At 38.8% G+C, this 72,089-nt stretch overlaps 3 long non-coding RNA genes across 13 annotated transcripts; 1 reads left to right on the forward strand and 2 right to left on the reverse strand.

The window, feature by feature from the left end:
- Positions 1 to 26,458: 26,458 nt before the first annotated feature.
- Positions 26,459 to 38,390, forward strand: LOC107795718 (uncharacterized). Of its 10 annotated transcripts, XR_001650218.2 has the most exons (8): positions 26,459 to 26,557; positions 26,674 to 26,820; positions 27,015 to 27,199; positions 29,450 to 29,618; positions 29,770 to 29,847; positions 30,488 to 30,544; positions 34,266 to 34,440; positions 34,917 to 38,390. It is a non-coding gene; the product is annotated as an uncharacterized LOC107795718 (long non-coding RNA). The 10 variants fall into 10 exon arrangements; XR_012707758.1 differs by lacking the exons at positions 26,459 to 26,557; positions 26,674 to 26,820; positions 27,015 to 27,199 and having other exon boundaries at positions 29,482 to 29,618; positions 34,917 to 35,049; positions 35,260 to 35,385; positions 35,890 to 38,390; XR_012707759.1 differs by lacking the exons at positions 26,459 to 26,557; positions 26,674 to 26,820; positions 27,015 to 27,199 and having other exon boundaries at positions 29,482 to 29,618; positions 34,266 to 34,824; positions 34,917 to 35,385; positions 35,890 to 38,390.
- LOC107795719 (uncharacterized) lies at positions 28,007 to 29,816 on the reverse strand. 2 transcript variants are annotated; one of them, XR_001650226.2, is made up of 3 exons: positions 29,698 to 29,816; positions 29,148 to 29,479; positions 28,007 to 29,009 (listed from the first exon to the last, which is right to left on the reverse strand). It is a non-coding gene; the product is annotated as an uncharacterized LOC107795719 (long non-coding RNA). The 2 variants fall into 2 exon arrangements; XR_001650222.2 differs by lacking the exon at positions 29,698 to 29,816 and having other exon boundaries at positions 29,148 to 29,219; positions 29,329 to 29,468.
- On the reverse strand, positions 32,095 to 33,475 carry LOC142179490 (uncharacterized). Its single transcript, XR_012707763.1, has 2 exons — positions 33,103 to 33,475; positions 32,095 to 32,894 (listed from the first exon to the last, which is right to left on the reverse strand). It is a non-coding gene; the product is annotated as an uncharacterized LOC142179490 (long non-coding RNA).
- Positions 38,391 to 72,089: the final 33,699 nt, after the last annotated feature.

Raw genomic sequence — 72,089 nt, forward strand, 5'->3', positions numbered from 1 at the left:
CTTTACCACTCAGCTTGTCGACTGTGCATCCGATATTTCATGTTTCCATGCTTTGGAAGTATATTGGGGATCCGTCTCATGTTCTGGATTTCAGCATGGTTCAGTTAGATGGTGATTTGATTTATGATGTGGAGCCAACAGCTATTTTGAGTGTCAGGTTCGAAAGTTGAGATCAAAGGATATAGCTTCTGTGAAAGTGCAGTAGAGAGGTCGGCCCGTGGAGGAGGCTACCTGGGAGACCGAACGGGAGATGCGGAGCAGATATCCTCATCTATTTGAGGCTTCAGGTATGTTTCTTGACCCGTTCGAGGACGAACGTTTGTTTAAGAGGGGGAGGATGTAACGATCCAGCCGGTCGTTTCATGTGTTGCCGCTCCGTTTCCCCCCATTTCTGCTTCTTATTGCCTTGTTCAGCTGTATTATGTGTTATCGGATTGGTTGGCTCGGGTTCGGAAAGGTTTTGGTAAGGTTTGAGACACTTAGTCTCTTTTAAGTAAGCTTGAGTTGGAAAAGTCAACCGGAAGTTGACTTATGTACAAAAGGGTTCGAATGTGAATTTCGATGGTTCAAATAGCTTCGGGAGTTGATTTGGGGCTTAGAAGTGTGATCGGAATGTGTTTTGGAGGTCTGTAGTGGATTTAGGATTGAATTGGCGAAGTTGGAATTTTGGCGTTTTCTAGTTGATAGGTGAGATTTTGATGTAGGGGTCGGAATGGAATTTAGAGAATTGCAGTAGGTCCGTTGTGTCATTTAGGATATGCGTACAAAATTTTAGGTCATTCGGACGTGGTTTGATAGACCTTTTGATCAAAAGCGGAATTCGGAAGATTTTTGGAACCTTAGGCTTGAATTCGATGTGATTTGGTTGATTCGATGTTTTTTGAGGTGTTTTGAAGATTGGTATAAGTTTGGATAGTGGTATATGACTAGTTGGTGCTTTTGGTTGAGGTCTCGGGGGCCTCGAGGTCATTTCGGATAATTGACGGAAGATTTTGAGTTGGGTTTGGCAGTTGAAGATTTCCCATTGCTGTCATAACCGCACTTGCGGCTAGGGGACCGCAGGTGCGGGCTCGCAAAAGCGCCAATGGGTCGGAGATGCAGAAAAGGGCCATGGGGGCTGGAACCGCAGAAGTAGCAATTTGAGCGCCCCTGCAGTACCGCAGGTGCGTGAGATCGATCGCAGATGCGGAGCCTGGGTTTTAAGTGACGACCGCAGATGCGGTGTCTTGGTCCGCAGAAGCGGTAATGGGACCGTAGGTGCGAAAAGCCTGGGTTAGAAGGTATAAAAGATTTCCTTCGCGAATTTTGAGTTATTCTTTACCATTTTCATACGGGTTTGAGCTTGAGGGAGCTATTTGAAGAGGTATTTCATAGAGGTAAGGTTTTTTGGACCCTAAACTCGTTTCTATGGTGTTATTTCACTGATTTGGCTTGAAAATTTATGGAAATTAAGGGTTAAAAATTGGGAAACTAGGGCTTGAGATTAGAGACATTTGAGCAAGGGTTTTAGGGGTCATTTGTGGTCGGATTTTAGTACTTTGATATGTATGAACTCGTGGGGAGATAAGGAGTCTATTGATGTAAATTTTATCGAATTTCGAGACGTGGGCCTGGGGGTCGGGTTGGGTTAATTTCGGGATTTGCGTGGTATTTTGATTACTTTTGAGTGGACTTTGTTCCCTAAGCATATTTTGATAATTATATACTGATTTTGGTTAGATTTGGAGCATCCAGAGGCTGATTCGAGAGGCAAAGGCATCGCGAGTTAGAGTTTGGACCGGATAGAGGTGAGTAATGATTGTAAACGTTGTCCTGAGGGTATGAAACCCCGGACTTCACATCGTTGTCCTATTATAAGGTGACGCACATGCTAGATGACGAGAGTGGGGTCATGCACCATTGGGGATTGTGACTTAGTCAGTCCCGTATGACTGTTTTACCGTATATTTGATTGAAAACTGGTTTCTATCATTATGTTTTAGGTTGAATGTCATATTTGGGCCTCATGCCAACTGTTTGGACCCTTAAGGGATTTTTACTACTATTCCTCACTATTTTGACTTTATACTTGTACTCAGTCATGCTATATTCTACTATTTTCATAACTCAGCCATGTTTATTCTGTTTTGACATCTTAAATGATATTTTGAGCTGAGCATCATATTTTACTGTTCCGAGTGGCTTTTAGATATTTCTGACTAAGTAGGGCTGAGGGCCTGTGTTGTGAGGCTATAATGGGATTGGGCTGCGCGCCGCAACAGTATTGTGCTGATACATGATTATGAGGCCGAGGGCCTGCGTTGTGTGCCACAAGGTGGCTTGAAATGAGACCGAGAGCCTATTGATTATGCCACGAGATGACTTGATAATGCGCTTGGGCCGTAAGGGGCCCCTCCCGAAGTCTGTACACCCCTAGTGAGCGCGGGTACCCAGTGTGATATGTGATATAGCTCGAGGGGCTGCTGTTGTTTCATGTTTGCCCAAGGGGCTAATTTCTATTGATATTGTGCCTGAGGGGCTGATTTTATGTATTTATCTTTTCTCACTGCTTTTCATTCACTTATTTAACCATTAAAAGATGTTTTAAAGGGGTTTTTACTAAACCGAGGTGTTTTTACAAGTTTTCACTATTCTATTGCATTGTATTGATTTTATACTGCCCCTTTGTAGCATTTTGCTTTGTTTTACATATTTTTTTATCGCTCATTTGCCTTTACTTTTATTACTCACTGTGTTGGCGTACTCACATTACTCCCTGAACCCTGTGTGCAGATATAGAAGTCTTGGGTCCTGCTAGCGAGGGTTGATTGCTTCCAGCGGGCTATTCGGAATTCACTAGGTAGCTGCTCGATGTTCACAACCCAGTGTTTCTCCCTCCTATCCTTATTTTTCCCTTGTACTGGATTCTGTAATAGACTGCGTAGTCCTTTTCCATACTCTTAGACTTATGTTAGATGCTCATAATTGGTGACACCCCGATGTCGGGCTGTGTTTATTTCCGCCAAATGTTCTATCTCACTTTTATTTTGGGATTTATAGTATGTTAATGACTTAAATTGAATCATTATAACTGTTAAAAATGAATTGGGTGTTGTGTCATCTGGCCTTGTTTCACGATAGATGCCATCACCACCGGGTCCGGATTTAGGGTCGTGACAATAAGGTTATCGTCCTCGCTGATTTTAACAACATTATAAACTTCTGCATGCACTTTAATGTTGAAGCTCTTGACAGTCACTTTAAACAAGACTTTTTTGTTAAGAATATCATACAACTCCGCTGGATAAGAACACTCATCAATAGCAGCAAAAGTCTAAGACCAAATTAGTATTAGAAATGGTAAAACACAAAGAATTAAAATAAAAAATATAGCTACTAAACCATCCCTTAAATCATTAGCCTACTTTTCATTCTGGTAGGAATGGTATCAAAAAAAAACAATAGAGCTCTTCCTTTTGAGTGATATAACAAATGGCCAGTTCCAATTAAATTAAGGGTGTACTGGAGGTTCGAGTTAATTTTTATTATAATTTTTCAAATATACCATATATACCTTTATTCCCTTTATTGAAAAAATATACTAACAATTAAAATAAAAAAAATACCTAAATTGAAATTTCATTTAACTCATTAGCAGGTTGTTTGTTTTACAAGTCGGTTTTGTGTTCCAAGGCCTTAAAAACCTCTTTTTATCACACCTCAATTTGCGTGTACAGTCCGGGCACGTTTCCGGAAAGCTTTTATGTGAAAACTAAGTAAAATAAGGAAATTGGCTTTTTAAATTGAATAAAGTTGACTTGAGTCAACATTCTTGGTAAATGGACTCGGACCCGTGATCCAAAGGTCTCGTAGGGTCCGTAGTAAAATTTGGGACTTGGGCATATGCCCGGAATCGAATTCCGAGGTCCCAAGCCCGAGAAATGAATTTTTAAAGAAAATTATTTTCTGGAAAATAAAAAGGTTTTTAGAAGTGAATTGATGCATTTTCTTGATGGTATCGGACCCGTATCTTAGTTTTGGAGCCCGGTACAAGTTTGAAATAATAATTAAGATGAATTTTTAAATTTTGGTAAAGATCGAAGTTGGTTTGGTATAAAACGGACCTATAGTTGAGAAAACAGTAATTTTGATGTTCTTGAGTCATTTCATGAATTTGAGGTTTAATTCACAGTTGTTGATGTTATTTTGATGATTTGATCGCACAAGCAATTCCGTATGATGTTTTTAGGCTTGCGTGCATGTTTGGTTTGGAGCCCCGAGGGATCGGATGAGTTTTGGATAGGCCACGGAGTGAATTTAGACTTAGGAAAAATAGTTGCAGGTTGCAGGTCTGGTGCTGGCCTCTGATCTCACAATTGCGAGATTAGGGATCGCAAATGCGAAGTCTGTAAGCTTGGGAATTGTGAGGGGCTCTTCGCAATTGCGAAGTAAGCCCTGGCCAACCTTGCTCACAATTGCGAGCATTTCTTCGCAAATGCGAAGGCCTCAGAAATCCCCAATTGTCGCAAATGTGAAGGAAGTAGAAATCCTCAGGGTTCGCAACCTGATCGCAAATACGAAGATGACAGGTTCCTTAAAGGTTCGCAATTGTGAACCCTGGTTGCAATTGCGACATCAAAGACCTGTTAAATGAATTTCAGACGGGATTTCAACCATTTTTACAACTTTTTCAAAACCTAAACTCTCCTGGGCAATTTTCTAAAGAAAAGTTCTTCTCCAAATCAATTGTAAGTCATTTCTAACTCATTTTCTTTAATCTGTAACATCTTTTCACATGATTTCAATCCAAAATCAAGGGTTTTCATGGGGGAAATTGGGTGTTTTGGGTAGAACTTAGGATTTTAAAATTTTGGGGATTTGGACCTCGATTTGAGGTCTGATTTCAAAACAAATTATATATTTGAGTTCTTGGGTGAATGGGTAATCGGGTTTTGGTTCGAACCTCGGGTTTTGACCATGTGGGCCCGGGTCAATTTTTGACTTTTTGGGTGAAATCATTGGAAAACCTATTTTCATGCATTAGAGTTGATTCATTTAGTATTTATTGATATCGTTAAGTAAATTGTGGCTAGATATAAGCGAATTGGTGGTGGAAAAAAGAGGTAAAGCTATATAGTTGAGGCTTGAATTGTGTTCCTAACATTAAGGTAAGTATTTGGTCTAACTTTAGCTTGAGGGATTAGGAGTTGAGTTTTATTTGCTATGTGTTAATTGTTAAGTACGATGTATAGGCATGGTGACGAATATCTGTACGTCGGTGTCAAGCATGTCCGTGAGTCTTATACTATGATTAATGTTACTCCGTTTCTTATTGTTCATGTTTTACATGATAATTTCTATTGTTGAACAAGGCTTGTGGAAGTATTATTGGTAATTGAATATTGTAGAGCATTGGCTCGAGTTAAGAATTGAGTTATGAAGTAAATGTGGAAAAGAGAAGAGATTTATGATATTGTCTCCCTTGCCGGGATGTTATTGCTTTTGATATTATCTTCCTTGTCGGGATGTTATTACTCATAATATTGCTTCCCTTGTCGGAATATTGTTGTTATGTTATTGTTCCCTTGGCAGGATTTTATTGTGATATTATTGATTCCCTTGCCCAAATTGCTTTGTGATTTTTGCTTGGGTGAGGAAGAGTGTAAAACATGAAGGGTGATGCCGTGCATGATTTTGAGAGTGTTAATTCATGAAGGGTGATATCGTGCCTATATTGTGAGGTAAAATCACGAAGGGTGATGTCGTGTTGCACGATGTACAGTGCCATGCCATGACATGACTGATAATGCACGAAGGATAATTCTGTGCCATGATTACGTGAGGTAAAAGCACGAAGGGTGATGCCATGCCGATTATATTGATTCTTATGGTGAAGACGAGAGTAAAAGCACGGAGAGTGATGCTGTGTACTTGTCTTTGATTTTTGATTCTTGTTGATAATTGAATTATGGTATTCTTTACATTTATCTATTGGTTTTATGTCGTTACTTGTTGTTCCCCACAGCATGTTTCCCCCTCCCCCTATCTTTAACTATAAATTTCTGCCTTTATTTTCCGCTGTATATGATTTAACTGCACAGGTTTATTTGGTAGTCTTGTCCTAGCCTCGTCACTACTTTGCCGAGATTAAGCTAGGCATTTACCAGCACATGAGGTCGGTTGTACTGATACTACACTCTGCACTGTATGTAGATCCCGGTGCTGCAGCTTTTGGACTGCAGTGAGGTTGATGCCTTCAGTCCATCAGGCGACCCGAGGTAGTCCTGCTGGCGTCCGCAAGCCTTGGCATCTCCTTCTATATTTCCATACTATTCTTTTAAGTATTTCAAAAACAACTTTGTATTTATCTTTCGGACCCCTATTTGTAGTATTCCTAGACAGTCTGTGAGATTGTGACACTAGTTCTGGGTAGCTTTTGTTTATGGATTTGTATTGGTATTATTATTAAGTTGTTACATTTCATTCTTCTGCTTTATTATTTTCGTTGTTTATATAATTTTAATTCACAACTATTAAAGGATTAAAAATGAAAAGGGTTAAACAATAGTAATGATTGGTTTGCCTAGCTTTCACTAGTAGGCACGATCACAACTCCCGATGGTGGGAAATCCGGGTCATGACAAGTTGGTATCAGAGCTCTAGGTTACTTAGGCCTCACAACTCACGAAAAAGCTTAGTATAGTCAGAGGGATCGGTACGGAGACGTATGTATTTATCCCCCGGAGGCTACAGAGTTAGGAAAAACTTTATATCTATTATTTCCTGTCATGCGACTTGATTTCTCAATGCTAATTGAACTTTCACTCTGTTCTTTCATAGATGGTGAGAACACGTACTGCTTTAGAAGCTGACCAATAGCCCGAGCCCCCAGTAGCAGCTCATGCAAGGAGCAGAGGTTTAGGTCATGCTAGGGCCCGAGGTAGAGGTAGGGCTCAGCCTAGAGCTTGAGAAGCAGCACCAGCAGCGGAGCCTTAAGTTGAGTTTGACGATGAGGTTCCAGCCCAGGCAGTTCTAGCAGGACTAGCTCAGGTGCCAGAGGGGTTTATTGCCACCCCAGTACTTCAGGATGCTTTGGTCCGTCTAGTGGGCTTTATGGAGAGTGTCACTCAGGCAGGTTTGCTTCCTATAGCACCAGCCATCTCTTAGGCTGGAGGAGAAGCCCAGACTCCTGCTACTTGCACTCCGGAGTAGATGGCTTCCCAGTTTCAGACTCCAGCAGCTCAGCTAGTTGGGATAGTTAACCTGGTGTTGTGGCACAGACCGGAGAGGGGCCAGCTATGTCTGCTGATGCCTTGTGGAGATTAGACAGATTCACCAAGCTCTTCACTACTACTTTTGGTGGTACATCTTTTGAGGATCCCCATGATTATTTGGACAGCTGTCATGAGGTTCTTCGGAACATGGGGATAGTGGAGACCAATGGGGTCGACTTTGTTGCTTTTCGTTTGTCTGGATCCGCCAAGACTTGGTGGAGAGATTATTGTTTGTCTAGACCAGCTGGGTCACCTGTTTTGACTTAGGATCAGTTTTTTCAGTTATTTCTAGAGAAGTTTCTTCCTATCACTTAGAGGGAGAACTATCGGAGGCAATTTGAGCGTCTCCAATATGGTTCTATAACTGTCACTCAGTACGAGTCTAGATCCATTACCTTGGCCCACCATGCTCTTCTTATACTTCCCACTGAGAGAGAGAGTGAGGAGGTTCATTGAAGGACTCGTTCATCCTATTCGATTATAGATGGATAAGGAGAGGGGGAGCGAGATTTCTTTTTAGGATGCGGCCAATGTGGCTAGGAGAGTTAAGATGGTTCTAACATAAGGGAGTGGTCAAGGGTCTGACAAAAGGACTCGTCATTTAGGCAAGTTCAGTGGTGCCTCACCTGGAGGTAGGGATTCTTTTGGTAGGGGACATCCTTCCAGGCCGTTTCATTCAACACTTCAGGCTTCTCATGGTGCTCCAGGTGGTCGTGGTTCCTATATGCAATATTCAGATCAGCTGCCCTACAATGCACCGCCAGCTCCTATCAGTGCACCTCAGCTCCAAAGTTTTCAGAGTGGTTAATCAGGCTGTCAGGTTCAGTAGTCTCAGTAGTCGAGGGCTTGTTTTACTTATGGTGATACGAGGCATATTACTAGGTTTTGCCCTCGAGCATCGAGCAGTTCTCAGCATCAAGGTTCACGTGCCATGGTTCAGGCACCGAGTGTTCCACTACCCGCTCAGCTAGCTAGAGGTGGAGGTTATGCTGTTATAAGTGGAGGCCAGCCAGTAGGAGGTCGTCCTAGAGATGTAGTTTAGAGTGGTGGGGCCCAGCCCCGATGTTATGCTCTTCTAGCCAGGCCTGAGGCTTAGGCCTCTGATGTAGTTATCACAGGTACTGTTCTGGTTTGTAGTAGATATGATTCAGTTCTATTTGATCTAGGATCTACGTATTCCTATGTGTCATCTTATTTTGCACCGTATATGGTCATGCCTAGTGATTCTTTGAGTGCTCCTGTATATGTGTCTATACTGGTGGGTGATTTTATTGTGGTAGATCGTGTCCATCGTTCATGTGTAGTTGTGATTGGGGGTGTTGAGACTCGAGTAGATTTGTTACTTTTGGACATGGTTGATTTTGATGTCATATTGGAGATGGATTGGTTATCACCTTACCACGCTATCTTGGACTGTCATGCCAAGACTATGACCTTAGCCTTACTGGGTTTACCTCGTTTAGAGTGGAGAGGGACTCCTGGTCATTCTACCCATAGTGTTATCTCATATATGAAGGCTCGACGTATGGTCGAGAAGGGGTGTTTGGCCTATTTGGCATATGTTCGTGATTCTAGTGCTGAGGTTCCTTCTATGGATTCTGTGCCTGTTGTTCGTGAGTTTCCTAAGGTATTTCCTTCAGACCTGCCAGGTATGCCACCCGACAGGGATATTGACTTCTGCATTGATTTGGCCCCGGGCACTTAGCCCATTTTTATTCCATTGTATCATATGGCCCCGCCTGAGTTGAAAGAATTGAAGGAGTAGTTGCAAGACTTGCTTGATAAAGGCTTTATTAGACCTAGTGTCTCGCCTTGGGGTGCGTTGGTGTTATTTGTTAAAAAGAAGGATGGATCGATGAGGATGTGTATAGATTACCGGAAGTTGAACAAGGTTACAATCAAGAATAAGTATCCATTGCCGAGGATTGATGATTTGTTTGATCAGCTTTAGGGTGCAAAGGTATTTTCTAAGATTGACTTGAGATCTGGCTACCATCAGTTGAGGATTAGGGCATCCGATGTCCCTAAGACAGCTTTCCGCACTCGGTACGGGCATTATGAGTTCTTGGTGATGTCATTTGGGTTGACAAATGCCCCAACAGCTTTTATGGGTTTGATGAACCGAGTGTGCAAGCCTTACTTGGATTCGTTCGCGATAGTCTTCATTGATGATTTATTGATCTATTCCCACAGCCGAGAGGAGCATGAGTAGCATCTGAGAGTTGTTCTTCGGACTTTGAGAGATAGTCAGTTGTATGATAAGTTTTCGAAGTGTGAGTTATGGTTGAGTTCAATTGCATTATTGGGTCATGTTGTTTCAGTAGAGGGTATTCAGGTGGATACGAAGAAGATAGAGGCAATCAAGAACTGGCCTAGACCCGCGTCAGCTACAGAGATTCAGAGTTTCTTAGGTTTGTCAAGCTATTACCATCGGTTTGTGGAGAGGTTTTCATTTATTGCAGCCCCGATAACCAGGTTGACCCAGAAGGTGGCCCAGTTCAGGTGGTCGGATGAGTGTGAGGCGAGCTTTCAGAAGCTCAAGACAGTTTTGACTACGGCGCCAGTGTTGGTTTTGCCCATAGGTTCAGGGCTATATACAGTTTATTGTGATGCATCTCGTATTGGACTTGGTGCGGTGTTGATGTAGGATGGCAAGGTCATTGTTTATGCTTCACGATAGTTGAAGATTCATGAGAAGAATTATCCAGTTCATGAATTGGAGTTAGCAGCTATTGTTCACGCGCTGAAGATTTGGAGGTATTATCTGTATGGCGTGTCATGTGAGTTGTTCATGGATCAGAAGAGTCTACAGTATTTGTTCAAGCAAAAGGAGCTAAATTTGAGGCAAAGAAGGTGGTTGGAGCTATTGAAAGACTATGATATCACCATCTTATATCATCCGGGAAAGGCCAATGTGGTGGCCGATGCTTTGAGTAGAAAGTCAGCTAGTATGGGCAGTCTTGCGTATATTCCGGTCGGTGAGAGAACGCTTGCTTTGGATGTTTAGGCTTTGGCCAATCATCTCGTGAGGTTGGATGTTTCTGAGCCCAGTCGTGTGTTAACTTGCACAGTCTCTTGTTCTTCATTATTTGAGCGTATTCGAGATCGGTAGTATGATGATCCTCATTTGCTTGTCTTGAGAGACACAGTGCGGCACGGAGGTGCCAAGCAGGTTACAGTTGGAGATGATGGAGTTTTGAGGATGCAGGGTCGTATTTGTGTGCCTAATGTGGATGGACTTCGAGGGTTGATTTTATAGGAGGCCCATAGTTCCCAGTACTCTATTTATCCGAGCGCCGCTAAGATATATCAGGATTTGCGATAGCATTATTGGTGGAGGAGGATGAAGAAGGATATTGTTGCATATGTGGCTCAGTGTTTGAATTGTCAGCAGGTAAAGTACGAGCATCAGAGACCTGGTGGTTTGTTCCAGAAGATTGAGATTCCTGAGTGGAAGTGGGAGCGTATCACTATGGACTTCGTTGTTGGACTCCCACGGACTTACAGAAAGTTTGATGCAGTGTGGGTTATTGTTGATAGGCTGACCAAGTCAGCACATTTCATTCCTGTGGCAGTCTCTTATTCTTCCGAGAGGTTAGTTGAGATCTACATCCGGGAGATTGTTCATCTTTATGGTGTGCCCATGTCTATCATTTCAGACCAAGATACGCAGTTTACCTCACATTTTTGGAGGTTAGTTCAGTGAGAGTTGGGCACACGGGTCGAGTTGAGCACAATATTTAATACTAGACGAACGGGTAGATCGAGCGTACTATTTAGATTTTGGAGGATATGCTCTGAGCTTGTGTCATTGAGTTTGGGAGCTCGTGGGATCAGTTCTTGCCTTTAGCGGAGTTTGCCTACAACAACAGCTACCAGTCGAGCATCTAGATAGCTCCTTATGAGGCTTTATATGGTAGGCGGTGTAGGTCGTCAGTTGGATGGTTTGAGTCGGGAGAGGCTCGGTTGTTGGTTACGGATCTAGTACAGGATGCCTTGGACAAGGTCAGGATCATTCAGGATAGGCTTCGTACAGCTCAGTCCAGGCAAAAGAGTTATGCCTACCGTAAGGTTCGTGATGTGGCATTCATGGTCGGCGAGCGGGTGTTGCTTCGGGTGTCGCCTATGAAGGGCGTGATGAGATTTGGGAAGAGGGTCAACCTTAGCCCTAGGTTCATTGGCCCATTTGAGATTCTTGATCGAGTGGGAGAGGTGGCTTACAGACTTGCGTTGTCGTCGAGTTTATCAGTTGTGCATCCAGTGTTTCATGTGTCCATGCTTCAGAAGTATCACGGCGATCCATCCCACGTGTTAGATTTCAGCACGGTCTAGTTGGACAAGGACTTGTCCTATGAGGAGGAGCCGGTAGCTATTCTAGACCGGTAGGTTCGTCAGTTGAGATCGAAGATTTTCCCTTCTGTTCGTGTTTAGTGGAGAGGTCAGCCTGTTGAGGCAGCGACTTGGGAGTCCAAGTCCGATATGCGAAGCCGATATCCCCATCTTTTCTCCTACTCAGGTACTTCTTTTCTATGTCCGTTCGAGGACGAACGGTTGTTTAGAGGTGGAGAATGTGTCATCACTTGTTTTACAAGTCAATTCTATGTTCTGAGGCCTTAAAACTCTCTTTTGTCTAACCTCAATTTGCGTGCACAGTACGGGCCCGTTTTCGGAAAGCTTTTATGTGAAAATTAAGTAAAATAAGGCAATTAGCTTTTAAAATTAAATAAAGTTGACTTGGGTCAATATTCTTGGTAAACGGACCCGGACCCGTGATCCAATGGTCTCGTAGGGTTCGTAGTAAAATTTGGGACGTGGGCATATGCCCGGAATCCAATTTCGAGGTCCCAATACCGAGAAATGAATTTTTTTAAAAAAAATATTTTCTGGAAAATATAAAGGTTTTTAGAAGTGAATTGATGCATTTTCTTGATGGTATCGGGCTCGTATCTTGGTTCTGGAGCCCGGTAAAAGTTTGAAATAATAATTAAGATGAATCTATAAAATTTGGTAAAGATTGGAGTTGGTTTGGTATAAAATGGACCTATAGATGAGAAAATAGTAATTTTGACGTTCTTGAGTGATTTCATGAATTTGAGGTTTAATTCATAGTTGTTAATGTTATTTTGATGATTTGATCGCACAAGCAAGTACGTAAGATATTTTTAGGCTTGCGTGCATGTTTGGTTTGGAGCCTCGAGGGCTCGGATGAGTTTTGGATAGGCCACCGAGTGAATTTAGACTTGGGAAAAATAGTTGCAGGTTGCAGGTCTAGTGCTGGCCTCTATTCTCGCAATTGCGAGATCAGGGATCGCAAATGCGAAGTATGTTAGCTTGGAAATTGCGAGGGGCTCTTCGCAATTGCGAAGTAAGCCCTGGCCAGCCTTGCTCGCAAATGCGAAGGCCTTAGAAATCCTCAGTTGTTGCAAATGCGACAATCCCTTCGCAAATGCGAAGGAAGCAGAAATCCTTAGGGTTCGCAATTGCGAACCCCTGATCGCAAATGCGAAGATGACAGGTTCCTTAAGGGTTCGCAATTGCGAACGCTGGTCGCAATTGTGACATCAGAGACCTGTTAAATGAATTTCAGACGGGATTTCAACCATTTTTATAACTTTCTCAAAACCTAAACTCTCTTGGGCGATTTTCTAAAGAAATGTTCTTTTCCAAATCAATTGTAAGTCATTTCTAACTCATTTTCTTTAATCTATAACATCTTTGCACATGATTTCAATCCAAAATCAATGGTTTTCATTGGGAAAATTCGGTGTTTAGGGTAGAACTTAGGATTTTCAAATTTTGGGGATTTGGACCTCGATTTGAGGTCCGATTTCAAAACAAATTATATATTTGAGTTCTTGGGTGAATTGGTAATCGGGTTTTGGTTCAAACCTCGGGTTTTGACCATATGGGCCCGAGGTCAATTTTTGATTTTTGGGGTAATCATTGGAAAACTTATTTTCATGCATTAGAGTTGATTCATTTAGCATTTATTGATATCGTTAAGTAAATTATGGCTAGATACAAGCAAATTGGTGGTGGAAACAAGAGGTAAAGCGATGGTTGAGGCTTGAATTGTGTTCGTGACATTGAGGTAAGTGTTTTGTCTAACCTTAGCTTGAGGGATTAGGATTTGAGTCTTATTTGCTATGTATTAATTGTTGAGTACGACGTATAGGCATGGTGACGAATATCTGTACGTCGGTGTCAAGCAAGCCCGTGAGTATTATACTATGATTAATGTGACTCCGTTTCATATTGTCCAAGATTTACATGATAATTTCTATTGTTGAACAACGATTGTGGAAGTATTATTGGTAATTGAATATTATAGAGCGTTGGCTCGAGTTGAGAATTGAGTTGTGAAGTAAATGTGGAAAAGAGAAGAGGTTTATGATATTGTCTCCCTTGCCGGAATATTATTGCTTTTGATATTATCTCCCTAGCCGGGATGTTATTACTCATGATATTGCTTCCCTTGCCGGGATATTATTGTTATGCTATTGTTCCCTAGCCAGGATTTTATTGTGATATTATTGATTCCCTTGCCCAAATTGCTTTGTGATTGTTGCTTGGGTGAGGAAGAGTGTAAAGCACGAGGGGTGATACCCTGCATGATTTTGAGAGTGTTAATGCACGAAGGGTGATGTCGTGCCAATATTGTAAGGTAAAAGCACGAAGGGTGATGTCGTGTCGTATGATGTACAATGTCGTGCCATGACATGAGTGATAATGCACGAAGGATAATTCTGTGCCATGGTTTTGTGAGGTAAAAACACGAAGGGTGGTGCCGTGCCGATTATATTGATTCTTATGGTGAGGACGAGAGTAAAAGCACGAAGGGTGATGCCGTGCACTTGTCTTTGATTTCCGATTCTCGCTGATAATTGAATTATGGTGTTCTTTACATTTATCTATTGGTTTTCTGTCGTTACTTGTTGTTCCCCGCAACATATCCCCCCCTCCCCATCTTTAACTGTAAATTTCTACCTTTATTTTCCGCTGGATATGATTTAACTTCACAGGTTTATTTGGTAGTCTTGTCCTAGCCTCATCACTACTTCGCCGAGGTTAGGCTAGGCAGTTACTAGCACATGGAGTCGGTTGTTGATACTACACTCTACACTATATGCAGGTCCCGGTGCTGCAGCTTTTGGACCGTAGTGAGGTTGTTGCCTTCAGTCCATCAGGCGACCTGAGGTAGTCCTGCAGGCGTCCGCAAGCCTTAACATCTCTTTCTATCTTTCCATACTGTTTCTTTTATGTATTTCAGAAATAGCTTTGTATTTATCTTTCGGACCCCTATTTGTTGTATTCCTACACAGTCTGTGAGATTGTGACACCAGTTCTGGGTAGCTTTTATTTATGGATTTGTATTGGTATTATTATTAAGTTATTACATTTCATTCTTCCGCTTCATTATTTCCGCTGTTTATATAATGTTAATTCACAACTATTAAAGGATTAAAAATAAAAAGGGTTAATAACTGTAATGATTGGCTTACTTAGCTTTCACTAGTAGGCGCCATCACGACTCCCGATGATGAAAAATTCGGGTTGTGACACAGACTTTTCAAAAAGGCTTGTTGCTTCACGAACCCAAAGCAACAAAGATATAAAGCTAGTGTGATCCATTACTTGCACTTGAATCTTGTACCTGAAAGACACATTTGGAATAAGAAATTGAAACTTTAGTTTTATTTAATTTTTTAAGTAAATAGTGAAGCTTATCAAATCTATGAGTGGCAGAACTATCAAGGCGATCACATTTCTTGCAGTGAAATTTACTTCCAATTTTCTCAACCTTCTTCGAGCATCTCTTGCATCCCAAATATGACCATTCTTTTTCAAGTAGAAGATTCACTACAGTCGCAACAATCCAAATATGTCCTTCCTGAAAAGAAGTCAAATTGTAACAATGTATCTAGCAAATTTTATTGTTGGAATATTAATATAAATGCCAAGGAGCATAAGCTGTTAAAATTCCATTTATGTCCAAAACCAAATAGATAAGCAATAAGCATAGATATTCAATTAGTTCCATTAAATGATACCTACAATAGTTCAATCTGAAAGCATTCAGATTCAATACCTTCTCATTTATCTCGCTTATTAATTTGTTGATCTGAGATTATGAGAATTGGTTAAATTTTACATATTAGAATAATAAAACAGACGCGCATAAGGGAATATTACATCAACAGAAGCATTTAGGATTTCAGTTGTACAATGTTCTTCCTACTGTAATCATCCGAGAAACGGAGAGGAAAGACATTGCAACCACACCACTACTAACCCCGCTTTCCACTGCACCAAGAGCTGATGCTTGGGTTCTAAGTCTTAAAGGGAAGATTTCAGATTTCAGCTCATTGAATTGAATTGAATCTTTTTATGATTAATTATATCTATCGCCTTTGAAATATATAGATGATGCATTAAAAATACTAAAAGTATAAATTATTTACAGTGACATATTATAACAATGAAAATGAAGGTAGTTATCAGCCAAAATCGAATCTCCTTAAAATTTCTTGGTTGGTAACTTAGAATTAATTTTTTAAGCGTAAAGTATGGAACTAAATTGATCCTTAAGGTTCACTTTGATAAATTTAGGTTTCTTTTTTAATTTTGTCTAAAACTAATCTTAAATCCCCACATTTAACTACATAACCCGTGCCACGTGAAATTTACAAGTAATAAAACACAAAAAAAAAACTATAACTAAATAAATTATACGCTCACAAATTCATAAAAATGCCAAATATTTTTCAATTTATGATCTTGTCCGAGTTGTAATTATTTTGAACACTTTAAATCATATTAGTTTATAGAATATTGAATCACTTGTGTCCCTTTGGTATTTGCTAATTCTCCAGCCAAACTTGCCTCCTCATAAATAATTTTTTTCTTTAACAAAATTATTCAATTATGTGACTAAGAAACTTAATAATTATGAAGACCTATCAACAAGACTTGATTGACGTGTCACTATATTAAATTATTTGTGCAGTAAAAAATATGATACAAATTAAACTTATTTAATAAAAATAAAATTATTAATTCGGAGAAAAATATCTTGAGTTTGGAGCCCGGGCCTCTTGCAAATAGTATATATTATATAACAATAAGTGAGAGTCTTTCTGGACGACGAATAATGTATTCAAAGAACTGGAAGATAGAAAAGATAAGAAGGTTTCGTATTCTATATTGGTGAAAGCAGGTAGATAATCCTCATTAGTTACTTGCTTATCTTGATTTTCAGCAGAACAGTGAGAGAGTAAATCACATCGGATCATGGTCAATCTAGAATATCCATTCCTCAAATTGCTTCAAGGCAACTAGATTACAAGAAGAAACATCGGCTATCAGCTCAAGAGTCATTCCTGTTGATGTTCTATTTCGTAAAAAGGGTGATGTTATGTTGCAAATTCAAAACATGAAAGTTTGTTTCCTTGCAAGAGCAAGCAGTGTCGACCATCATTTACCGTATTCATGGGTACAAATTGCAAAATAGGGAAAGTATAATCCACTGGAACTTGGTTCATTCTCATGATATATTTCATTTTTATATAACAGAAAAATTGTGCAAAAAAGACAGCCTGGAAAAAAGAAGTGAGATAAGTTGACTGAGTCTATTGCCAAGTTATGTGTATGTGATAAGTTTGTTATATTTGTAAATAGCATTCCAGGAGAGCATATCCTTGTGAAACTATGTATATTATTTATATTTTAGAAATCAAAACTTGTTTTAAACATCTTTCCGGTACGATTTATTTCCAATGTGATGATCCGGCCGGTCGTCTTAAGAATTAATACCCTGATCCTCTATTTACTATTTTTTCTGAGTTTATTTATGCTATTTTGGTTGTCCGGGATGTTCGGTTTTGAGTTTCGGAGAGTTTTGGGACACTTAGTCCCTAAATGAGAGCTTAAGTGTTGAAAAGTTGGCTGTAGTCGGAACAGTGTGAAGGCAGCCTCAGAATGGAAATCTGATGGTTTCGTTAGCTCCGTTGGGTGATTTCGGGATTATAGGCATGATCGGATTGTATTTTGGAGGTCCGTAGCTAATTTAGGCTTGAAATACCGAAAGTTGAATTTTTGGAGTTTCCGGTCCGATAGTGAGATTTTGATCCGAGGGTCGGAATAAAATTCCAAAAGTTGGAGTAACTCCGTAGTGTTGAATGTGACGTGTGTGCAAAGTTTCATGTCATTCGGACGAGGTTTGATAGACTTTTTGATCGAAAGCATATTTCTAGAGTTTTGGAGTTCTTAGGCTAGAATCCGAGGTTAAATTGGTGTTTTGTTGTTGTTTTGAGCATTCCAAAGGTTAGAACAAGTTTGAATGATGCTTTAGGATTGGTTGGCATATTTGGTTAAGGTCCCGGGGACCTCGGGTGAGTTTCGAGTGCTTAACGGAAGTTGAATTTGAACTGAGGAAGATTTTTGCATTGCTGGTATCTGTCATAACCGCACCTATGGTTTGGGTCCCGCAGGTGCGGAGCCGTAGAAGCGACATTTCAACGCAGAAGCGGAATTGGGGAAGTCCAACAGGAGCTGCAGGTGCGAGAAGGATACCGTCGCAGGTGCGGAAAATGTATCGCAGGAGCGGATTTTTGGGACTTTAGTGATTTTTGTAGATGCGGTCGATTCTTCGCAAAAGCGGGACCGTAGGTGCGGTCCCTTGACCGCAGATGCAGAAACAGCTAGGCAGAAATATGAAATTTCAACGGTTTGTTTCAAAAGTTGGAAATTCGATTTGGAGCTCGGGAGAGGCCGATTTTGAGAGGAAATTGAAGAGGAGATCATTGGGTAACGATTCTTTAACCCTTTCTAGTTATATTCCATCAATCTATAGTTAGTTTAATCCTTTAATTTCGGATTGGAGATGAAAATTGGGAAAAAATTGGAAGAAAGTTCTTAGACCTAGAATTTGACTTTTGATTGGGAATTTGACCTTAGATTTGGATAATTTTGGTATGCATGAACTCGTGAGAGCGTGAGGATTATGAAAATATAAATTTTACCCGATTCCGAGATGTGGGCCGAGGGGCGTTTTGGTCATTTTTACATAATTTCGCGTATTAGCTTAGAATTTAATTGTAGAATCAGTTACTTGAAGTGTTGTTTACATTATGCAATTAAATTGAATAGATTTGGGCCATTTGGAGTTGAGTACTCATAGCAATAGCGTGGTTACAGGTTGATTTTTGAGCCGGTTCGAGGTAAGTGCCTTGTGTGGGGGACCTTCCCCTTAGAATATGATATATTTGATAATTGAAATGCCTTGTACGTGAGGTGACGAGTGCGTACTTAAGCTAATTGTTGAAAATCCTGTTTTACTTTAAGTATTTCAGTTGAGTTCCTTTTTCCTGTTTTATTCTACTTGCGAATTTAGCCTGTTGTAATTTAGAAAAGCATGTTTAATTGACTTAATTGCCTATTTGCTTAAACTGATTTGATTGCATTACGTGAAGCATGTTAGGCTAGAATTAACTGTTTACTTGGTATGAAATTAGCATTTAATTGAGTATTCTTGTGTTGTTTCTGTGTGTTTTTAATTTGGGACTACCGGACGGTATCTCAAGAGATCTCCTGTACGTATTTATGATCTGGACTGAGGTGCGGGATACCAAGAGATCCGTGGCACATATATTGAGGATACCAAGAGATCCTCGGGATACCAAGAGATCCCTAGCATATATTGAGGATACCAAGAGATCCTCGGGATACCAAGAGATCCTTAGCATATATTGAGGATACCAAGAGATCCCTAGCATATAATGAGGATACCAAGAGATCCTCGGGATATAAAGAGATCCCTAACATACATTGAGGATATCGAGAGATCCTCGGGATGCCAAAAGATCCCTGACATATATTTGTCGTGAATGGTATCTCCTTATGGTTTGCCTTTATCTCTGTTTCCGTTATTGTACTCTTATCATCCTATATAGATTCTTACTGTAGATTCTCAATTGTACTGCTTATCTTATCCTGTCATCTTATTATTTATTTAATCTCAGTACGGCCCTGATCTTCCTCGTCACTACCCAACCGAGGTTCGGCTTGGCACTTACTGAGTACCGCTGTGGTGTACTCATGTCCCTTCTGCGCATGTTTTTCATGTGCAAATTCAGGTAATGCTACTCAGGCCTATCATTCTTAAAGAGGCGACTACTCTAGAGATTTCGAGGTACATCTGCCGCGTCCGCAGACCGAGAAGTCCCTTTCTATTCCTACTTTTAGTATTTAGCCCTTCTGTATTTTTCTATTTTTATTAGATATTCCGGAGTTAGAGCTATGTAGTATTGATCTTAGCTTGTGATTTGTGGGTTTTCGGGTCTTGGATTTATGTATTGGTATTGAGAGTTAAACATGGTGTAAGCCGAGCGGTACATTTAAACACTGTTACTACTTTATTTTTGTTAAAAATTGTTTTACTTCCGCAAATTTTGGTTTTCTTCCGCAAATTAGGCTTACCTAGTCGTAGAGACTAGGTGCCGTCACGATGGTTCACGGAGGGAGAACTGGGGTGTGTGTGTGTGTGTGTGTGTGTGTGTGTGTGTGTATATATATATATATATATATATATATATATATATATATATATATATATATATATATATATATATATATAAAATGAGTACAATGTCGGGCGATCCATTTGAAAATATTTTATCAAGGATGGCGCCATATGCTGTTAGTTGTTCTTTATTTAGTTTTTTGAATAGCAACAAATCTTCTTCAGTCACAATTATGTTCCGCTCTAAATGGATGTCTCTAGCCTCTTATGTTATTGTGGAAGATGCAGAAAATGTGAAAGTTTCTGATATGAGTTTAAATTCATTTACACTCCGTCCCATTGAATGTAATATATCTTTTATATGATTTAGGACCAAATAACGAATGTTGTTTGTTTGTATGGTTGGTATAATTGAGAAATCTTCAGACATGGAGCTTTCAAATCGTTCCCATAATTTTCTTGGATTAGTGGGGTTACAATATATTAAAGCATTGCAAATAAGCGTCTTAGACTGTATGGCATTTGGTAATTAGCGGCTTCAGATATACAATCAATTAAGTTATTATCCCAAGCTAGCAATCCTCTTTTTGCTGCGGATTCTCTAAATGTGTTGCAATGCTTTCCATTTACAGTTTTGAGATCTTTGTATGATTTTGGACCTCTTATGTTCATCAATAATAGGCGAAGGTAGTATCTTTCCCCTTCTGTTGGATGATAAGTGACAATATGTCCAATAGCAAAACCTTGTTGTCTTGGTGACCACATTTTATCACTCACTGAGCATACGAAGTGTTCTGAAAATTCTATGTACAATAACTGGAGCTCTTTCGCGCACTTATTTGTTTCATTCATTGTAAAGAATTATGTTAACATTGTTTTCTTAATTGCAGGATTATTTAAAATTGTGTTTAGACTTACAGTTGTCTTAAAGGAGACAAATTGTTGATTCTCAAGATGTAGTTGAAGATGGTAGATATTGGGAGTCATTTCACTGATAGAAAAGGCAAACAAACGCCACATAGCCTCCTGTGCTGACACCCATCTCCAGATCTATATTCTCTGATTTTATCAATTTCTATATTGGTATCATTACTAAGTACGTTGAAAGCAATTTTATCATGCCCTTTACAAATGTACTTGTAGATATATTTAACAACTTTAACATCCGAGCAAATTTCAACATTCTTGTGACAGTTAAACTTGCTCAGTAGATATGGATTGTAAGTAACAACCCATAAATTATCAAGATATTGGCTTCTAACTTCGACAAATTTTTCAGTATCTCGCCTTCTGTAAATTGGATATGAATTCTTACCTTTACATGTTTCGTTGGCATAATCTATGGGATATTTAAATTTATATTGTCTCGTATTTTCCATGCATGGACTTGTAGGATTTACACTTCCACAAGGACCATGTATCATATGCTTAACAACCAAAGAATGTAAATAACTATTTGTATTACCATCTGGTAGTTCGGCACAAACAAATTTATCATAAGCCTCAGATGTCGATAATTTATACTCGTCAGCAAGTATAATAAGGAAATGAGTGTGAGGAAGACCTCATTTTTGGAGTTCTATGGTGTACATAAAAGCAGCGACTTTTTCAAATATACTCTTTTTAACTATATCTGACTTAAGCTCTTCTACCTTTGGTTTAAATACGCGACTCACTAAATCTGGTCTGTTTTGTACTTCATCAGTTGGAAGTAAAAAATCTTCTATCTATGGCCATGAAGAATTACATGTCATCATTAGAAAGATATCAAGTTTTCCAAAGTGTTGTACTAACGCAATGGCATCCATATATCGGCATCGCATATCTCTTGGACCTCCAGTAAAGCTAATAGGAAGGAATATTTTTCTGCCAATATTTGAAGCTTCTCTTTCACCTAGTCTTAGAAGATTAGTAAGTCCTTCAAATACCTCAGTTCGAAATAATTCTTGATTGAATCTAATCTCTGTGTTTCGAGGTTTATATATTCATCTACAGAATATTGTTGGAATAATCTTCCAGAATGTAAAGTTCCATATTCTTCATCATCTCTAATTTGAAGTTTGTAGTAGTAATATTCATCATTCATCCCAACACATAGCTAACACATGCAAGACATAGGATAACTCAGTCAAAATCATGAAAGGCCAAATCCTAAAATTAGAAGATGAAAATTGGAAGACATGAAGCATGAATAAAGTCGCAAAAAAGAGGAAGACAAAGAATAATCCTGCAAAGATCGAAATAGAAAAGTCCCCATTATTCCAATAAAATTACTGGAAAAAGAAAGAGGATGAGGAAGAAGAAAGATTTTTAACAAGAATCAGAAATTGAATAGCTAACACATGCAAGACATATGATAACCCAGTCAAAATCAGGGAAGGCCAAATCCCAAAATTAGAAGATAAAAGAGAAAAATAAAGTATTACTACTTAGATGCTAATAATACCTAATTAAGAGATCGTACAAATAAAATGCCTAACTCTTGACCCATATTTTCCCATGGATTAACCCTGTCACAACCCTAATCCGAACCCGGTCGTGACGACGCCTATCGTGAAACAAGGCCAACCGAAACAAACCCCCAAATCAATTAAACAGTTATAATAATTCATATTTAAGTCATAAATAAACTATAAATCCCAAAATAAAGAGTGGAATAGAACAATGCGGAAACAACACAGCCCGACATCGGGGTGTCACTAGTTATGAGCATCTAAACATCCATCGAAGAATATGAAAAGTCTACACAATCTAGTATAATGATAGTACAAGGAAAGTAAAGATAGGAATGAGAAGCATTGGGCTGCGAACGCCGAGCAACTACCTAGTCAACTCCGAACAGCCTGCTGTAAGCAATCAACCCTCGCTAGCGTGACCCGAGACTCCTGAATCTGCACACAGGGTGCAGAGAGTAATATGAGTACGCCAACTCAGTAAGTAATAAAAGTAAAGGCAGCTGAGCGATAAGAAAATACATAAAACACAGTAAAATGCTACAACGAGGCAGTATAAAATCAGAACAATGCAATGAAACAACAAAAGCTCATACAAACACCTTAGTTCAGTAAAACCTCTTTAAAACATCTTTTAGCAGTTCAAACGAGTGAATGAAAATAGGAAGGAAAGATAGAAACATAAATCAGCCCATCAGGCAAAAATATCAACAGGACCAGCCCCTCGAGCAAAAATACCAACAGGACCAGCCCCTCGGGCAATAAGATGGAACAACATCAGCCCCTCGGGCTATATCATATCTCACACTGGGTACCCGCACTCACTAGGGGTGTACAGACTCCGGGAGGGCCCCTTATGGCCCAAGCGCAATAACAAGCCATCTCGTGGCATAATCAAACAGGCACTTGGCCTCATAACAAACCACCTCGTGGCGTAACAAATCCGACCCTCGGCCTCATAATCATGAATCAGTACAATACCGCTGCGGCACGCAGCCCGATCCCATAATAACCTCACAACACAAGCCCTCGGCCTCACTCAGTCATAAATCTTTCAAAACCATTCGGGCATAGTAAAATATGATACTCAACCCAAAATATCATTTAAGATGTCAAAACAGAGTAAATATGGTTGAGCTATGAAAACAGTAGAATACAGCATGACTGAGTACAAATATGAAGTCAAAATAGTGAGGAATAGTAGTAAAAATCCCCTAAGGGTCCAAAATAGTTGGCACGGGGCCCAGATACGGCATTCAGCCCAAAACATGATGATAGCAAACAGTTTTCAAGCAAATATGCAGTTTAATAGTCATACGAGATGGACTAGGTCACAATCCCCAACGGTGCACGACCCCACGCTCGTCATCTAGCGTGTGCGTCACCTCAAAGTAGCACAACGATGTGAAATCCGGGGATTCATACCCTCAGGACAGCATTTACAATCATTACTTACCTCTATCCGGTCCAAACTCTAGCCCGCGATGCCTTTGCTCCTCGAATCGGCCTCTGGATGCTCCAAATCTATCCAAAAATAGATTTATACCATCAAAATATACTAAGGGAATGAAGCCCTCTCGAAAATAACCAATATACATCAAAAATCCCAAAATTGGCCAAACCCGACTCCCGAGCCCACGTCTCGGATTCCGACAAAAATCACAAAACTAGAATCCTTACACTCTCACGAGTTCGTACATATCAAATATAGGAAAATCCAACCACAAATGACCCGTCAAATTCCTAATCGAAGGTCTCCAATTTCAAGCCGAGTTCTTCAATTTTTAACCATAAATTTCAAGCCTAATCAGTAAAATAATACTATAGAAATGAGTTTAGGGTCCAAAAAACCTTACCTCTACGAAATCCTCTTGAAATTCGTCTTCAAATAGCTCCCTCAAGCTTTCTCTAGAATAAAATATGGTGAAAAGCCACTCAAAATCGCGAAGGGTGAAATTTATATGTTTTGATCCAGCAAAATTGCATCTGCGGTCTAATTATCGCACCTCCGGTCCCAGGTGCACATCTGCGGATTCCACTTATCCGCCCAGCCACCGCACCTACGATAATATTCTCACACCTGCGCCATCGCAGGTGCGTCCAAAGTTCTGCTTCTGCAGTTCCAACCTTTCCCTCTCTTGGCCGCATCTGTGTCTTCACTTTCGCTTCTGCGGGCTCGCACCTGCGGTCCCCAAGCCGCAGGTGCGGTAATGACAGAAAACTCAGCAGCTTTGCTGCAAATTCACAACTCCAAACTTTCCGTCAACCATCCGAAATCACCCCGAGGCCCCCCGAAACCTCAACCAAAAGCACGAACAAGTCATATACCACTAAACAAACTTATACCAATCTTCAAAACATCTCAAACAACATCAAATCAACCAAATAACACCGGATTCAAGCCTAAGGTTCCAAAATCTCCCGAATTTCGCTTTTGATCAAAAAGTCTATCAAACCACCTCCGAATGACCTGAAATTTTGCACACACGTTAAAAATGATACAACGGACCGACCTACTCCAACTTCCGTAATTCTATTCCGACCCCTATATCAAAATCTACCCTATCAACTGGAAAATGCCAAAATTTCAATTTCACCAATTCAAGCCTAAATCTACTCCGGACCTCCAAAACACATTCCAATCACGCTCTTAAGTCCCAAATCACCTCCCGAAGATATCCAAACTATCGTAATTTACATCCAAGCCCTTTTTCACATAGGTCAACATCCGGTTGACTTTTCTAACTTAAGCTCACTCAAAAGAGACTAAGTGTCTCAAACCTTACCAAAACCTCTCTGAACCCGAGCCAACCAACCCGATAGCACATAATACAGCTGAACAAGGAAATAAGAAGCAGAAATGGGGAAAATGGAGCGGTAACTCATGAAACGACCGGCCGGGTCGTTACAAACCCACATAAATTCATCTAAAAAAATGAAAACAACGAAAAATTATTCAGTGTAGCATAAACTTCATCAGAAACAGTAGGTAATAAGAAATCAAAAAAAAAAAGAAAAAAAAAAAGAGGAAGACCAAGAGGAATCCAGCATAAATAGAAACAAAGGGAAATCACTTGTTATTACTACTAGCCTGTTTGGCCAAGCTTCTTTTTGGCCAAATATGCTTTTTTTTTTTGCCAAAAGCATTTTTGGCAAAAAATTGAGGTGTTTGGCCAATCTTTTGGAAGAAAAAAAATGTTTTTGAGGAGAATCAGAAGCAGTTTTGGAGAAGCAGAAAAAAGTAGTTTCTCTCCAAAAGCACTTTTGAGAAAAATACACTTAGAAGCAGTTTTTTAAAGCTTGGTCAAACACTAATTGCTGCTCAGAAGTACTTTTCAAACTAATTAGTCAAACACAAACTGCTTCTCACCAAAAGTACTTTTGAGAAAAACACTTTTGAAAAAAAAACACTTCTCAAAATAAGCTGATTTTTGCATCTTGGTCAAACGGGCTATAACAATCCCATTAACAAAGAAAAAGCAAAAATTGCTCTAAATTATCGTTTATTCTTTTTGTTATTTCATTGTTTACTCAATATGATGAATTATTAACTATGGAGACTGATGAATCCAAGGTGTACGGTGATATCCCTAAAACAAGTAAACTATTTGCTAAGAATTCTTTTTGTTTCTTTTTTAACGCCTTCAACGATGCAAAGTTGTACATTCAAGTGAAATGTAGGAGATTTTTCATAAATTGTGTACCAATATAAAAATACTTCTTGACGACATGAAGCAATGCTAGAATTTCCAATTAGATGTGTTAGGCACAGTGAAATTTGCCAATCCTCTTAGAAATCAATTGAAAAAGAAAATTAAGAGTACTTAGTGCTTGGTCCCAGATAGCAGCTCCTGATGAACTGCCCAGCTAGGCACAATCGCAGATTATATGTTACTTGTTAGTCCAATTAGATGTGTTATTATTGGTAAGGTAAATTCGTCATGGTACTAGCGTCGAGATGGTCAATAAGCTGTCACTTGTGATTGCTTCTCTACCTATTTTATTGAGCTTTTGTTTTCTCATGCAAATTCTAATTTCCTTGCATGTTTGTTTAATTCATGCTTTTATTTGGCGCACTTTTTTGGGACTCTAATTGTTTATGCATGTCATAATTTTATTTTTATTTCCAGTGGTTTCTACATGACATGAACCTTTCTAGGTGAGCATGATGTCGCTCTCTCTTTTAGGTTGACTTTGTATCTATTTTAGCCCCTTAGCCTTTATTTTAGCCCCTTAGCCTTTCTTCACCATTCAATTCTATCACATGATCAAGTTTTAAGAATATGGCGAGTGGCGACTGATATTAAGTAGTTGACTAGGGTACCACTGAGGTGTCCACTTATGTCAACTGAAGTTCTCCTTTGGCTCCATGAAGCTTTTCATTTGTTTCTATTATAATCTATATCGTTTAAAGGTTATATTGAGTTTAATAGTTGTACTTTTGTAGGTTTCAAATCTCAATCTTTACGGTTACATCGTTGATGCTCGTTCCAGTTCGAAACTTAGATGCTTCGATGCTAAGGAAGTTCATTCTCTGTTTGGAAAAGCGACATACTATGGACCACAAAACGTGCTTGGATTATAACGTTGTTTGGTATCTTTCTGTCTGTTTTTTTCTTATTCTAGATGTTTTTTGGGACAGTGGTGTTTCATGAATATTACCTTCCATGTGCAGATTTACATGGTTTAGTTCCGTATATGAATGTCACATATGATTGGTATATGCTGTGACATGTGACTGTTGTATGTTGGTTCATTCATTGGTATATTTGTTTTTATTTGTTGCAGATAACAATTCATGGTTCTCATCTTTCTACTTCGTCGGCTAATGGCTTCAGAAGAAGCTTCACAGAACACTAATAGTCGATTGAAGCTAGAAGTAAAGGTCATGGACATAGCGAACAACGTTGATTCTTCCAATAGAAGGCTTCCATTCTTGCACCAAATTCTTTAGCTGAAGGAACTGATACAAGGTTGGTAGGCCATTGATTAATAGCTTTCAGTTCTTGTAGTTATTGTACGTATTTATATGTTCTGTCTTTAAAGTTGAGGGTGAGAGTATAGGATGATTAAGTAGCTGTAAGATGGCAGAAACATAAGAAGAGAAAGAAGAGAAAGAAGGATAGAAGCAAGAACATTTAAATAAATACAAAGCAGATACATCAAGTGTTAAGTATTACTCCATCTGTAAACCTCTACTATTAGTTGTTACTGTTTCAATTCTATGTATACTAGCAAGAAATTGTGCGGAAGAGTAACAAACTAAAAATTGAAGCAAAGCTGGACAAACTTTCACAAAAATCCGGAAGTGATGGGCAAAAAATGAAGGTAAGAAAGGAAAAGATAGGGGAAATCTTACCAGAAGTAATGAAATAGAAGCTAGAAAACAGAAATCACAAATGGAGAATTTGTGAAATGATACCCAGAAGGAAAGGGAAAATACAAGAGAGAAAGAAAGAAAATAGAGAGGGAGATCCATGTAGAACCGGCATCATCATCATCATACCCAGTATAATCCCACATATGGGGTCTGTGGAGGTTAATGTGTACGCAGACCTTACCCCTATATAGAGAGGTAGAAAGGATATTTCCGATAGACCCTAGGCTCAAGAACGTGTGGAGAGGAAGAGAAGGGAGAAGAAGAAGAAATAGGGGGAGGAAAGAAGAGACAAAGGACGATAAGACAAAGTGAGAAAATAGTAGCATCAAATAGTATCAATCAGGGAGCAACAATTCTAGCGAAAGTTAAGAAAAAAGTAAAAGTCCAGAAAAAAGTAACATGAAACAGTAACAAGCATGAAGCAACAATTTCTAGTAGTAATTCACAAAAATAGTGGACTTGATTGTCATGTACCAAATATAATAACAAACAAGAAGAAAGTATCTTTCAACTAGCAACAAGAATATTACTACTACCGGTAACCTTAGGAGAAACTCACAACTACCAGTCAACCCACCACCTTGATCGTCGATCTCCATACTTTCCTATCACTAGTCATGTCCTCGGTTAGGCGAAGCACTGACATGTCATGCCTAATCACGTCTCCCCAATACTTCTTTGGCCTACCCCTACCCTTCCTCAAGCCCGTCATGGTCCACCTCTCACACCTCCTGACCGGGGTATCTATGTCTCTCCTCCTCACATGGCCAAACCATCGCAACCTCGATTCCCGCAACTTGTCTTCCATCGCTGCCATTCTCCATATTATCATTTCTAGTCACAATTCGTTTATATGCACGATAATTTTATGGATATTACAAAAGCTTCATGAAACAGACTGCTTTAAAATAAAGACCCTAAGATATCAAGAAAATACATGACAAAAGAATGAAGAAAAGAGTTAGTTCATTAGTTGCTTTGCCAATTTTCATCACCCACTCTATTCTAGTGGTTCAAGCCTTTGATGTAAGAGAAACACACACTCAAATTAACTTCTAAAAGCAATCTTTATGGCTACAATACCCTCTATTAACATGTGGCAGCTGAGAAGGGCAACACATTAACTTTTACTTTGCAAAGAGAATTTGTAAAAATCTAGTAACCCTCTTTAACTGGAATAACATGGCATAGATTAACAGGAAAAAGACGAATCACTTTGTAAAAGCAGGCAAAAAATCTCACATTCTTTTATGTCATCTCCTCCTCATCCTTGTCATATGCATCTTCTTCATCCTCATCTTCCTCGATAACAACTTTCATATTTTCAGCTTGAATCTCCTTGAGCAGCCTCGCTAGTAAACCATGGCATGACATGAGAAGTTATTTTATCCCGAATTGTTGAGCTACAAAAGAAAGAACAAAATATAACACAATATCACTCTTCTAAGTATCTATCTCTAAACATAGCAACGATTGAAATGGATGCACAGATTTTTAGATACTCAACTAAATTCAGAACGGGAAAAAGGAATAAAACTCACCAAAAATCAGAAATCATAGAGTCACCAACATACTGGAATCAAGATAGGAAATTGTTTCCACTAACCCAGAAGCTAAGACCAAAAATAGGAGAAAGAAGGAAATAACATATTAGGGATTAAGAAAAATTAGACGAAAAGGGAGAGAAAGCTGTGTAAGGGGCTGTTTGGGAAAAAAACAAACCCAAATTAGCATCCATTAGGATTAAAGGTGGAGCTGGCACTCAAATTTCACGTTGTTTGGAGATGGAAACCCAGAGCTTCACATAGATGTATTCTTTTAGCCTCCATTTGTTGTTTGGCAGGAAGAGTTCTCGAAGAAATGGGCATGGAACCTGAAGATAAGTGGAGAAAGTTTTTAACTTAACCAAAAGAGGAGAAGAAAGCTAATGAAGAGGCTCCAACAGGTTACATTCATATTAGAGCAAGAAGAAGGGGTCAAAAGCAACAGACAGCCATTGTCTCGCTGAAAGGGTATAATTTTCTTTTTCCCCTTTAGCAATTTTGTAATTATATGATTAATTTTTTTTCATTAAGATAATAATTAATTTACCATGTACTATATATATGGTAATTATTCGTTTGGAACAGTTTTCTCACTGTTTAACTTGGGGCATGATCTCAGGTGAGGAAAGAGAAAATAAGTGAAAGGATGAAGATACTGCAATCTCTTGTTCCTGGTTGTGACAAGGTGAATAACAAGGTTAGTTGAGTAATTTGACTTTTATTTGTCGCCACGTAATCTCCGCAACTTCTACGCCAGATAATTTTCGCAATTTCTGATCTATAATGTTGTCTAATTAGCTAGAACACAAATTGCTTCTAGCTTATATTTTGTGTTATAATGTGTAGATATGCATACCTATAGCAATTAATTAAATATTACCCTTATAAAATTTCGACTTTAACAAAAATTGGTGTTGCGTCTATTTTTATAATAATACATTTATTTATAAAAAAATATTATGGCCTGTGAATAGAGTTGGCCTTTTGTGGACCATCTCTTGTCTCTTTGAAAAAATCTTTCTCCGATGATATGTTCCCGGCATCTAGAGAAATCTTATTAGCGGTTGTAACTTTCACACTCTTGAATAATGTGATACTAAATTGCTACGAATCTTTCTTCATTTGTATACTCTCACCTGAAAAAAAATCTATTGTATGCTTAAATTGTTATCCTAGAAGAAGTCTAATGACCCACCATTAGCTGAAAATAGATTTGTAGGTGCTTCATCTAAAATGTACTTGATAAATGCCTTTAAAAAATATTTTTCCCGTAAATTATCGCATATGTTTCCTCTGTTCAGCTAGAATTTAATGGCTATGCATTTCCGATTTCCCAGGCTCTTGAGAGTGAAATTTGCTCTAGGAGGAAAGAGAAAACAGTACTGCTACACCAGGTAATTTTCGCAACTTTTGATCTATAATATTGTCTATTTAGCTACAACTCAAATTGCTTCTACCTTATATTTTGTGTTATACTGTGTAGATATGTGTACCTATAGCAATAAATTAATGTTACCCTTATAAAATTCCGACATTAACAAAAAACCTATATAAAATGCGTGCAAGTCAGATGTTTACTAACAAAAGAAAGATGAATAAGACCAAATTGAGCACACGATAGGCCAGCCATATCTTCGTGCCGAAACCTTAGGCGACGTATCGTATACAGAGAAATGCCACCTGAAAAAGGCAGCACTTCTAAAGCGAGGTCGGGCTGAATATGCTGCGAGAAAGTGTCGTCTCTTTAAATGAAAACACATTAAAGGAAAAATACAGAAAAGTTCTTTATTTATCTAAATGAAATAACCCCGGCAAACTTGAAAGAGTAAACAATTTTAACAGTAGTGAGTAGTTGCTAGAAATCTTATATATCTGTAAGATAGTTTGTTATTGGCAAGTTGGAAGTGGGAGGTTTCTTACTCGTACCGTGCCTGTTAGCCTCAGAACTTATCATAATGAAATAGCGCATAACATGCACGAGATTGACTCAACAGGTACGAGTTTATCTCAACAGGCACGAGTTTGTCTCAACATGCACGAGACTGACTCAACAGACACGAGATTAACTCAACAGGCACGAGATCCTAGAGTTAATTATTTATTTGAATTTTAAATTCAAAATTTGAATAAATAGTCGTGTCTGTTTGTGAAACAAGACATCCTATCAGAAAGGGTCTGTTGGTTGCCTATAAATACACAAGAATTCCAACGAAGTGGATATAGAAAATCACAAGTGTTACTGCAGGCTTTGTTGTATCCTAAAGAGAATCGTTTTGTATTTTCCCTAAATTAGTATACAGGCGATAACTCTTTAAGGACAGTTGATTTTCACGCCTCAAAGCCAATTTGATTATTTTATTTCTAACAATCCTCCCACCACACTTAACTTAAAACCATAACAATTCATAAGATCCTTTTCCTTATAAATCATTTTTCCAGAAAAAACGTTGTGCTCTAAAAATAGAATTGATGAATATAATTCCTTGGTGCTGGCTTGGGTGAAAGTTTCAGAGTCAACCTTGACGACACCAAAGAACGAGGAGCCAATCGCAACTTAGTGCCAAACTTTTCTTTCAAATGCAGTGCTAATTTAAAACTTTGGTTTAGTTTGGTTGAGATTTCTGGAGCATGGTGTTTCTTCGGTGCAGAGTTAGGAGCAAGGTTGGATTTAGAATGAAGTATTTTTGTTACTTCCGGCATAGGAGTTATGAATAAAATTGAAGAAAATTTACTTAAGATTCTAGGAGCCAAACATGGCGAAAGATGTCTAATTGCTGTGCACAACAATCAGAACACATGTTATTTTACATGTTGAGAGATGTCATTTTCTTCTATTTTGTTTACAGTTTGATGGTAAAAGTGAACTTTTGAGCATATGGTATTTCCAAGCGTACAATGCTATTCACTAGCTAAAAGAATAAAGATCAAAGAACTCAACAAAAAACAAGAATGCAGAAACTTTTATACACAATATGTTTCTCATCATCAGTGCAGATGATTTCGGCATTTCGCACACATGCCCGTGCAGAGCTAAATTTAACTCAAAACAAAACGTGTCACTCAAAAGTATGACTGCAGTTATGTTCTTCATATTTATGATTCTTCATCTATGTTGGTATAATCCGTATGGCATTTTATATTGCACCACTTCCTAATGAGAGAACATTAAAATTTTAAACTACAAAGTCCGATGTAAGTTTTGTGATGCATCTAGTTATAAATTCCACAAAAGTACATAATCTGAATCTCTGAGTTCCTGAAATTGAGCTTCATCAAGCTCCCTTCTTGATCTGAATATACCAGTTCACACAATGAGTTGTCCTGACTTGTATTTGTAATAATAACTTGTCCTGAGTTCAATTAAATGTTGATCCAAAGAGCCATAACTATGTGACATTCAGAAGGACCTCATCATTTAATTTATCAACATAGATATTAATCTTCTTTCTTGTCATGTGAAGTATAGAGGGTTATACAATATATCCACAGTAGAATTTACTGACATCTTCTTTTGGCACGGTGTTTGCTACTACCATTGATCCACAAAACCTATGAACACTCACATTTTTAGCTAGAACGCAAGCCAGTAAGCAACCATGTTAAGATGAAATGAGAATCTTGGTGCTGATCAGACCTCTTCTCAAGCTATTTCAAGCAAAGAATGGACTTACCGCATTTACAAGGAGCACTTTTGCTAGAACCCTTGGCACAAAGACATTGTCGCTTAAAAATTCTGCAATAAAGCTACAAGAAAAGTTTTAAAAGAACTTAAAACAAAAATACAAAACAATTCTTTGGACCATGCGAAACATGCCCCTAGTTATCTATTTCAAAACATACAGCTCAATCGTTGACATGCATGCACAAACTCTCGTAAGAAACTATGTAGTAGAATTTGAAAACTAACAGATACTCGACCAAATTCAAAAAGGGGAAAGGGAATAGAACTCACCAGAAATCAGAAACCGAAATCACTAAAAAAGTGGAAGCAAAATGGATAATTTTGATAGGAATCTAGAAGTTAAGGCCAAAAATCGGATAAAGAAAGAAATGGAGCAACCAATTTGGGATTTCTAAAAAAATTAAACGAAAAAGGAAGCAAAGTCTGTAATGGGCCATTGGGGAAAAAGACAGAAGGAAAGAAAATGAATACAAAATTAGAATCTATTAGAAATGGAAGGTGGAGTTAGGGCTCAAATTTCTAAATGTTAGGAGATGGAACCCAGAGCTTCATACGGGAAGTTCTCATGGAAGTTGGTGGTAGCGCAGGGACCTTCTAGTTCTAGTTCTAGAAGAAACAGGAATAAGTGGAATGAGAAAGTGGAGCCGAGTTGTCTTTGATGTATTAAAATGACAATTTTACCCTTCGTAAATTGTATATTCAACATTTAGAGAGGTCTAGACTCTAGAGCCTTACTATAAGAATTTACCAAAAAAATATATCTTAAATTCAGATATTTTGCACGTAAGATTTTGAAGCTTCATATAAGTAGATATAGATAAAATCAAATCATGAAGATTGAAGGAAACAAAGAGAGTTTTAAAGGTGAAAAAGAATGGTAAAAAATATCAAAAAATTTAGAGTTACAGCAAATCATAGGAGTATATAACTTTTGTCTAATTATTTTATACATGTCAGTGCAATAACATATTTCACATGATATTTATTGTATAACAAAACACCTGTAATTTCTAACCATTATTCAGCCTATAAGATTTCTCGTGAGGAGCGTGATGATCCCACCTGGTGCCATTGCCTTTTTTAAACTAGCTCTTTGAGTTGATCATAGCTAAAATCTGCAGAGGAATGGCAACGATGTCGACCAAATTGATTCGTAATATTCTTACATTTCCCTTTTATCTGATATGGAAAATGATCGTGATGATTTTTTGAACAAATCCACGATTGATTAGGAGATTTCTTTAATTTTGGCACTGATGAGGAGTCATTAGAAATATGATCTGAAGTACTATTATAGTTGCTCGGGAAAAAACATGAAACACTTGATGATATAACAACAAGTGAGAGTCTTTCTGGACGACGAAGGGTAAAATTGTTATTTAGATACCTTAAAAACAACCGGCTTTCACTTTTCTCATTCCACTTATTTTCAGGTTTCATGCCGTCTCTTCGACAACTTTCATGTGCTGCCTCCAAACTCTCCCTGTCAAACAGCAAATGGAGTCTAAAAAGACAAATCTATGTGAAGAATCTGGGTTTCCATCTCCAAGCAGCCGGAATTTGAGCATCTACTCTGCCTTTTTTTATTTCTAATGGACGCTAATTTGGGTTTGTTTTCTTTTCCAGTGCCCCATTACATGTTTCTCTTCCTTTTCGCTTAGTTTTCAAAGAAATCCCAAATATGTTATTTCTTTGTTTCTCCTATTTCGGCCTTAGCTTTTGAGTTCGTGTCAAAGTTTTCCATCTTGATTCCAGTTTGTCGGTGTCTTCTATGATTTTTGATTTCTAGTGATTTTTATTCCGATTTTTTCTTTCTCAATTTGGCTGAGTATCTAAAAGTTTGTGCATGCATATCAAATTGTCAATTGTTGCTATGTTTTTTGAGGATGAATAGGTTTTGAAATGCCTGTTAAGGATGAAATTGGTAGACATGGATAAAAAAATGCAAAATCTATTTAGCAAATAAAGAAACCAGAAGACTTACATCGTTGGGTACCCTCTGTTCTCTTTGACCTATGGTTCTGCACAATTTGTTGTGTTTTTGTTTTAAGTTGTTTTAATTTTTTCCTTGTGGTACATTGCAGAATTGTTAAAGCAACAAAATATTTGTTCAAGGATGCTAACAGAAATGCTCCTTGAAAATGAGGTAACTCCCTCCTTTGCTGGAACTGCCTTGAAAAGAAAAAGTCCGATCAGCACCATGACAAGAAGAAGATGGTAAATTCTATTGTGGATGTTGTTATATAGTGCTCTACCCTTCTCATGACAAGAAAAAAGACTCATATTTATGTTGCTAGATTAAATAATGAGATCCTTCTGAATGTTACATAGCTATGGCTCTTTGGATCAACATTTATTTGAATCTAGGACAAGCTATTATTACAAATACAAGGTCGGATAACTCATTATATGAATTGGTGTTTTTAGAACATACCATGCAGCACAACAAGATTATAGCAAAGTGTCAACTGGATTATTCAGCTAATGTCAAAGTCATGGATAGAACAAAAAGGGGGCTTGTTAAAAGCCTGAAACTCAATTCAGGAGCTCGGGGTATGTACTTTTGTGGAATTTATAACTAGATACGACACAACACTTATATCGGGCCTTGTAGTTTTAAAATTGAAGGTTCTCTCATTAGGAAGTGCCACAAAATAAAATGCTATACAGAATATACCGACATAGAGGAAGCATCATAAATAACATCCCATAAAATGCAAAGTTTATTGTACATGGAAAGAAAGAAAATATCCACTAAAATTATTGAGTGATTTATTGAAACCCATAATCCTCATCTTCTTTGCTAACATCTTCCATGATGACAACACTGTAGGTTCCACAACTTCGACTTTATTCTTTTTGATAAATAAACTAAATATTTTTATTTTATGTGGTAACTGTGTCAAATATATTTCTCGCAGGTTGAAGAGAGCCAGAATCAACTTTTACTTTGATATTTTGTCCCAACAAATTCTATTTTGCGTTATGGGTTATAAATTGCTGTTGTTTGGATTAGAATAGTGAATGTGATGTTATATTTTGTTCTTCCTTGTGTAGCTCAACAATTCGGGACAAAATAACTCCTCATGTATGGTTTACTGGTGAGACTGCTGAAGGGGATTCAGTCTGAAAATATAAAAGATGTTATTGAAGAAGATGATGATTAAGAAGATGAAGAAGACGAGGATGAAGAGGAGATGAAGGAACAGAAGGTGAAATTTATTTTTCATGCTTTTACAAAGTGATTCAATTTTTTCATGTTAATCTGTGCTGCGATATTCTAGTGAATGAGGGTTCTTAGATTTTTACAAATTCTGTTGATGTCTGTCCTTTCTCAGCTACTACATTTCTACTATATAGATGCATGAAAAAAGATTCTTTGTTCGACGTGTGTGCTTTTAGGTCATTCTATATTTATCGATCGCAATTTAGTCAATTTACATATTAGCTGATGTATACATTTCTTGGTGGCTTTCGTGCCTACAGCTAGCACATAGCCACCGCAAAGCTTCCTCCATTCTACTTTTCCGGTTCCATTCCATTCCTTTTCGAGATAATTTCTGTCTTTTCAGATTACTCTTTCAATTTTCAGGTAAGCTACTCCTCCTATTCTTAGCCAAATCTTCTTTTTTACTTCAATTTACATGTATGTATGATGTTCTGTCATCTGAATTTTTTAGAGTTTTTCTTTCTTTGATTTTTTCAATCTGATCTTAGTATCTGGGATAAGAAAGTAGACATATCTCTCACTGGAAAAATGGTGGAATTCCTGACTTTTTTCTTTTTGGTTTCCTCCTATACATTGGATGCTCAATACATTGTATATAGGCACGTTTTTTCTCAGATTATGTGCAATATTTTGCTGCATACTCGAAATTTCACTTTCATTCCCATCTATCTATTGTAGGATAAATTGAACCAGCAAAGAATTTAGTAGCTGACTCTCCTTTTTCCGCTCCATTTGTAAGTTCTACATGAAATGGCTATTTACTTTTATATTGAATTAATTTTAAAGGCAAGAGACTTAAAGTTGTGATTTTGATGAATAGGTAAAATCGTATTTGTCTATTGAGGTAGCAGATACTTCGGCTTGATTCAATGGTGTATCAATATTATTCTTGCTTAAATTTTCTAAAAGCGACTTAGTGTCCACTGGTTAGCCTTTTTCACTACGAATGGGTTTGCTGAAGTTTCCTTGGTTGAATGCGATAATGGATAACATATCGTTAAACCAACTTTAATATAAGTAATAATTTACTTGCAAATGATTTTATTATGTCCGATTTGAACCCTGAAGATCAATTCTATTCTTTTCAGGTGGTTTTGATAGAACTACATGTATGTATGTATGTCATATTATCTTTGTCCATGTTGATGTACTTATTTGTTCATAAATTTTAGGTTGTCTATCCTTGATGTTTTATTATGCACTTAATATTAGGAGTGACTTAACGCTGAAGTGGTCGGGCAACCCAAACATCGTGTTAGGTATTGGAAACAAGCTACAGACTTTCGCTTAATTCTCAAGTTTATGTATCGCAATGTGTCTCTTCTTAGCTGCTCTGTGTATTCTGAACATTAATGGTAACTCATGTTCTCTCCTAAATGAGCTAAAACAACAGAAATCAGCAGAATTACTTTTTTGGTGATTGGATCTATGAAGATATATGGATAAAAAAGCTGTAGAGCAACTGAAAACATATAATACTAATGGTTCTACAAATGAGATTCAAGTGTGTAAGAGAAACAAAGGACCAACCTAAACTTTCTAAATGGTCCAAGAAGATCAAGTTTATACGATGTCCCATCTCTTCAAGATACATAATGTTGGTATATGATTTACGTGGTAAAAACTGATTTGAGATTAATCTATATCAGGTGGGATCTGCAGGGGCTTTGGATGACGTTTTGCATTTGAAAATGTTTCATTATAAGCTATTCTAGATCTTAAATCTCTTTCTATTATAATTTTCTTAATTATGCCGAGATTTCATGATATTTTGATACAAGAATATGTGCTTGATATATATGTTTAGGCATTTATGCACTATAAATATGACAACCCTTTGGCCTGTTCATGGAAGTACATATATAGATCTTAGACTCAAGTCAACTCTTGAATATTTAAGACCTTCATGTACCATACAATCTGTGTAGCTATACAGTAGTTCCATAGCACAAGTCCCAGTTTGTAATAAGGTCTATGAAAGGCGACTATCTCAAATTCTTTTCATGGAGTAATTCCAAATCACGATTCAATGACATCAAAGTTTGAAGAATTCTCACGTTTGCAAGCTGCTTGTGCTGCTCTAAAGGGATAATGTGTTTTATTATAGACCTTTATGTTTTCCTTGGTAGCCTATACTTCTTTAAGATGAGTATTGTTATTTTTATTCCGTCATGCAATAGAGTCGAGCGCTTTGATCTTGATTAGAATATATCCTCCGGTTTGGCTGACCTGGGAATCAGAATCCTTGAGCAAGACCAAGGACTGTGTTTTGTAAAATAATGTGCAAAAAGACTGATCTGCATATATATAACACACAGAAATTTGTATATGTTTGAGCTACTTCTCCGTAAGCATCACAAAGACGTCCACAAAGAATATTGAATATAGTGTGCTAGAATTAGTATCTAAAGAACTCCAAAGTCAGGATGCTGCTATAGACCATGCACTTCTTATATTACTTCTTGCTGGTCACGTAGATATGACTATTAAAGTAAAATAAAGTTGGAATGGGGCAATAATTAATAGCTAACGTCTCCTTTTCTCTGTAAACATGATGTCATTCTTTTATATTTCTTCTCTTCTAGGTACATAGTTTTCCTTATTTTTTTTATTTTTTTGGTACAGTTAGTTTTTCTTCATTTTTTCCCCCTTCACTTTTATAATTTATGTGAACAAAGGGATTCTTTCAGATGCGCTTACTTTTATTTTGGTTCTCACAGATGTATTTACCTCCTCCTTATTCTTTTAATTTATGTATTATTTAAATAATACATAAATAAAATGTTAATTCCAAATAGGCAATAGGTTGACTTTTAAAATGTTGGTCAAAAACTTAATTTTAAGCTCAAGAAGAAGAAGAAAAACATTCTTTGGATAAATGAAGTAATAAGTTGAGTTAATCAAAGCCATAAAGTAATTTTTTTTCTAGTGTAAAAGTATTGATTTCTAGTTCTAATAACTTGCAACTAACTAACTAATATTAACGAATTTTTTTATTATTGACGTTTCGATAGAATAGATAAAATCTCTCAACCCGTGGTACCCCGAATTTAAGTCGTGAATAAAATATTGATAGGCTTTATCAATTAATTAGTATTATACGGCTTGAATATGAATTAATGGGTATCCAAAGTGAGTATATAGGGTTGGGAATAATAAAATAAAATTAAATGATTTTTTTTTAAGAATAGAAAAGGGAGCATATTCTAAGAAGATTTTTGTATGCCTTGTAATTAATTAGCAATTTGATATAAAATATTCCGAAAAGCTAAAAAAAAATTGGGTGTGTGAAAGCGTGCGACAGCCCCACCGTTGCCTTCCTCTACACAACTCTTTTATTGCAAATACGAAATTATGCAAACCTTCTGTAGAATTGAACCCTCCGCCATGGCCTCCTTCCCTTGTTCTAAGGTTCTTTTTTTTTTTTTCTTTCTATCTTCCACCCCTTTAATTTGAATACATAGCTCTTTAGATATTTTTGGGGATTCGTGTTGTATTCTAAAACTATGACTTGTAGTAGAAAGCTTTGTTATGTGTTTGGAAGACTATGGTTATTTTTTATTTGGTGTGGATGAATTGAAGTATTCTGCAGTTTTCTGAAAATAGTTGAAGTGAAATGGAGAAATGATGAATTTATTTCGCCCGTGTGCTTTTGCTGTCCCTTAATTTGAATTCATGTTTCCTTGCTAGTACGAGTATAAGAACTCGCGAGAGTTGGAAAGTAACCAATATATATTAAAGAACATTAAAACAAAATGATGATGGTGGAAGTTAACGCCGTGGAACTTTTGGTTACGACACCTCAATATTATGATTTTTTTTTTTTGGTTAAAGGAGAGGAAAAAACCCTTTTCGTAAGCCAAATGACATCCTAGATAAAAGTCACATGATATAAGTAGTTAATAATTACTCCCCTCGATCCATAATAAGTGACCAATTTGGTTTGGGCACATCCATTAAGAAAATACTAAATTTTAGACAAAGATTGTTAGTGTAAGTAAACTACCCTTCATTAAATGTTACACCATAGTTATAGTAGTACTTACTTCTCTTTTCAAATGTGATGAGTAAATGATTTTTTAGGGATACATACATAAGGATAAATTAGAAAAAAACAAATTAAATTTTTTCTTGATTATATAAGTGGATACTTATTTTGGACCAAAATAAAAAAGCAAATTGGTTACTTATTGTAGACCGGAGGGAGTAGTTATTGGTTATAGTTTTTGAATTCAAATATCTATAAAATAATAAAATAAAATATTTTATAATAAAAATAAAAAAACAGTCCATTCAAATTGGAGAGTAGTTTCAAGTTGGAGTTTTTAAATTATTTTAAAATAAAAAACTAAAATTGCAACAAATAAAAAACTGCTAATTTTAAAAAAATTAATAATTTTTGTTTTTTTAAAAATAAAAAGTTTATTTATTCAGAAAATATTATTGAAAATAATAGAATAAAATATAAAATATCTACAATATATATATATATATATATATATATATATATATATATATATATATATATATATATATATATTAAAAGGAGAGGCAAAGACACCATAATAAGCTAAATGGCAACATAATATAAAGTCTTGGCAATTTTAGGACAAAGTTAGTTAGGTTAGGTAATAATTAGTTTCTTTTTGAATTTAAATTTAAAAAAAAATTAGATTATGCATTATTTAATATTACTAATTAGTTACGCCTTTTGAATTTGAATTTAAACATAGAAAGAAAAGTCTAATTTGAATTTGAAATAATTACAAGTAACATAGAAAAAAATATAAAAATCCAAACTTTATATTGAAAATAAATAAGAAAAAAGTGTAATTGCTTATGCCATATAATATAGAAACAATTCTAAAAATATTGATATATTTTATACGAAATAATAAAAGAACATATAATTTTGAAGTAAAAAAATGTGAAAATCAACACTTTATATTAAAATAAAATAAAAAAAATCTAATTGCTTATTCCATACAACGTAGGGGAAAAAATCAAAATATTGATGCATTTTATACCAAATAATAAGTTTCTTTTTTAATTTAAATTTTAATAAAATTACGTTATACATTATTTATTATTAATAATTAGTTACTCTTTTTTAATAATTTAAATATAGAAGAAAAGTTTAATTTGAATTTGAAATAATTACAAGCAACATAGTTAAAAATATAAAAATATAAAAATGTTGAAAGAAAATAAAATAGAAGAAAAGTCTAATTGCTTATTCTATATAATGTAGAAAAAATATTCAAAAAATATTGATACATTTTATACAAAATAATAAAAGAACATATATTTTGGATGAAGTCCAAAATGTAAAAATCAAAACTTCACGTTGAAAAAAATAGAAGAAAAGTCTAATTGCTTACTCTATATAATGTAAAAAACAAATATTGATACCTTTTATACTAAATAATAAAAGAACATATATTTTGGACGAAGTAAGAAATCTATATTATCTATGTTACATTTTATACAAAACAATAAAAGAACATATATTTTGGACGAAGTAAAATATGTAAAAAATCAAAACTGTATATTGAAAATAAAATAGAAGAATAATTTCTTATTCCATATAATGGAGAAAAAAATCAAAATATTGATACATTTTATATAAAATAAAAAAATATATTTTTTGGAAGATGTAAGAAATCTATATTATCTATGTTATATTAAGTGGAACATTTTTGAGAAAAAAATAGTTTGAAAAATATAATTTTATATAGTTATTAATATTACTACTTTTGAATATGTTTTAAATTATACACATAATATGAGAAAATTTATGAGAATTGCTTTTTAGATAGAAATTATTTTCTCACAAGAAAAGAAGGTTAGTTTTTTACCAATTTAAGAGTTAAGCGTACAAGAAGTTTTACTCTTTATATGTGATTAGGAAAATTATAACTTGAGAAAATATATATATTTTTATATGGATGTTTTAATAAAATAATAGTGTATGTATTTATTTTATATGGTACCACATGACCCTGATAGTAAGTTATATAAAATGTATTAAAAATAAGTAGAATTTTAAGTAACTTGAGATAATTCATAATTATGCGGGTAATTAGTAATTATCTAAATTATCTGAATAAAGATTTACATCTGCCAACGTGGCAACACAACAAAGCCAAATGGTGACTCTTAAAGTCACATAAAAGGTGGCAAATTTGGAGAATTTTATTTTATGGCTTAATCATCATCAATAAGTACAAAAGTCGACACCATTTTACAAGATGGGCGGTTACTTGAAGAAAATAACTTGTATATGTGCAGGATCAAGTAAAGTTGGCGTAATGGATATATAGTTTGAAAAGAAAGTTCGTACAAAAATTAGTTTACATAATCTTGTCCAGAAGTAGTTGAATTGAATGTCCTTCTCTAGCCTGGAAGAAAGGAAGAGAGATTAGCAATGAGATGGAATTGATGGGATTCATATTGGAACGTGAGATTAGAATTCAATTACAGGACTACTTTAATAATTAAAAATATCCCAAACAAGTACACTTCAAAGATGCTACTCACAGCAAATGACGAGCCTTAAGCAAAAGAATTTGTCCGAGGATAAACTACGAGACTTCTTAGAAAATTAGCAACGGGATTTTGCGATTCTAAGAGAGTACGGTGCAATCTTTTCCAAGAATATCATACGGATTTTTCCCGACTCCAGGTATATTAAGGCTAATCCTTTCTTCTTTTGGCATGATCCAAGCAACGATACATAAACGTAATGATATTCTATAAGTAGTTCTACTCTTAGCAGTTAAGGATGTCTATATTATTCATTCTCGTAAAGTGATATTCAAGCATGTCTAAGTACGTATCTAGTTCTCTATTGAGGTATTTGATAAATATGTTAATGTTCATAATACTGTAATACATGCATCTTCATGCATATGCATTTACCACTGAACTACGGCCGGTCGGGCAGTCATGCATTTACCATCGAGCTACGGCCGGTTGGGCAGTCATGCATGCATATTCATTTACCATCGTGCTACGGCCGATTGGGCAGACATGCATTTACCACCGGGCTACGACCGGTCGGACAGTTACCACCGGTTTGGCAGTTATGTATCATTATTTACCACCGGTTGGGCAGTCATATATTTACCACCGTGCGACAGCCAGTCGGGCAGTTACCACTGATCAGTTGGGCAGTCATGCATTATACATATGGATAATAGTCTCAAAGAAAAGCATTATATATGTATATATGTAAGTATAATAAGTATGCATATACGGTGACATTTCAGAGATTCAGGTTGATTCTTATATGTATTTAATCGATGTTGACTTATTGTTATGTTTCAGTTCTGCCTTACATACTCAATACATTATTCGTACTGACGTCCTTTTGTTGGGGACGCTGCATTCATGCCTACAGGTATAGATAGTCAGTTTGACAAGCCCTCATAGTAGATAAGATTGACATTCAGCGGAGGATCGATAAGACTCCACCTCATTCGAAGTGCAGCCGAGTCTATAAGTTATCGTGTCAGATTTTTGCTAAATATGTATGGGTAAGTCGGTGCCCTGTCCTGTTTGATGTCTAATACTATTAGAGGCTTTGTAGACAGAGGTTCATTTTGTATAGTATGTTAGAGGCTGATCACGCCTAACTCTAGTCCTAAAAAGGATAAGCGGTCGCTGCAAATATAATCCGGTTTAAAAGTCCGGAGTCGAATCCCACAAAGAACTAAGGCTTAGCTATATTTGTTTAATATCACTAAAAAGACAAGTTGAACAATTTTCTAAATTATAAAGATTGAGATTTATATTTCTAACTAATTAACTAGCAAATACTAGAAAACGGTAAAATTATCAACTAACTAGACTAAGGGTTGGAGACTAAATTAAGGAGGTCTAGAGTTATGATTTCCCCAATTGTCGGAATCCTTCTAGCTATGTTCCCTACAATTTTGCCAATGTATTCTCTATTGATCGTAAGCACTTTAGATGTCGTAATTCTCTCTCGAGCAACTACAACAATTTACTAGACATATTCTCTCGAACTACGCTAGTTGGCTTTATCTAACCGCTCAGTATGACCACGTCAAGGCTTTGTTATTTCTAAACCTGCCTTTAAACCCACTGTATTGATTTCTCACATACGTTAGGAGTGACATTGTTCAACAACTACCTAAATATGTACTTTCTCTCGAGCACTACACACTAAATAGGCACAGTCAATTGATGGACATTCAATCAACAACAACAACACGTAGTTGAACAAGTAGAGAAATCCAACGGCTCAATTATATAAAAACATAACAAGAATTTATCCTACAAAAGGTTCTATCAAACCCCAGATAACAAATTAGTAATTCATAATAGTATGTAAAACTACAATACTAAAAGTCATAACCACAATGAACAAATAGGAAGAGGAAGGAAAAACTCGTAGAAGAATTCTCCGCCTTGCTCCTATTGTGTCTCTGCCTCCTTAGGTCGAATCTGTGTCAAAACTTGGCCCCCCCCTCAAAATACAGTTTTTCCATGTATATATACCAAGTAGGGTCGGGCCCAAACTATTATACCTTCTCCAACGTAAAAATGGACAAGTTTCCAGGCCTGGACGTTCGCGGCTCGGGCGCGGTACGGGTGCGGTACTTTCCTAGTGTACTGCCTCAGCCCGCCTCAAGTCCGTGGTTGCGGTTTCGACTGCATTTTGCACCCTGGTCCTTTTGGAATTTAGAAAAATGTAAAACATAAAGGTTGTATCCCTTTGAGTTAGCTTTTCAAATATATATTGTGGAGGCTAAATAGAGTTCTGAGCAAAAAGTTATGTATATTTTACTAGACAGTATGCAATATGCCTACTCGATTCTTCGTTTTGTTGCTCTATCATCCGTTGATCCCCGAATACGATCCCGGCTTAAATCCTTGGGCTTTTACTCAGACTTCAAAGCTCCAAATCACTTGAATTCCTTCCATAATATCTATATAGCTCGGAATCACTCCTACAAGGCATAACACACACAATTAGTTCAAAACAGCGATTAAAACGCAAATTCAACTAAAGTGCAGTAAATTTGAGTGTAATAAGCGACTAAAATACATAATTATAGTCTATCATCAACACCCCACACTTAAAACATTGCTCGTCCTCGAGCAATCAAACTACACTTTTTTATAGACACGACCTTTTTAAACAATTCTCCTAACTCATCACACCAAGAGTATTTAAAATAGACTAAGCACAAAAGCGTAACATCTTCACCTCAAGGTTTGACTCACAAGTACCACGCATTATTCACTACTCACTCACTTACTCTAACATAGAGGTCACTGACATTACCTTTCCTTCATGAATCAAGTGCCCTCACACAACAAAAGAGAGTAGTTCCACACAATAAAATTTAAGAACACTTAGGAACTCAAGATAGAAAGAATTCACTCACTCTCAGAAATAACATTCATATGCCACAAAAGTTGCACCATAAGCTTGCCCGTAGTGTACTACTCTACTAATCGAGCTCATTCAGTCTAGGATCAAGTAGGACTTTATTTGGTTGTAATGTAGGCTGCGGGACAGGTAGGATATATTTGGATATAAGAGTGACTATACCTCCCTAAGCACTTTAATACATATTCTTTAACATTCAAACCACATACTTATGTCAAACCAAACTCTACATTTACATCAATGTATATTATCTCATTCTTCTTTAAGCACACTTACATCAAAAGTCACCACTTATCAAGGAATATTTTTTTCACAACAATACAACTATTTTTTTCTTTTTTTTTTCCAATTCAAGTGGCTCTTACTTTTTTAAAACAGTGTACCTTTCTCCTTATTTAATTAGTTCCACTCAAAAGCTAAACCAACCACCCCACACTTTAACCTTTACAAAGTTCATAAACAATTCAAGTGATCATGAGAGGTTACAATGGTTCAAATAGATGGTTAATTCAAACAAATGGGTAAGACTTGTAATGTGGTTGCCAAAGAAACAAGATTACAAGCTCAATGGGGTTAACTACGATACATACAATTAGGTGGGTAAAATATACATATCTGGCTCAACAAAGAAACACCTATATCACTTCCAAGACTGAACAAAACTACTATTTCGCTTTGCAAACACACAGGGCAAGTTCTAGGCATCAAATGCAATGCACAGAATAACGCAAAACCTTACACACACATGGCACATAACTCACTCAGGATTGGATTCATAGACACTCTAGTCAAAGCAGTTAAGCAAAGTTAAGATCATAAAATTTAAGGTACTTCTACAAGAGTCAAAAACTGAGCCTAAGCGTCACAACTAAAGTACTCGCTATTCTCAAGGAATAACAAAGTCAAGGAATATTTCTTCATTTCAAAACACAATACAATGGCTCCTATTCCTAAAAAAACTAACTACACCCGGTTCAAATAAAACCCTTGAAAAAGAACCGCGGCACAAAGAAAAACCAAGGGGGAATTGCTACACTACCTAACAAAAGAAACACTTTTTTATTTTATTTTTTCATTAGACTTAAATCCCTCAAGAAAATTGTCTAATAGATCCATCGTCAGGAAAAGTCCAATCTTTTCTATTTTAAAAAAAATATTCAATTAAACTAACACAACTAAAATAACATAGAAAGTCACCCAGACAATCACCTCACCCCACACTTAAAATTGTGCATTGTCCCCAATGCACACCATAACTAATAAAAGGGTAAAAGAGACTCCCTTGTAGGCCAAAGGCCGAAGCACTAACAACTCATTGGGTACTCAGACTTCTCTCAAGCTTGGTCTTTCGTGCGGGTACCTCACACTTAGTTCCAACCATTTGGTTTGTTGTTGCATCCTTCCAATACCTTTGCTTTCCATGCTCCTAGAAAATAAAAAATTGACACTACAAAAATAATACAATTAAAAAAATAAAAAATAAATAAAAGAAAGCAATAAAGCTGGGTTGCCTCCCAACAAGCGCTTGATTTAACGTCGCGGCACGACGCGAATCACTTTTTGCCTCCACCTCGAGCTTATGAATTGAACCCCCAATTTGGCATCAAGTTTTCGGATATGCTCCAGGGATGGAGGAACAAATCTAATTGGCCCAAGCAACCATTGAACTATTCTACACTTCTTGGCCTTTAGATGAGGTATGTAATCCTGTCTTTCTGGCAAGAAAAATTCCAGAATGTAGGCACCTTGTTCCTCATTCCTTGATTTCTCAATCGGCTCGGATGACTCTCTTTCCATATCGTCATCCAAGCACAATGTAGAAAAATGTTTGGAGTGGGGACCAATGCGCTCATACACATGAACTTCAGGACTTTCAGCATCCTCAACATCAATGATACTAGAGTCAACAAAATTTGTATCCTCAATGTCCTTGGCTGACTCTACTCTCACTTCTTCAACATTGAGATCATCAAATTGTAGTTGGCTAGGTTGTTGATGTTCTACTCTGACCTCCCCAATTAACACATCAAATTCATGCTCTTCTTGGCTACTATCCAAAATATTGGCTTGTTGAGCATTAACAACTCCAACCACTTGACTCAGTTGAGCCTCCAAATTGCGAATAGTTGCCTCTTGCCTCTCTATCTGCAGTTGTTTCTCATTATTTTGTTCCAGAAGGCACTTTAACATATTATTGATCTCCTTCAGGCCCGCATCCCCAGGTTCTTTGTTCCTATTAACTTCACAAGAAAAGATAGAACCATCATAGTAAGGGATTGGGGGAAGATAAGAAATATAAGCACAACCATTAAAGTGACCATTTTTACCACCACACTCATCACACATTCCACAAATAAGATTGAGTTGGTGCATATAACTCACTCTCGGGAATATTTTAATAATTTTGATACGGGTGGTTTCCTTCACAATATGTATGAGGATGAATAGTAGAATTATCTACACCTAAATTCCCATAATTCCTAGATGTCATGTTTCTCAAATTAACACTAATAAGAAAAATACAAAAAAAAAAAACAGAAGAAAAAAAACAAAATAAAATTTCAAACTTGAACCCTAGCAATATATACAGCTACAACTACACCATTAGTTCCCCGGAAACGGCGCCAAAATTTGGTCACGCCCAACTCTAGTCCTAAAAAGGATAAGCGGTCACTACAAATATAATCCGGTCTAAAAGTCTGGATTCGAATCCCACAGAGAACTAAGGCTTAGCTATATCTGTTTAAAATCACTAAAAAAACAAGTTTGAACAATTTTCTAAATTATAAAGATTGAGATTTATATTTCTAATAATTAACTAGCAAATACAAGAAAACGGTAAAATTATCAACTAACTAGACTAAGGGTTAGAGACTAAATTAAGGAGGTCTAGAGTTATGATTTCCCCAATTGTCGGAATCCTTCTAGCTATGTTCCCTACAATTTTGCCAATATATTCTCTACTGACCGTGAGCACTTTAGATGTCGTAATTCTCTCTCGAGCAACTACAACAATTTACTAGACATATTCTCTCGAACTACGCTAGTTGGCTTTATCTAACCGCTCATTATGACCACGTCAAGGCTTTGTTATTTCTAAACCTGCCTTTAAACCCACTGTATTGATTTCTCACATACATTAGGAGTGACGTTGTTCAACAACTACCTAAATATGTACTCTCTCTCGAGCACTACACACTAATAGGCACAGTCAATTGATGGTTATTCAATCAACAACAACAAACACATAGTTGAACAAGTAGAGAAATCCAACGGCTCAATTATATAAAAACATAACAAGAATTTATCCTACAAAAGGTTCTATCAAAACCCTAGATAACAAATTAGTTATTCATAATAGTATGTAAAACTACAATACTAAAAGTCATAACCACAATGAAAAAATAGGAATAAGAAGGAAAAACTCATAGAAGAATTCTCTGCATTGCTCCTATTGTATCTCTTCCTCCTTAGGTCGAATCTGTGTCAAAAATTGGTCTCCTCCCCTCAAAATACCATTTTCTCATGTATATATACCAAGTAGGGTCGAGCCAAAACTATTATACCTTCTCCTACGCGAAAACGGACAAGTTTCCAGGCTTGGACGTCCGCGGCCGCGGCCCGGGCGCGGTACTTTCCTAGTGTACTGCCTCAGGCCGCCTCAGGTCCGCGGTCGCGTTTTCGACCGCATTTTGCACCCTGGTCCGTTTGGAATTTTGAAATACGTAAAACATAAAGGTTTTAGTCCTTTGAGTTAGCTTTCCAACCATATATTGTGGAGACACAATTGAGTTCTGATCCAAAAGGTATGTATATGTTACTAGACAGTGCGCAATATGCCTACTCGATTCTTCGTTTTGTTGCTCTATCATCCGTTGATCCCCGAATATGATCTCGGCTTAATTCCTTGGGCTTTTACTCAGACTTCAAAGCTCCAAATCACTTAAATTCATTTCATAATATCTATATAGCTCGGAATCATTCATACAAGACATAAAACACACAATTAGTGCACTAACGATTAAAATACAAACTCAACTAAAGTGCAGTAAATTTGAGTGTAATAAGCGACTAAAATACGTAATTTTAGCCTATCATCAGAGGCCTTGACGACCCATATGTATTAATATTAGAATAAAGATGGTTCATTAATACAGTGTTGCCCACCTATAGTTATACATTACGAGTGTGACCATGTTAATGTTGGCCCATGATAGTTACAAAGAAAAAAAAGAGTTGCAGAGTGGTTCGCTCGGGCAAGTGAGGCACTGGGTGCCAACCACACCTCCCCAGGTTTGGGGCGTGACAAAAAGTCTAATTGCGTATTCCATATAACGTAGGGAAAAATCAAAATATTGATACATTGTATCCAAAAAAATAAAAAATATATATTTTGTTGCTAAATATACAATGTATGATTTTTGTTGCTAAGTTATGGGGAAGTTGGATGTAATTTTGTAACTATCAACATGAAATTTGCAAAATTATCCAAGCAGCAAAATACCTAAAAAAACAATTTAACATTTTAATTTCAAGAGATAAGTAATTAGTTTTATTTCTAGAAAACACCTAATTCCAAAACCCACGTCTTTAAAAATAAAAATAAAAAACTAATGCCCTTAACTCCATCACCATTATCGTCTTAATTTAAAACTTATTATTCTCAAATTTTTTATTTGATCCAATTGCCAGTAGATTTCAGCATTCTCACAAACAGTGATAATTATTACAAATAATATTCAAATGAAATTGTGTACCTTAGCAAGGTTTCTTGGTCGACCACTATATATATATATATATGTATATATATCAAATTGGGCAACTTTTCAACCTATTAATTATATTATTACTGATCTGTTTTCATAGTATTGCACCAATATTTATTAGTAGAGGAGTTTATATAATAATATTATCTACCATTTCATGAAGAAATATGTAACGACGCGGCCTGTCGTTTTAAGAATTAATGCTCCGATCCTCCATTAACTGCTTTCCCCGTATTTTTTTCTGCTATGTTGATTTGCCGGGATGTTTGATTTTGAGTTTCAGAGTGTTTTGGGACACTTAGTCCCTAAAAGAGAGCTTAAGCTTTAGAATTTGGATCGTAGTCGAAGCAGTGTGAAGACAGCCTCGAAATGGAATTCCGTCGGTTTCGTTAGCTCCGTTGGGTGATTTCGGGCTTAGGGGCGTGTTTGGATTGTATTTTGGAGATCCGTAACTTATTTAGGCTTGAAATGCCAAAAGTTGAATTTTTGAAGCTTCCGGTTCGATAGCGAAATTTTGATATCGGGGTTGGAATGGAATTCCGGAAGTTACAATAGCTCCGTATTGTTGAATATCACGTGCTTGCAAAATTTCAGGTCATTCGGACGAGGTTTGATAGACCTTTTGATCGAAAGCGTAATTTGAGAGTTTTTGGAGTTCTTAGGCTTGAATCCGATGTTAAATTAGTGTTTTGATGTTGTTTTGAGCGTTCCGAAGGTTGGAACAAGTTTGAATGATGTTTTAGGATTGGTTGGCATGTTTGGTTGAGGTCCCGGGGGCCTCGGGTGTGTTTCGGATGCTCAACGGACCATTTTTGGACTTGGAGAAGGATCAGATTTTTTGCTGGTATTTGTTGCAAACTTTTCTTCATTGCGATTGCGTGAGGAAGCTCGCGATCGCGAAGGCTTAGATGAGGCAGATGGGATTTTTGTTCTACGCGTTCGCGGGAAGAGGAGTGCGAACGCGTAGTATTGGGGAAAGTTGAATAGCGAACACGTGGGTTACGCCGCGCTTGCGAAGAGGAAGAAGTGAGGAGCTGAGGAGTGGAAGATTTTCTCTTCGCGATCGTGTGAGGTCAACCGCGATCACGTAGAGCTGAGCCGTGCAACATCTTGATCGCGTAGGGTTTATCATGTTCGCGCAGGGTTATTTTTGGGGGTCAGCGAAGTTGATCTTCGCGATCGCATGGAAGTTTCCACGATCGCGATTAAGGACGCGTCTGGGCAGAACATAAAGTTCAAAATCGAGGGTTTTGAGTTCATATCACAAAATTGAATTGGGAGCTCGGTAGGAGATGAATTTTGGAGAGATTTTCGAAGGGAGTTTATGGGTAATGATTCTTAACTCCTTTTTGCTTATAACCCATTAATCTAATCATGAATTCATCATCTAATTTCGGATTTGGGGTAAGAAATTATGGGGAAAATTTGGAAAAGTTCTTAGACCTAATTTTCGAGTTTTGATTGGGGATTTGACATTGGATTTGGATAATTCTGGTATGGTTAGACTTGTGAGTGAATGAGGGTTCATAATTCATAACTTTTACTCGATTCAGAGACGTGGGCCCGAGGGGCTTTTTGGGTAATTTTCGTAATTAGTTACTTCAAGTTATATTTACATTATGCAATTGATTTGAATAGATTTATGCCATTTGGAGTCGAGTACTCGTGGCAAGAGCGTGGTTTCGGGTTGATTTTTGAGCTGGTTCGAGGTAAGTGGCTTACGTAACCTCCTTGTGTGGGGAAACTCCCCTTAGGATTTGATATTGTTGATATTTGAGATGCCTTGTACGTGAGGTGACGAGTGCGTACTTATGATAATTGTTGAAAATCCTGTTTTCATTAAGTAACTATAACTGTGTTTCCTTTCCTGTTTATACTACTTGCAATTTAAGCTTACTATTAGCTTAGGGAAGCATGTCTAATTAACTTAATTGCTTTACTTGATCAAACTACTTTATTTGAATTATGTGCAGCTTGCTATGTTAGAAATACATGTTTACCTTGGTATGAAATTTGGATTGAACTGAATATTCTCCGTGTTGCTGTTATGTGTTTACTATGAGACTACGGGACGGTATTCAGGGAGATCCCCCTGCATGTTTACTTTGGGACTACGGATTTGTATTCTGGTAGATCCCCCTGCACATTATATTGGAACTATGGGACTGCACTCGGTAGATTCCCCCAGTACTAGGTATTTACATTTGGGCCTACAGATCGGGATTTTGGTAGATCCTCGCGCACTATGAGTTGGACTACGGGATGACACCCAGGAGATCCACTAGATATTTACATTTGGGGACTACAGGACGGTATCCTGGGAGATCCCCGGTTGCTATCTTTGTGTTGAGCTGTATTCCTTCTGTGATTATTCTGTCTCTGTTATAGTTGTTGCTATTCTTATATCTTGTGTTACTTCATAATATTAGCATTTAATTATATTGCCGTATTCTATACTGTTTTACCTCATTTTTCAGCTATAATCCATAGGGCCCTGACCTTCCTCGTCACTACTCAATCGAGGTTAGGCTTGGCACTTACTGAGTACCATTGTGGTGTACTCATGCCCTTTCTGCACATGTTTTCATGTACAGATCCAGGTACTTCGACTCAGCCCCACTACCCTTGAGGCGAGGCTATTCTCCAGAGACTTTGATGTATATCTGCTGCGTCCGCAGACCGAGGAATCCCTTTCTATTCACTCTTACAGTATTAGCCCTTCTGTATTTACTTTTGTTTAGACATTCTGGAGTTAGACACTTGTAGTTATTCAACAGCTTGTGATTTCATGAGATTCCGGGTTTGGGAAGTTGTTCAGTTATTGAGACCTTGTATTAGTATATGCCGAGCTGTAACGACCCGACCGGTTGTTTTAAGAATTAACGCACCGATCCCCTATTAACTGCATTCCCCTTGTTTGTTTCAGCTATTGGGAGTTTCCAGGAGGATTTAATTGGAGTTTCGGAGAGTTTTGGGACACTTAGTCCCTAAATGAGAGTTTAAGTTTTAGAATTTGGACCGTAGTCGGAGCAGTGTGAAGACAACCTCGGAATGGAATTTTGTTGGTTCCGTTAGCTCCGTTGAGTGATTTCGGGCTTAGGGGCGTGTTCGGATTATATTTTGGAGGTCCGTAGCTTATTTAGGCTTGAAATGCCGAAAGTTGAATTTTTGAAGTTTCCGGTTCGATAGTGAGATTTTGATCTAAGGGTCAGAATGGGATTCCAGAAGTTGGAGTAGCTCCATAGTGTTGAACGTGATGTGTGTGCAAAATTTCAAGTCATTCGGACGAGGTTTGATAGACTTTTTGATTGAAAGCGTAATTTGGGAGTTTTTGGAGTTCTTAAGCTTGAATCCGTGGTTAATTCGATGTTTCGATGTTGTTTTAGATGTTTTGAGGATTGGTATAAGTTTGGATAGTTGTATAGGACTTGTTCATATTTTTGGTTGAGATCCCGGGGGGCCTTTGGGTAATTTCCGAGGGTTGTCGGAAGAATTGAAAGTGATTTGGAATAGCTGATGTTGCTAATCTCTGTCATAACCGCACCTGCGGTTAGGTCCCGTAGGTGTGGAGCCACAAAAGCGGCGCTAGCATCACAGAATCGGAAAGGGAGAGAGCCAGCAGGGACCGCAAAAACGGGCGTTTTACCGCAGAAGCGGCACCACATCTGTGTAAGGGTAATCGCAGGTGCGGAAGCTGGGTTTTAGTGAATTGTCGCAGATGCGACTTTAGTTCCGCAAAAGCGGATTCGCTGGGTAGAACATATAAATAGATGCCTTCGCGAATTTGAGTTATTTTTCACCTATTTTCAAACTGTAAGGAACTTTAGGGAGCATTTTCAGAGGGATTCGTTGAGGTAAAGCTTTTGGTCCTTATGCTCGTTATTATGGTAATTTTTATCATTCTAAGCATGAAAATTTAAGGAAAATCAGTGGTAAATTGGGGGTTAGGGCTTGGTTAATTAGAGAGCTTTGAGTGATGATTTGAGGGACCATTTGAGGTCCGATTTTGGTACTTTTGGTTTGGCTGAACTCGTGAGAGTATGATGATTCTGAAAATATAAATTTTACCTGATTCTGGGACGTGGGCCTGGGGGAGTTTTTGTCATTTTACCTAATTTACATATTAGCTTAAAATTTATTTGTATAATCAGTTACTTGAAGTGTTTTTTATATTATGCAACTGAATTAAATAGATTTGGGCCATTTGGAGTCGAGTACTCGTCGCAAGAACGTGATTTCGGGTTGATTTTGAGCCGGTTCGAGGTAAGTGGCTTGCCTAACCTTGTGGAGGGATTCCCCTTAGGATTTGATATTATTGATATTTGAAATGCCTTGTACATGAGGTGACGAGTGCGTACTTGTGCTAATTGTTGAAAAACCCATTTTTTTAAGTAATTTTAATTATGTTTTCTTTTCCTATTTATACTACTTGCAATTTAAGCCTATTGTTAGCTTAGAGAAATATGTCTAATTACCTTAATTGCTTTATTTGCTCAACCTGCCTTATTTGGATTACGTGCAGCATGCTAGGCTAGAAATACCTGTTTTACCTTGGTATGGAATTTGAATTGAATTGTGTCTTTTTCGTGTTGTTCCTGTGTGTTTACTTTGGGACTACGAGACGGTATCACGATAGATCCCCCCTGCATGTTTACTTTGGGACTACGGGATGGTATCCCGATAGATCCCCCCTACATGTTTACTTTGGGACTACGGATTTGTATTCCGGTAGATCCCCCTGCACTTTATATTGGAACTATGGGACTGCACCCGGTACATTCCCCATGTATTGGATATTTATATTTGGGACTACATATCGGATTTACGGTAGATCCCCGCACATTATAAGTTGGACTACGGGACTTCACCCGGGAGATCCACTGGATATTTATATTTGGAGACTACAGGACGGTATCCTGGGAGATCCCCGGTTGTTATCTCTGTGTTGAGCTGTACTCATTTCCGTGATTATTTTGTCCCTGTTATGGCTGTCGTTGTTCTTTCTATTCTATGTTATTTCTTACTGTTACACTTACTTATACAGTCTTATTCTATATTGTTAAACCTTATATTTCATTTAATCTCAGTAGGGCCCTTGCTTTCCTCGTCACTACCCGACTGAGGTTAGGCTTGACACTACTGAGTACCGCTGTGGTGTACTCATGCCCTTTTTGCGCATATTTTTCATGTGCAGATCTAGGTACTTCGACTCAGCCTTATCATCCTTGAGGCGAGGTGCTTTTGTAGAGATTTTGAAGTATATCTTCCCCGTCTGTAGACTGAGGAGTCCCTTTCTATCTTCCTGTACTAGTATAGCCCTTCTGTATTTTCCTTTTGATAGGCATCTCTGGAGTTAGAACTTTTTATGTATCTTTTAGCTTGTGATTCATGGGGTTCCAGATTTTGGGAGTGTTAGGTTGAGATTCTTGTACTGTTATATGCCAGGCGACATCTTAAACACTATTTCATTTTGTTATCTCGGTTTTTAGTTATTTTTTTCCGCAATTGTTCTTTTTCTGCATTTGTTAGGCTTACCTAGTCATAGAGACTAGGTGCCGTCACGACAGTTCATGGAGGGCATACTGGGGTCATGACAAGTTGGTATCAGACCTCTAGGTTCATAGGAGTCATGAATCACAAGCTGGTTTATTAGAGTCTCACATATCGGTATGGAGACGTCTGTACTTATCTGCGAGAGGCTATGTAACTATTAGGAAATTCCATTTCTTTTGCCTTCCCTGTCGTGCGAGATTCTTGACATCACCAATTCTAAACCTCTGTCTTCCATTCTCTCACAGATCGTGAGGACATGTGCTACCACAGATAATCAGGCACCCACGCCCCCTACTAGAGCTGTCAGAGGTCGGGGCCAGGGTAGAGGCCGAGGACGCGCACGTGGTGCAGCTAGAGCACCCGCTCGAGCTTCCACCAAGGTGCCACCAACAGTTCCAGTCGGAGTCCAAGCACCTGATACGCCTACTGCTACTACTACTCCAGCACTTTAGGAGACCTTAACAAAGTTCCTGAGTATATTTGGTACATTGGTTCAGGCGAGATTGATTTAGGTTGTACCAACTACTTTATAGATTGGGGGAGGGACCCAGACTTCTGCCACCTCCACTCCAGAGCAGCGAGTTCTCATTGGTCAGGTTCCAGGTGTCATGGCGTCACAGCTTGTGGTCCCAGTTCAGCGGGTGGTGAGGACCTCTTGCCGAGTAGAGGACAGGTGTCCAGGAGAGAGAGGACAGACGAGGTCAGGAGAGAGAGTATAGGGAAGCAAGGAGACCTCGTAGACTAGAGAGACCCACTGGTCCTTATTTTGGAGGAAGAGTACGACATGGCAGAGGTTTTGTGGGTCAGCTAGCTCAGTTTGTGCCTCAGATTTCACACAGTGTTTCAGGTGTTCAGGGGTCTCAGAGTACCCGTACCGCACAGTTCCCACTGCCACGTCCTCCCAGAGCTTGTTTTGAGTGTGGTGACACACGAAATGTGGTGAGGGATTGCCCTAGACTTGGGAGAAGTGCATCTCCATAGACTTTTCAGCCACAACATGCCCGCAGAGTTCTCAGGCTATAGTTATAGCTCCAGTTGCTACCCCACCTGCTCAGCCAGCTAGAGGTGGAGGTCGGGGAGGTAGAGGTCGCCCTAGAGGGGGAGGCCAGGACAGATATTATGCCCTTCTTGCCCGTACCGAGGTTGTTGCCTCCGATTCTGTCATCACATGTATTGTCATGGTTTGTCATAGAGATGCATCGATTTTATTCGATCCAAGATCAATCTATTCTTATGTGTCTTCTTATTTTGCTCCGTATTTGGGTGTATCTCGGGATTCTTTGAGTAACCCTGTTTATATTTCTACTCCTGTGGGAGATTCTCTTGTTGTGGACCGCATTTATCGGTCGTGTTTGATTGCTCTTAGTGGTTTTGAGACCAGAGCCGATTTGTTATTGCTTAGCATGGTATATTTCGATGTTATCTTGGGCATGGACTGGTTGTCGCCCCATTATGCTATTCTTTGATTGTCACGCCAAAATCGTGACGCTGGCTATGCTAGGTGTACTGCAAGTAGAGTGGAGGGGTACCTTAGATCAATCTTCCAGTAGAGTTATTTCATTCCTCAAGGCCCAATGTTTGGTTGAGAAGGGGTGTGACGAGTATGTAGCTTATGTGAGAGGTGTCAGTGTTGATACCCCTACAGTTGATTCAGTCCCAGTAGAACAGGATTTTCCTGATGTGTTTCTAGCTGATCTTCCGAGCATGCTGCCTAATAGAGATATTGATTTTGGCATTGATCTGTTGTTGGACACTCAACCCATTTCTATTCCTCCTTATCATATGGCTCCTCTTGAGTTGAGGGAGTTGAAGGATCAGTTACAGGAATTGCTTGATAAATGTTTCATTCGACCCAGTGTATCACCTTGGGGTGCCCCTGTCTTGTTTGTGAAGAAAAAGGATGGTTCTATGTGTATGTGCATTAATTATCGCCAGTTGAACAAAGTTACAGTGAATAACCAGTATCCTTTGCCTTGTATTAATAATTTATTTGACCAACTTCAGGGTGCACGAATGTTTTCTAAGATTGACTTGCGCTCAGGTTACCATCAGTTGAAGATCTGAGAGCCAGATATCTCAAAGACTGCTTTCTAGACTCGGTATGGTCATTACGAGTTCCTTGTTATGTCATTTGGGCTGACCAATGCCCCAACAGCCTTCATGCATTTGATGCACAATGTGTTCCGGCCATATCTTGACTCGTTCGTCATTGTCTTTATTGATGATATTCTGGTATACTCCCAGAGTTGGGAAGATTATGAGCAGCACCTGAGGATAGTGCTTCAGACTTTGAGGGAAAAGAAGTTATATGCAAAGTTCTTGAAATGTGAGTTTTAGTTGGATTCCGTGGCATTCTTCGGTCACGTAGTGTCGAGTGAGGGGATAAAGGTGGATCCGAAAAAAGTGGAAGCAGTGTAGAGTTGGCCCAGACCATCCTCAACTACATAGATCTGTAGTTTTCTTGGGTTGGCGGGTTATTATCGTCGATTTGTTGAGGGGTTTTCATCTATTGCAGCACCTATGACCAGGCTGACCTATAAGGGTGCTCCGTTCTAGTGGACGGAAAAGTGTGAGGCGAGTTTTCAGAAGCTCAAGACAGCTTTGACTACATCCTTAGTTTTGATATTACCTACAGGTTTGGGTCTTATACCGTCTATTGTGATGCTTTGAGGATTGTCCTTGGAGCGATATTGATGTAGGACGGTAAGATGATTGCCTACGCGTCCCGATAGTTGAAGGTACATGAGAAAAATTACCCTGTCCACGTCCTTGAGTTAGCTGCTATAGTTCATGCCTTGAAGATCTGGCGTCATTATTTGTACGGTGTTCTTTATGAGATTTATACTGATCATCGAAGCTTGCATCACCTATTCAAGCAAAAGGACCTTAAATTGCGCTAGAGGAGGTGGTTAGAGTTGCTGAAGGACTATGATATCACTATTTTTATTAACCGGGCAAGGCCAATGTGGTGGAAGATGCTTTGAGTCGCCGGGTGGAGAGTTTGGGGAGTTTGGCTTATTTACCAGCAGTGTAGAGGCCCATGGCGATGGATGTTCAGGCCTTAGCCAGTCAGTTTGTGAGATTGGATCTTTCGGAGCCTAGTTGGGTTCTAGCTTGTGTGGTTTATCGATCTTCCTTATTTGATCGTATCAGGGAGCATTAGTATTATGACCCTCATTTGTTTGTCCTCAAGGACAAGCTTCTGTACGGTGATGCCAGAGATGTGACTATTGGTGATGACGAGGTATTGAGGATTCAGGGTCAGATTTTTGTACCCAATGTTGATGGGCTTCGGGAGTTGATTCTAGAGGAGCCCCATAGTTTGCGGTATGCCATTCATCCGGGTGCCACGAAGATATATCGGGATTTGAGACAGCACAATTGGTGGAGGCGGATAAAGAAGGATATAGTTGGATATGTAACTCAGTGCCTCAATTATTAACAGGTGAAGTATGAGCACCAAAGATCGGGAAGGTTCCTCCAGCAGATAGAGATTCCGGAGTGGAAGTGGGAGAGGATCACCATGGACTTCGTAGCTGGACTCCCACAAACTTTGAAGAAGTTTGATGCCATTTGGGTGATTGTGGATCGGCTGACCAAGTCCGCACATTTCATTCCTATGTGTACTACTTATTCTTTGGAGCGGTTGGCGGAGATTTATATCCGGGAGATTGTTCGTCTGCATGGTATTCTAGTTTCCATCATTTCAGATAGAGGTACTCAATTCACATCATGGTTCTGGAGGGCCGTACAACACGAGTTAGGTGCTCGGTTGGAGTTGAGCACATCATTTTACCCCCAGACGGACGGACAGTCCAAGTGCACTATTCAGATTCTTGAGGATATGCTCCGTACATGTGTGATGGAGTTTGGAGGATCTTGGAATCAGTTCTTGCCACTGGCGGAGTTTGCTTACAATAAAAGTTATCAGTCCAGCATTCAGATGGAACCGTGTGAGGCTTTGTATGGTAGCCGGTGTAGATCCCTAGTGGGTTAGTTTGAGCCGGGTGAGGCTAGATTATTGGGAACAGACTTGGTTCAGGATGCTTTGGAGAAGGTTAAGGTGATTCAGGATAGACTCCGTACAGCCCAGTCTAGACAGAAGAGTTACATGGACCGGAAGGTTCGTAATGTTTCCTATATTGTTGGAGAGCAGGTTCTACTTCGGGGTTCACCTATGAAGGGCGTTATGAGATTTGGGAAGAAAGGAAAGTTGAGTCTGAGGTTTATTGGTCCTTTTGAGATATTGAGACGTGTTGGGGAGGTTGCTTATGAGCTTTCCTTACCTCCCAGCTTGGCAGGAGTTCATCTGGTATTTCATGTTTCGATGCTCTGGAAGTATCACGGTGATCCGTCGCACGTGTTGGATTTCAGTTCAGTCCAGTTAGACAAGGATCTATCTTATGTTGAGGAGTAGTGGAGATATTGAACATGCAGGTTCAGAAGCTCAGGTCAAAGAATATTGCGTCCGTAAAGGTTCAGTGGCGGGGTTAGCCGATCGAGGAGGCAATCTGGGGGACTGAGTAGGATATGCGTAACTGTTACCCTCATCTTTTCAGTACTTCAGGTATGTCTCTATGCTTGTTCGAGGACGAACGAATGTTTAAATGTGGGAGAATGTAACGACCCGGCCGGTCGTTTTAAGAATTAACGCTCTGATCCCCTATTAACTACATTCCCCGTGTTTGTTTATGCTATTGGGGGTTGACGACAGGATTTAATTGGAGTTTCGAAGTGTTTTGGGACGCTTAGTCCATAAATGAGAGTTTAAGTTTTAGAATTTGGACCGTATTAGGAGCAGTGTAAAGATGGACTCGAAATGGAATTCCATTAGTTCCGTTAGCTCCGTTGAGTGATTTCGAGCTCAGGGGCATGTTCAGATTGTGTTTTGGAGGTTCGTAGCTTATTTGGGCTTGAAATGCCGAAAGTTGAATTTTTGAAGTTTCCGGTTCGATAGTGAGATTTTTATCTAAGGGTCGGAATGGGATTCCGGAAGTTGGAGTAGCTCCATAGTGTTGAATGTGACGTATGACAGAGTCATATTCTCCTCGATTCAGGGATTAAAACCGGTGACTTGGGATGCCTTAAAATTCCCAGGTGACGTGCAAAATTTCAAGTCATTCGGACGAGGTTTGATAGACTTTTTGATCGAAAGCGTAATTTGGGAGTTTTTGGAGTTCTTAAGCTTGAATCTGTGGTTAATTCGATGTTTCGATGTTGTTTTAGGTGTTTTGAGGATTGGTATAAGTTTGGATAGTGGTATAGGACTTGTTCGTATTTTTGGTTGAGGTCCTAGGGGTTCTCGGGGTGATTTTGGAGGGTTGTCGGAAGAAATGGAAGTGGTTTGGAGCAGCTGAAGCTGCTGATCTCTGCCATAACTGCACCTGTGATTAGGTCCCGCAGGTGCGGAGCTGCAGAAGCGGCACTAGCACCGCAGAAGCGGAAAGGGAGAGAGTCAGTAGGGACCGCAGAAGCGGGCGCTTCACCGCAGAAGCGGCACCATATCTGCATAAGGGTAATCGCATGTGCGGAAGCTGGGTTTTAGTGAATTATTACAGATGCGACTTTAGTTCTGCAAAAGCGGGACCACAGGTGCGGTCCCATGGCTGCAGAAGCGGATTCGTTGGGCAGAACATATAAATAGATGTCTTCGCGAATTTGAGTTATTTTTCACCTATTTTCAAACGGGAAGGAACTTTGGGGAGCATTTTCAGAGGAATTCATTGAGGTAAAGCCTTTGGTCCTTAAGCTCGTTATTATGTTGATTTTTATCATTCTAAGCATGAAAATCTAAGGAAAATCAGTGGTAAATTGGGGGTTACGGCTTGGTTAACTAGAGAGCTTCGAGTGATGATTTGAAAGACCATTTGAGGTCCGATTTTAGTACTTTTGGTATGACTGAACTCGTGAGAGTATGGGGAATCTGAAAATGTACATTTTACCCGATTCCAATACGTGGGCCCTAGGGGTGTTTTTGTCATTTTACCTAATTTCGCGTATTAGCTTAGAATTTATTTGTAGAATCAGTTACTTGAAGTGTTATTTACATTATGGAATTGAATTGAATAGATCTGGGCCATTTGGAGTCGAGTACTTGTGGCAAGAACGTGATTTCAGGTTGATTTTGAGCCGGTTCGAGGTAAGTGGCTTGCCTAACCTTGTGTGGGGGAACTCCCCTTAGGATTTGGTATTATTGATATTTGAAATGCCTTGTACGTGAGGTGACGAGTGCGTACTTGTGCTAATTATTGAAAAATCTGGTTTTCTTTAAGGAATTTTAATTGTGTTTTCTTTTCTTGTTTATACTACTTGCAATTTAAGCCTGTTGTTAGCTTAGGGAAGTATGTCTAATTGCATTAATTGCTTTACTTGTTCAAACTTCCTTATTTGGATTATGTGCAACATGCTAGGCTAGAAATACCTGTTTTACTTTGGTATGGAATTTGAATTGAATTGTGTATTCTTCGTGTTGTTGCTATGTGTTTACTTTAGGACTACGGGACGATACCCCGGTAGATCCCCCCTGCATGTTTACTTTTGGACTACGGGACGGTATCCCGAGAGATCCCCCTGCATGTTTACTTTGGGACTACGAATTTGTATTCCGGGAGATCCCCTTGCACTTTTATATTGGAACTACGGGACTGCACCCGGTAGATTCCCTCTGTACTGGATATTTAAATTTGGGACTACGGATCAGATTTCCAGTAGATCCCCGCGCATTATGAGTTTGACTACCGGACTGCACCTGGGGAGATCCACTAGATATTTATATTTGGAGACTACAGGACGGTATCCTGGAAGATCCCCAGTTTTTATCTCTGCGTTGAGCTGTATTCCTTTCCGTGATTATTTTGTCTCTGATATGGTTGCCGTTGTTCTTTCTATTCTATGTTATTTCTTACTTTTGCACTTAATTATACGATCTTTTTCTATATTGTTAAACCTTATATTTCATTTAATTTCAGTAGGGCCCTGACTTTCCTCGTCACTACCCGAACGAGGTTAGGTTTGACACTTACTGAGTAACGCTGTGGTGTACTCATGCCCTTTCTGCGCATGTTTTTCATGTGCAGATCCAGGTACTTTGAGTCAGCCTTATCATCCTTGAGGTGAGGCACTTTTGTAGAGACTTCGAGGTATATCTTCCGCGTCCGCAGACCGAGGAGTCATTTTTTATCTTCCTGTACTAGTATAGCCCTTCTGTATTTTCCTTTTCCGAGGAGGCAACATCTTAAACACTGTTTCATTTTGTTATCTCGGTTTTTAATTATTTTCTCTCCGCAATTATTCTTTTTCCACATTTGTTAGGCTTACCTAGTCGTAGAGACTAGATGCTGTCACGACAGTTCACGGAGGCGAACTAGGGTCGTGACACGAGCGGTATCTTTAACGTTTCTATATTTGCTTATCTCCAGTTTTTATTAGTTTTTCCGTATTTTGTTTCTTTTTTCGCAATTGTTAGGCTTACCTAGTCGTAGAGACTAGGTGCCATCACGACAGTTCACGAAGGGCGAACTTGGGTCGTGATAAGTTGGTATCAGAGCTCTAGGTTCATAGGAGTCATGAATCACAAGTCGGTTTATTAGAGTCTCGCGGATCGGTACGGAGACGTCTGTACTTTTATACGAGAGGCTATGTAACTATTAGGAAAATTCCACTTCATTTGATTTCCTTGTCGTGCGAGCTTTTTGATATCACAATTCTAAACTTTTGTCTTCTATTCTCTCACAAATGGTGAGGACACGTGCTACCAGAGATAATTAGGCACCCGCGCCCCCTGCTGGAGCTGTCAGAGGTCGGGGCTGGGGTAGAGGCCGAGGACACGCATGTGGTGCAGTCAGAGCACCCACGCGAGCTGCCACCAGCAGTTCTAGCCGGAGTCCAGGAACTTGATACGCCTACTGCTACTACCACTCTAGCTCTCCAAGAGGCTCTTGCACAGTTCATGAGCATGTACACCACTTTGGCTAAGGTAGGGTTGCTTCCCCTTGCTGCAGCTACATCTCAGGCCGGGGGAGGAGCACAGACTCTTGCCACCCGCACTTCTGAGCAGTGAGTGCATGTTGATCAGGATCCAGAGATTATTCCTGTACAGCCTGCAGTCCCAGATCAGCCCGAGGACAGGGCAGCGACTTCTGAGGATGAGCAGCTGAGGCTTGAGAGGTTCAAGAAGTACAAGCCTCCTGTATTCAGAGGTCTAGCATCAGATGATGCTCTGGGATTTCTAGATGAGTGCTACCGTATCCTCCGTACCATGGGTCTATCAGGATCGAGCAGGGTTCCCTTCACTACCTTCTAGCTTCGAGGAGCCGCCTATGAGTGGTGGCGTACTTATGAGTTAGACAGTCTGGATGAGGCAGCTTCCCTGACTTGGACTCAGTTTTCAGATATGTTCCTCAGAGAGTATGTTCCTTAGAGCCTTAGGGACGCATGACGCGCAGAGTTTGAGCATTTGCACCAGGGTGCTATGACTGTCTCAAAGTATGCTGTCTATTTCACTAGCTTGGCTAGGCATGCACCAGCTTTGGTTGCAATTGTTTGCGAGAGGGTTCGCCGGTTTATTGAGGGCCTCATTACCAGCTTCACGTCTAGCATGGCTCGTGAGTTGGAGATGGATATTTCTTATCAGCAGGTGGTGAGCATTGCTAGGAGAGTGGACGGTATGCATGCTAGGGATAGAGAGGAGAGGGAGGCCAAGAGGTCTCGAGAGTCAGGCCATTATTTTGGTGCCCGTGCTCCAGCTGCAGTTCGTCATGGTAGGGGTTATGTGAGTCACCCTGTTCATTCAGCTCTTCTAGTAGCCAGTGGTATTCTAGATCCTCTTAGGCCTTAGGAGCCTTATTATGCACCTCCAGTATCTAGTGCGCCTCCTACGCGAGGTGTTTTCAATGGTCAGTCCAGCAGACATGGCCAGAGACAATCACAGCCGCCACGTCCTCCCAGAGCTTATTTTGAGTGTGGTGACACCCTCCATATGGTGAGGGATTGCCCCAAACTTAGGAGGGGTGAACCTCTATAGACTTCTTAGCCACAGCGTGCCCCGCAGAGTTCTCAAGCTATGGTTACAACTCTAGTTGCTACCCCACTTGCTTAGCCAACTAGAGGTGGAGGTTGGGGATGTAGAGGTCACCCTAGAGGGGGAGGCCAGACTAGATATTATGCCCTTCATGTCCGTACCGAGGCTGTCGCCTCCGATTCTATCATCACAGGTATTGTCCTGGTTTGTCATAGAGATGCATCGATTTTATTCGATTCCAGGCTCCACCTATTCTTATGTTTCTTCTTATTTTACCCCACATTTGGGTGTATCTCGGGATTCTTTGAGTTCCCCTGTTTATGTTTCTACTCCTGTGGGAGATTCTCTTGTTGTAAACCGCGTTTATCAGTCGTGTGTGGTTGCTCTTAGTGGTTTTGAGACCAAAGCCAATTTATTATTGCTCAGCATGGTAGATTTTGATGTTATCTTGGGCATGGACTGGTTGTCGTCCCATTATGCTATTCTTGATTATCACAACAAAACTGTGACGCTGGCTATGCCAAGTGTACCACAAGTAGAGTGGAGGGGTACCTTAGATCATACTTCTAGTAGAGTTATTTCATTCCTTAAGGCTCAACGTATGGTTGAGAAGGGGTGTGACGCGTATCTTGCTTTTGTGAGAGATGTCAATATTGATACCCTTACAATTAATTCAATCCCAGTAGTAAGGTATTTTTCTATTGTGTTTCAAGTTGATCTTTAGGGCATGTCGCCCGATAGAGATATTGAATTTGGCATTGATCTATTGCCTAGCACTCAGCCCATTTCTATTCCTCTGTATCGTATGGCCCCTCCTGAGTTGAAGGAGTTGAAGGATCAGTTACAGGAATTGCTTGATAAGGGTTTTATTTGGCCCAGTGTATCACCTTGGGGTGCTCCTGTATTGTTTGTGAAGAAAAAGGATGGTTCTATGCTTATGTACATTGATTATCGCCAGTTAAACAAAGTTACAGTGAAGAACCATTATCCTTTGCCCCGTATTGATGATTTGTTTGACCAGCTAGAGGGTGTACGAGTGTTTTCTAAGATTGACTTGCGTTCAGGTTACCATTAGTTAAAGATTCGGGAGCCAAATATCTCGAAGACTGCTTTCAGGACTCGGTATGGTCATTATGAGTTCCTTGTTATGTCATTTGGGCTAACCAATTCCCCAGCAGCCTTCATGCATTTGATGCACATTGTGTTCCATCCATATCTTGACTCATTCGTCATTGTCTTTATTGATAATATCTGGTATACTCACGGAGTCGGGAAGATCATGAGCAGCACCTGAGGATAGTGCTTCAGACATTGAGGGAAAAGAAGTTATATGCAAAGTTCTCTAAATGTGAGTTTTGGTTGGATTCCGTGGCATTCTTGGGTCACGTAGTGTCGAGTGAGGGGATAAAGATGGATCTGAACAAAGTGGAAGCAGTACAGAGTTGGCCGAGACCATCCTCAGCTACAGAGATCCATAGTTTTCTTGGCTTAGCGGGTTCTTACCGTTGATTTGTTGAGGGGTTTTCATCTATTGCAGCACCTATGACCAGGCTGACCCATAAGGGTGCTCCGTTCCAGTGGATGGAAGAGCGTGAGGCAAGCTTTCAGAAGCTCAAGATAGCTTTGATTACAACCCTAGTTTTGATATTTCCTACAGGTTTGGGGTCTTATACCATTTATTGTGATGCTTCGAGGATTGGCCTTGGAGCGGTATTGATGCAGGACGGTAGGGCGATTGCCTACGCGTCCAGACAATTGAAGGTACATGAGAAGAATTATCCTGTCCATGATCTCGAGTTAGCTGCTATTGTTCACGTATTGAAGATCTGGCGTCATTATTTGTACGGTGTGCCTTGTGAGATTTATACTAATCACCAGAGTTTGTAGCATCTGTTCAAGCAGAAGGACCTTAATTTACGTCAGAGGAGGTGGTTAGAGCTGCTGAAGGACTATAATATCACTATTTTGTATTATACGGGCAAGGACAATGTGGTGATCGATGCTTTGAGTCATCGGGCGAAGAGTTTGGGGAGTTTGGCTTATTTACCAGCAGTAAAGAGGCCGATGGCGATGGATCTTCAGGCCTTAGCCAGCTAGTTTGTGAGATTGGATCTTTTAGAGTCCAGTCGGGTTCTCGCTTGCATGGTTTCTCGGTCTTCCTTGTTTGATCGTATCCGTGAGAGTCAGTTTGATGACCCTCATTTGCTTATCCTCAAGGACAAGGTTCTGCATGGCGATGCTAGATATATGACTATTGGTTATGACAGGGTATTGAGGATGCAGGGTCGGGTATGTGTACCCAATGTTGATGAGCTTCGGGAGTTGATTCTTGAGGAGGCCCATAGTTCGTGGTATTCCATTCATCCGGGTGTCACGAAGATGTACCAGGATTTGAGGCAGCACTATTGGTGGAGGCAGATGAAGAATGATATAGTTGGGTTTGTAGCTTGGTGCCTCAATTGTCAGCAGGTGAAGTATGAGCACCAGAGACCGGGTGGGTTACTTCAGCAGATAGAGATTCTAGAGTGGAAGTGGGAGAGGATCACCATGGACTTCGTAGTTGGACTCCACGGACTTTGAGAAAGTTCGATGCCATTTGGGTGATTGTAGATCGGCTGACCAAGTCCGCACACTTTGTTCCTGTGTGTACTACCTATTTTTCGGAGCGATTGGCGGAGATCTATACCCGGGAGATTGTTCGTCTGCATGGTATTCCAGTTTCCATCATTTCAGACAGAGGTACTCAGTTCACATCACGGTTCTAGAGGGCTGTACAGCAATAGGAGTTAGGTAATCGGGTGGAGTTGAGAACATCATTTCACCCCAGACAGACGGGCAGTCTGAGAGCACTATTCAGATTCTTGAGGATATGCTCCGTGCGTGTGTGATGGAGTTTGGAGGTTCTTGGGATCAGTTCTTGCCAGTAACGGAGTTTGCCTACAATAACAGCTATCAGTCAACATTCAGATGGCACCATACGAGGCTTTATATGGTAGGCGGTGTAGATCCCGGGTGGGTTGGTTTGAGCCGGGTGAGGCCAGATTATTGGGCACAGACTTGGTTTAGGATGCTTTGGAGAAGGTTAAAGTGATTCAGTATAGACTCCGTACAGCCTAGTCCAGACAGAAGAGTTACGTGAACCAGAAGGTTCGTGATGTTTCCTATATGGTTGGAGAGCGGGTTCTGCTTCGGGTTTCGCCTTGGAGGATGTAACGGCTTGGCTGGTCATTTTAAGAATTAATGCCACGATCCCTATTATTTGCTTTCCCCTTGTTTGTTTCTGCTATTTTGATTTGTTGAGATGTTTGGTTTTGAGTTCGGAGTGTTTTGGGACACTTGGTCCCTAAAAGAGAGCTTAAGCTTTAGAATTTGGGCCGTAGTCGGAGCAGTGTGAAGATGGCCTCGAAATGGAATTCTGTTAGTTTCGTTAGCTCCATTGGGTGATTTCGGGATTAGGGGCGTGTTCGGATTGTGTTTTGGAGGTCTGTAGCTTATTTAGGCTTGAAATGACGAAAGTTGAATTTTTGAAGTTTTCGATAAGATTGCGAGATTTTGATATCGAGGTCAAAATGGAATTCCAAAAGTTGGAGTAGCTCCGTAGTGTTGAATGTGACGTGCTTGCAAAATTTCAGGTCATTCGGACGAGGTTGGATAGACGTTTTGATCGAAAGCATAATTTGAGAGTTTTTGGAGTTCTTAGGCTTGAATCCGATGTTAAATTGGTGTTTTGATGTTGTTTTGAGCGTATGAAGGTTGGAACAAGTTTGAATGATATTTTAGGATTGGTTGGCATGTTTGGTTGAGGTCCGGGGGCCTCGGGTGTGTTTCGGATGCTCAACGAACCATTTTTGGACTTGGAGAAGGATTAGATTTTTTGCTGGTATTTGTTGCAGATTTTTTTTCATCGCGATCGCGTGAGGGGGCTCGCGAGCGCAAAGGCTTACATGAGGCAGAGGGGATTTTTGTTCTACGCGATCGCGGGAAGAGGAGTGCGAACGCGTAGTATTGGGGAAAGTTGAATTGCGAATGCGTGGGCTACGCCGAGCGAAGAGGAACAAGTGAGGCAGCTGAGGAGTGGAAGATTTTCTCTTCGCGATCGCATGAGGTCAACCGCGATCGCGTATAGCTGAGCAGTGCAACATCGCGATCGCGTAGGGTTTATCACGTTTGCATAGGGTTATTTTGTGGGTCAGCGAAGTTGCTCTTCGTAATCGCGTGGGAGGTTCCACAATCGCGATTAAGGACGCGTCTGGCAGAACATAAAGTTCAAAATCGAGGGTTTTGAGTTCATATCACAACATTGAATTGGGAGCTCGGTAGGAGACGAATTTTGGAGAGATTTTCTGAGGGAGTTTGCGAGTAATGATTCTTAACTCCTTTTTTCTTATAACCCATTAATCTAATCACGAATTCATCATCTAATTTCGGATTTGGGGTGAGAAATTGTGGAAAAATTTGGAAAAGCTCTTAGACATAATTTTCGAGTTTTGATTGGGGATTTAACATCGGATTTGGATAATTTTTGTATGGTTAGACTCGTGAGTGAATGAGGGTTCATAATCCGTAACTTTTACATGACTCCGATTCCGAGACGTGGGCCCGGGGACATTTTGGGCAATTTTCTTAATTTCGCGTGTTAGCTTCGAATTAATTAGTGGAATTAGTTACTTGAAGTTATATTTACATTATGAAATTGATTTGAATAGATTTGGAACATTTGGAGTCGATTATTTATGGCAAGAGCGTGGTTTCGAGTTGATATTTGAGCCGGTTCGAGGTAAGTGGCTTGCCTAACCTTGTGTGGGGGAACTCCCCTTAAGATTTGGTATTTTTGATATTTGAGACGCCTTTTACGTGAGGTGACGAGTGCGTACTTGTGTTAATTGTTGAAAATCCTGTTTTCATTAAGTAACTATAACTGTGTTTTCTTTCCTGTTTATACTACTTGCAATTTAAGCCTACTATTAGCTTCGGAAAGCATGTGAATTGCTTTACTTGCTCAAACTGCTTTATTTGAATTATGTGCAGCATGCTAGGTTAGAAATACCTGTTTACCTTGGTATGAAATTTGGATTGAACTGAATATTCTTCGTGTTGCTGATGTATGTTTACTTTGGGACTACGGGACGGTATCCCGGGATATCCCCCTGCATGTTTACTTTGGGACTATGGATTTGTATTCCGGTAGATCCCCCTGCATATTATATTGGAACTACGGGACTGCACCTGGTAGATTCCCCCAGCGCTAGGTATTTACATTTTGGACTACAGATCCGGATTCCGGTAGATCCCCGCGCACTATGAGTTGGACTACGGGATGACACCCAGGAGATCCACTATATAGTTACATTTAGGGACTACAGGACGGTATCTTGGGAGATCCCCGGCTGTTATCTTTGTGTTAAGCTGTATTCCTTTTGTGATCATTCTGTCTCTGTTATAGTTGTTGCTATTCTTATTATCCTGTGTTACTTCATACTGTTAGCATTTAATTATATTGTCGTATTCTATACTATTTTACCTCATTTTTCAGCTATAATCAGTAGGGCCCTGACCTTCCTCGTCACTACTCGATCGAGGTTAGGCTTGGCACTTACTGAGTACCGTTGTGGTGTACTCATGCCCTTTCTGTGCATGTTTTCATGTGCAGATCCAGGTACTTCGACTCAGCCCCACTACCCTTGAGGCGAGGCGATTCTCCAGAAACTTCGAGGTATATCTGCCGCGTCCGCAGACCGAGGAGTCCCTTTCCATTCACTCTTACAGTATTAGCCCTTCTGTATTTACTTTTGTTTAGACTTTCCGGAGTTAGACACTTGTAGTTATTCAACAGCTTGTGCTTTTATGAGATTCCATGTTTTGGGAAGTTGTTCAGTTATTGAGACCTTGTATTAGTATATGCCGAGCGGCATCTTAAACATTTTTATATTTGCTTATCTCCAGTTTTTTATTAGTTTTTTCGCATTTTGTTTCTTTTTCCGCACTTGTTAGGCTGACCTAGTCGTAGAGACTAGGTTCCATCACGACGGTTCACGGAGGGCGAACTTGGGTCGTGACAAAATAAAAAGATGATAAATATTTTAAACGCAAACTTTATCCTAAATGATTTTCAATTTCTTCAAGTACTTAAATAATAAAATTGTAATTCAAGAAAAAAAATAGTAGAATTTGGATAGACTTGAATGTGTGAATATTTAGTGCATTTACATGTTCATAAAATGAAATCATTTACATGCTTCTTTGTGTATGTCGTATTTTTCAAGTAATATTTTTAATTAACACTTATATTTTATATTCTCCACGCAACGCGCTAGTATAAATACTAGTATAAAACTTTAGACGGGCATATATATATATATATATATATATAAAACTATGAATTACATTGTAGATTACTGTCTAAATTGGGGTACTGCAGTTCCATTAAGACAAGCATATTTTGTTCAATTGTATCAATATTACATGCCCAAAAATTCCTCACAACTTCAGTTTCTAGGATGTCTGTCCAAAATACATCATTTGCAAACATCGGATGAACAGCTAGCATGGTAGTTCTACCCCAAAAAACTTGAATTTGCTTCCTCCTTTGCCAGTGCATCAACCACCCTATTCTGTTCCCTGAAGTTGTGCCTCACCATCAACTTGTCCATCCTTTGCATTAATAACCTGCATTCACAAATCATAGGCTCGTAAATCAATATTCTGATTTATGATTAACCTTTGGCATCATTGGCAAACAAAATTATGATCTTAAAATATTAACGGTAGAATTGCATCACTATTATTGACTTATTGTCTTTGGTTTTACACCAAAAATTTAAAACCATTCCCGTATATCTGTCGTAATGAGCGTGAAAATTGTCTGGAAAACTTCTCCTTATTTGATGTCAATCAGACGAGCGTAAAACACAATACGAAATTAATGCTCTCTAGGCAAAGATAGTATAGTTATGATTATCGTCCCCACAAAGATTTGTTTTAAACAATGTTCAAGTAATTTCTAGCTTAACACTATTCAGGATGATTAACACGTTGGTTGGGATGATTAATAACTAAAATTAACTATGAAAATAAAACAATTAATAATTAATCACTGGAAGACAAGAGTTGAGAAACACTGAAAAATCAATGGAAGAAATAAGGGTCGTGATAGGATAGGTGCAAGATAGCTATTTGGGATCCAACTCTAGTTCAATTCACTCTAATTCTAATGATTCTCACGGATTCACTCGATGATTAATTCAAACGTGTAGTCAAGACTCCTCT

This window comes from Nicotiana tabacum, chromosome 3, assembly GCF_000715075.1.
Source record: "Nicotiana tabacum cultivar K326 chromosome 3, ASM71507v2, whole genome shotgun sequence".
Lineage (NCBI taxonomy): Eukaryota > Viridiplantae > Streptophyta > Magnoliopsida > Solanales > Solanaceae > Nicotiana > Nicotiana tabacum.